The sequence below is a fragment of the Cygnus atratus genome, chromosome 2, assembly GCF_013377495.2.
Source record: "Cygnus atratus isolate AKBS03 ecotype Queensland, Australia chromosome 2, CAtr_DNAZoo_HiC_assembly, whole genome shotgun sequence".
Classification (NCBI taxonomy): Eukaryota; Metazoa; Chordata; class Aves; order Anseriformes; family Anatidae; genus Cygnus; species Cygnus atratus.
The window spans coordinates 110,975,341-111,047,429 of NC_066363.1; the positions used below are offsets into that span (position 1 = coordinate 110,975,341).

The 72,089-nt window shown below is 42.5% G+C and overlaps 1 long non-coding RNA gene across 1 annotated transcript; it reads right to left on the bottom strand.

Moving 5' to 3' along the window:
- Positions 1–24,088: 24,088 nt before the first annotated feature.
- LOC118256800 (uncharacterized) lies at positions 24,089–40,622 on the bottom strand. Its single transcript, XR_004781354.2, has 3 exons — positions 39,976–40,622; positions 28,810–28,955; positions 24,089–24,172 (listed from the first exon to the last, which is right to left on the bottom strand). It is a non-coding gene; the product is annotated as an uncharacterized LOC118256800 (long non-coding RNA).
- Between the last annotated feature and the right edge of the window lie 31,467 nt (positions 40,623–72,089).

Below are 72,089 nucleotides of genomic sequence, written 5' to 3' on the forward strand. Positions count from 1 at the left end.
CAGCTCTGTGGTTAACCTCTTCCCTGCCCGCCTGCCTGCTGGGAAGCCCCAGCTTCCACCGACATGTCTGCATCCCCACAGGATCCCAATTTCTTTAGCTGAATGACACCACTATGGAGTATAAAAAAATGACATCTTCTTTGGTGAGTGCTGATGGCACACACAGAGGAATGGAAAAAGCCCACAGAAATGAAGGCAGGAGTATGGCATGAGACCAGATCCATTGTACAGATGTCCAGGGGTCCTCAACAGTGAGCAGGAAGGTGAGGGCAGCCAGGTGTGCTGCCACTACAGTGACAATCTAGATCAGCTTCTCCATCCCTTCTTTTTTACTGACCCTGAGCCTGGCTCTCCACCTCAGTCACTCACTGCACAATCGCCAGTGATAACCTCAAGCAGCCCATCTCCCATCAGGAACAACTCACAAAATGGCCATCCCTGCCTTCCAAGCCAAATTGGAAAGTCTTTGTTGTGCATGCATCTTGCCACAGCCACATCTCATTGGGATGGAGAACCAATGAACACAGGAAAATACGGTAATTTGAATGCTAAATAAATACCCTGTGGTGTTCATCAGCAGTAGGCGTAGTGCCAGATAGCACATGGAAATACTGATTGCTCCCCTGGGTTATTGTCCTCCAAGCTGTTTCATTTTGCAATGGATGGAGGATATACCAAGCATTTCAGAGATCTGGATGAGTTGTCCACTGCTCAAGGAAATCCCCTAAACCACAGCTCTAGAGGCTTCCCTACTCCTCACCCATCTCACCCCTGACATATGCATTAATTCCTAGCCTTTTTTGAGCATTTTTCACTGACTTGAGTGATGAGAGGGAATTTTTGCCCTGAATGCCCAGTGTGTCCTTGTTATTTTATATAGCGAATGAACAGGGATAATGTGATAGAGCCCTCCTGAGACTGATATTTTGGCAGTGAAGAATTTAAGCAATAACTGAAACCTGCTTTCTTTTGCCATTCCCCTCGTGCTGGTTTGTAGCTCCACTACTGCCACATCCACCAACTTTGCAAAACATCCAGCAGCTGACCTTTAAGGCAGATTTAAGAGCATATATAATTCTGCCTTTGGCATGAAACATTGGTAAGAGTTTCATGGTGTTGTCAACATGGTGTGTTACAGGGAGGCTTTCCCATGTCAGTTTGTGGTAGTAAGATATCCCCAAATGTTCAGATTTCACCTCAAAGTACCTGCAACTTGGAGGGCACCCCTAATCTGGTCCCCACCACACTGTTGTTTATCCTACAGGCTCTCCCTGCCCCATGTGCTCTGGTCAGCAGGCCAGTCTGAGGGGGGGTTAGAAAAGCATCAATATGCAAAGCATCAGTTCACTTAGTTCAGACTGGAGCTGGAGGAGGATCTCTTCAGCTCTAGGTTTTCCTCACGGTGGCTGGATGACATGAAGCAGTCCCATAAGCTCCCTAGGGTCTGTCAATGTGTCAGGTCCAGAGTGTCTAGCCTTTGCAAAATGGGGTAGCTGAAAGCAGTAGAATAAAAAGTCAAACACCTTAGTAAAAATTAGGATTAAAAAAATAATAATAAAAAATCCACATTAAAACAACATACTTTTTTTTTTCCAGGCTATTTGCAGATAAATGACCTCCAATCTTATAATTAAAGAAAATGTGCAATTAGGTTAATCAGATCTGTGGGAAGAAAAGCAGTCGCTGAGTCTCAAAAGACAGGTTCTGAGAAACTGCAGCCAACTTTTACTGGGGCTGACCAGAGACACTACATCACAAACAGCATGAGCCCTGCCAAAGCCTCCTTCCTGTGAAAAATGATGTTTCAATTTAGGCTCCTGTGTATTGTATTCGCTAATCTCCCTCTCACTTGCTTACTCACTTGTTCTCTCTCACTCTTTGACACTGTAAATAAAGGCATGAAGAAGTATTTTCTTGTATTGATATTATTATTGCATCCTAATTCCTCAATGAGATGAAGTCGAGTTAATCATTTCAGTTCCTAATCAGCCTCACTGTTCTTTGTACCTCTCGATCCGAAGATGGGATATTTCGTGATACAATACAAGGGCCAAAAGCAGCCAGGGGCTAGAAAATAGGTCTTTCCTTCAGGAAAGGAAAATAAAACTAAATCAACTCTGCTTTCCGTGTGCAACAGGAAAAGGTCTTAAAAACTCTCAGCAGTTGTAGGGGTGAAGGTCCTGAGAGGCTGCTAGAAATCCTAGGGAGGAAGCTGAGCTCAGAGATCAGTCCCTCCTCTCTACTAAGTGGGAAACTGTGCAAATGGCAGGACCACTCTGCTTAACCCTTTGTTAGAGTGTGCTTGTCAGTAGTTTCCTCTCATTCAGGAAAGGCATTTCCAAAAAAGAGAAATCAGGGAAGGAAGAAACCCACACCATGTCAAAACAAAATAACAACAACAAAAAAAAGCTGTTTTAAAGAAATGTCTACTCAAATAGTTTTAAAGTCCAAGTCTGCTTCCTAAAAGCAGGGAAAAATCCTTTCTAGTGAGGCATAGTGAAGAGCCAGCCCTACAATGACCTTGCAATCACACAAATTGGGCTCACAACTGGGCAAATTTGGACACAAGCAATTATCAGAACAAATAACCCTCATCCTGTCCATTATTTGGCATGTCTTTCCTAAGGGCATTTTCAAGCACGTTGTGAGCCATCTATGCAGTCATGCCAGGGTTTGGCTTTTCTCTGGATGTTGCTCCAAAGAAAGAGAAGGATGCAGAGACACTCCTTGGCTCCAGGGTTTGCTGGCTCTGCTGCACTCCCAGTGCAAAAGATAAGGGCCACATTACAAACAAGCAAATATAAGCAAGCAAATACAGCTCCTGTGTCTTCTTCTACCTGGACAGTTGCTCCTCAGCATCTGGCTGGTAACCACCACCTGCTCAGCAAGTGCCTGCTCCTGTTCACAACCCTTGGTTTTGTGGAGAGCATAGCTCCAACTCTACACTCTACCTGCAGGTAGAGGTACGGATTGCACATGTTGTGCTGGTTCATCTGGTCTACAGAGCCACAAAAACTGTGGTTGCTCATATGCAGGCAGTAAATATCTTCCAAACCAGACATTATTTTCCTGATTCTGGGGCATTTTTCTTTTCCTAAACATTTATGCCACCAAGGTTTTCAGGTTTGTTAATTCTTTTTTTATTTTGCCTTTTTTTTTTTTTTTTGAAAACACTAAGATTTTGAAATGTCTGTGTGATCTTTTTTTCTTCTCTTGTGTCAAATTTATTTTTTGCTGAAACATGTAAATGTTCTTGTTAGCAGCTTCTGCCTGTTTTTTGTTGTTGTTTGTTTATTCACAACTTTCCACCTAGAGAAAACACGTGATTCTCAAAAGTAAGGGTTTCCCTACTATTGCATGTGCTTTCTTGTTGACTCCTAATGTTTTTCCACCATTGGATAAGGGCAAAAATTCAGGGTTAAAAATAAAGATGGGGCCCAAAAATATCTGCGAACCAACAATAGGAAATGGATGTGTTTATTTTTTGGTCACTTTCCAAAAACCCAAAGGAGGTAATACTTTATGTTAAAAATATTTATTAGCTCAGGTAAATGAACGCATTCAGATAAAGACCCCGTTGCCCAAAGTGTGAGGCAACAAGTAAGCTAAACCTTGTCTATTTTGCAGCACATAACAAATGTCTGGGTGCAAAACCAAAACCTGCTGACCCACCAGGAGGTACAAACAGGGGGCTGGAGCCGATGCCCGTCAGCCTCCAGCCCTCGGGGTGGGTTGGGAGAGCAGGGTCCCATCAGACACCCGCCGATTCGCCTGGTGCAGCGGAGGCCAGCAGGCTCCCTGCCAGCAGCGGCGAGGCAGAGAGAGCCGGAGGCCGGCCCGAGTCTCTGAAAAACCCCATCGGTCAGCTTTCTGACAAGATAAATGGCATTTTAAATGCAGAGATGACCTCGATAATCAGAAATAAATCAGCAGGATAATCAAAATTGATGGGTGAGTCAAATCCAGAAAATTTATAAAGTGGAGCCCTGTAGAATAGCTTGGAAATCCCCGTAAGTCGGGCCCTGGCTGAAATTTTGGTCCCTTTGCTGTAGTAATTTAAACTTTTCTATTTACTTTGGCATTCCTTTGTTCAGTGACTTGGCCTGATCGAAATGCTTTGATATGTCCAGCAAGAATAAAAAATATAAGAGCCGAAGGGTAGTATCTTGGTTTAGGACAACTCTGAACACGAAATTTAATCCTGGGCTTTGCAAGAGGGACTCTCTAGAAAATACTGGGAGGGGGGGGGGAAGCAATTAATACTGCATTAAAAAAAATAGCAGCCCTTCCTTTTCACTTTTCTTTATAATGTCCTGTAATTTGGGCCAAACTAAACAGTGCTTACGCCACTACTGATGTTACAAGTTCATGCACCGCCGCTGATGTTACGGACGTCAACATAGCAGTCACTGGAAAGGAAAAGCAAGTGTAATTTGTCCAGAACAGGGACAAAAGGGGAGTGTGGAGCAAAGCTGGCCCTCCCAATACTTTATTTTATTCCCTGCTGTTAATTGCTTTCTTGATACACCCTTGCGTTTGTCCTTTCGACATGTAAGCTACCATCATACGCAGGCTACACAGCTACCAGAGCTGAAATTGCTCTAAGCCCCATTATTCCTTAAACAATCTTAAATCTGCTGGCACTGCTCTGACGCTCTTCTAAAACCTATTTACTGGCCTCAGTGTAGTTACTCCTGCTTCATATCAGTGCAAGGAGAGCAGAGCCAGGCCAACTCTGATCTACTTCTGCCTGACATGTGGCTCACACTGCTTTTATGTCAATCAAGAATTTGGCCTTGAGGTCCCCATGCTCTCAGTTTGACTCAGTTTTTTAAAAAATATATTCTTTCACATCTGTGTCTCTCCTTTCTGCCTTTCCTTCATCTTCTCCAGACTCTACTAGCCTACACTTCATGTCTGTAAACTCAACCAAGAGTTGTGGACCTCTTACAGGCCGTTTATTGCTATCTGTTGTACTTGAGTTTACGCTTATCTGCCTTCTTAAAACATTTTGGAGAGAATCATCACTTTTTCGTAGGGCTGGTAAGGGTTCTTCCACTGAAACTGTTTGGAAGTAAAATAGACATTTGGCTAAGAAGAGAAGATGTTTTTCATAAAGGGGGCCATTTCTGTTTTCCACTGGCAAAACACAAATGCCTGAGAACTGATATAGAGATTCCTGTCCCCACAGCTGTCACTTCAGTACCTAATATTCCTGTTTTCTTCCAGGGGTCTGCTTTGTGCTTGGGTGATATCTTCAATGATGTAACTCAGACAGCTTCTTTCAAGAGCCCTGTCTGCCCCGTTACGACCCCCAGTTCTGAACAAGGATTTTAACTTGCCATGACTTGACAACTCCTCAAGGTCCTATGCTGGAGTTTCCATCTCAGCCTTTCTCATTTGGGACAATATATTTAAGCATGTAATAATAAACTTGGGATGGGACAGCTATTTTCTGACCAGTCTACTTGCAAATTTTTAAAGCCCTTAAATTATATAAAGGTTGCAGAGCGTAACTTGGGCAGCTAAATAACAATACCACCAGTATTTTAAATAGCTGATCGAGAAGATAAACAGACAAGCAAAGAGGTGAAGGACCAGAAAAAAGGATATCAAAAGAATTATATAATTATATTTTCAGTATGTTTATTGAAGATAGAAGGTTATTGAAGATTAAATCTTGGGAGTGGTGTAGGTGCTAGATATGATGCATCAAATGAAAGTAAAAAACAAGTTCATTGTCAAGTGTTGAAGATCAAAGATTAAAGGTTAACAAAGATGCTGGGAAACAGCTCCTGAAGAGTCTAAGAGAGGTATAGAGGCACTTCGGTGAAAAAAATTGTCTTTGTTTCCATGCCGTGAGAAAGCAGTACCTTCAGCTCCCTGGTCTCCTAATGTGTAAGACCCCATGCCAGAAGTCATACTAGTGGGGAAGGACACAGTTAAATCATACAAGCATGCTGCATCCACGCCTAAGCCATCCAACCATCCATCTCTGATCATGGTGAAGGACCCTTTGGGTGACACTTTGGGGAGGATACATCAGACACAGCCTCAACAGGAGATCTAGCTCAGGGGTCATGAGGCCAGAAAGAGGCCATGGTGCACCTGCTGCTGCTGAAGGAGACATGGGCTTTCAGGACTGTTAGGAGAGAGCCAGATGTACGAGACTTCAGTCACCCACTGTGGAGGAGCTGCACATTATCAGCAGTGGGATCTTCTCACACAGAAATCAGACATGGCTTCAGCCACTGGAAATGAAAGGATCAGGAATCATTTCAGTCAGCTCTCTCCAGAAGCAACTGCTGCCTCAATGCAGCTAATGAAATGACTGTCTGCTAAGGATTTATCCATTTGTGGTCTAATCTTTTTAAATTGTTGATTAAGCATAACATTTTACCAGTTTCTTACCAGTTTCTTTCTTTCTTATTACCCATCCCCATACTGTGATCCATATTCTGATGTCATGTGACAGTTTTCTGCAGTAAAAGACTATGAAGGCATTTTTGAGTCTCTGTTTTTTCTCCCAGATACCTATCATTGTTTCAGGGAAAAGATGTAATAATTTGTTGCACAGGACTGCAAGCAACCTCCTTCCCCAGTGTGTTACCCAAAACTGTAAATGCCGCTTATTTGGAAGTGAAGTGTACGGCGATGTACACATACAAAGCAGTTCAAATTCTGGTCATGCTCAGACAGCAGTTACTGCCATAATTTTCTGGCTTTGCGTTAACTCATTGAGCAGAAGCCTTGGCGTGGTCACAGCATTTTTTCTTGTCTGAAAGATGACCTGGTTAATAGAGAACAAACACTGGAGCTCCTCTGTTCTTTCCTCTTCTCTTTCACACGTGCTCATACACACAATAACATGCATACATGTGTGTATACATGTATAAATATAGAACACACACACACACACACACACACACATATATATATATATGAACACTCATATACAGCAGCTGCTTCTGGACCCACAAAATAGACTCTTGTGGCTACATTGTAAGGTTTACCTTGGAATACGTATTGTGCCATAGCAATAGGTGGCATTCCTTCAATGCTCTTGAAGGAACATACTTTTTCTTGGAGCCAAGGTGAAGTATTATCGATCAAAAAAAAAAAAGAAAGACCATCAGCAACAGCATGGCCTACATTTCAAGGAAATTAGTCACACAGAAATGAAAACAGTCAGAAACCTGGCTTTTGCCCAGACAACAACTGGTTTCTGCTTCTTTTAGGAGTCACACACGGACAGTAACACTGTCAGTTCATGTATGATAAAACAACTCCAGCTCTGAGTGTCTTTGGAAACTCTGGGATGTCACTGAGGCTCAGCTGCAAGAAGGTTGGGTTGGAAAGACACTAGGACAGCTCTGGAGCCAGAGGCTGCATGAGTAGCAAACCTTTTGTCCCTGTGTGGGAAATGCCAGTGGACCCAAAGAGCATGGTGACATATCAGCCATACCTGTTCCCACTGTGATGTACAATTTACCAGACTATTAGGGCCAGCCCATGACCACAGTGCCATCACTGAAAACCCACTGAGGTCGGAGCTTGCTCATCATCTCATGTAGTAGTTTACACTGCTGCAACAAGGTGAAGACAGACATGAACTGCCTGACTTACCAAATGGCAACACAAGCTGTGAGGCAGCTAGGGGGTGGCATCTGCTGGTGCTGCTCAGGGTGGGGTTTGCCTCACAATTGAAAGACCAGTTGGAGGATGCAGACAGATGATTTTAAAGACAGCAAACTGAAGGGGATCTGCCTGGCCCAGCTTTCTACAGGTGGCAAGAAGTCTTCCCATTTCTTGCACACTACTGCTCTGGGAGTCTGTTTTCTGGAGGATACAGACCATTATCCTAAGAGGAAGAAAGAAAAGGAAGAATGCAAATCTGTCCAGAGGACTGGAGTGTCCCTGCATGAGAAAGTGAGGGAAGCTTGGAACAGTAAAATCTTGTTTGCTAATGACAGTTCTGAGAATTTTAAAAAATGAAGTGGGAAAAAAGAAAAAGAAAACCTCCATGAAACGTTGATTAGATGCCAGTTCACATAACTCTCCTTGGCTACCATGTATTATTATTATTTCTTTTAAAGACTAATAGATCCTATTCTTGACAAGCGCAAAGCCAGGAGGTGGGATCTTATCCAGTATTTTCATTTTTTAGCCCACAAGAGGCAATGATTGTATCAGAATATTATTTGTCTGCCCAAACCACATCCACTGTGTGAACCTCTGCAGAGGACTTCCATTCTCAGGAAAAACTGTTCCGTCAGCGTGCAAAAGAAACATTCCTCCTCATCCTTGTTGTCAGCTCTGTGAAGGCAGAATTACACCTCCTAGGCCAAATTTCCAGAGCAAACTTTCAAATTTGCATTCACAGTTTTTACCTGAAAATCTCTACAGACAGACCAAACTTGATCCAGGTACATCAAAACCTGAGTGCTCAAACAGCAGAGTCAGGTGTATGAAGCAGTGAGCAGTGAAAAAGGAAAGGTGAACCTCAGGAAAAGACTGATGTAATGGAAATGTGGTCAGGCACATCTTTTTTCCCTTCACCATGTGGGACACATGGCTTTCACCAAATGGCCTTTAGAGCAAACAAGGATCAACTCATTCTTTGCAAAGAGCTTTGAAACTCTTAAGATGGAGGTGGCTTAAGGAACTCGTGGGAGATGTAGATTTGGGTTCAAAGCTTCCAACTCAATCATCCTATGAAGCTCTAGGGACTTCCAACCCTGTAAAAGTAGCCCACAGATCTCTTCATGTTCTCAGCTTGTCTTCTGGATGACTTTAATGCAGAGGCAGTCCCAAAAGGCAGGCACTATCCTTAGCCTCGTGCTTATCTGTCTGTGCACATTTTCTCCAGAACTTAGCGTTACCAGATCCTGACTCATAAGAATGGCTTTGCTTTTTTATGAAGCTACCAAAGGGTCCTGGCATTAGCATGTGTGTGAGTGTCCTGATAAGGGTATGACAGCGTGTGGGAGGCCAGAGGCGGGTAATGCCACTGGTATGTTGAGTGGGGAATTAGTTGTGTGTGTAGAATGACCTCTTCTTCCAAAACCTCTCCAAGAAAAGAGGCCAAGGAGAAAGAGCAGCAGTGACAGCTCAGGGTCCAGTCCACCCTACCGAAAGTTTTCCATCCTCATGAATGGAGCCATTCACTGGGTGATGCTTCCCGTTTTGCTTCAGTATCCTTTTCTTAAAATAAGAACTGCCTCTCAGGGGAATAGCTTCTGCTGTAGTGCAGAGCCAGTGCTGTCAGTGGAGTTAGTTACACCAAGGTTGAGGTTGATCCCCATGTCTAATTGCCAGGTTTTCTGGAGTTAGTCCTTGGGTAACAAGTCTTTAGAGGGGTTTGCACCATTTTGGGCTTGGCCTGTTTTCTTTAAGAGCATCATCTGCAGAAAGGATTAAAAAATAATGCGAAGAACTCATGAAAATGTTGAAGTTGTTTCTGTGCAGCAGGGTTTAAAACAGAACCACATTTTATGGAATTTTTCACACACATCCTCCCCCTCCCTCAAATTTCAATATTCCCTTTTCTTCTTTTCTCCCTGTTTTTGACATATTGCCACTGAGTGAAATTAAATGAGAAATAGCCAGGGGCTTGCTCTGACATTTTCCTCCCCGCCCCATCCATCCATCTACCCAGACTCTTCTCTGTTTCTTCTTTTTTTTTTTCCTTTTAATTTTATTTTTTTAATAGTATGGAACAGCAAATGGGAACCTTAGGCTGCACATTTCCATTTGCTGCAACCCACCCATTCTGCTGTTCCCTACCACCTTTCTTATCATCCCTTCAGCATTTTTTGGACCATCCAAAGCTGAAGAAAAAAGCCCTTTGCCTGCAGATTCACTCCAGATTGACAGGCAGGGAAAAATCTGGCCCCAGCATCTAAGATCAAGAGCTTTATGGCCTAGTCCTGCCTAATTTTAAGGGGTTTTATATAGCAGAATTGGAAAGAACCAAGAGACACTTACAGCACATGTTCTGAAATACCAAGAATAACAAACCAAAGGCTTAATGAGTTCAAATGTGTATGTCTGCTGTGAGTAATGATGCCTAATCCTGCTACAAAATAATTCCTTTATATGTTCTTCTGTTTTTTAAAAAATGCATCATTGCTGCACTGGGGTCATAAAAATTACGAATATGTTTTCCCATGGCATGAAGCCATAGCATACTGTAAAGCATTGTGCTGGGCCATTATACACAGCCTGTAATCAGAAACAAATGTATTAAGTGAGATGATGTGATGTTACATGAGAAAAGTGAAAATAGAGCAGGGAAGTGTGATAGACAGTGACTTGGACCACAGCATCAGCTCTGAACGGCCCCTTTCTCTTCAGAAATCAGAGGCTGTGCCAGAAGAAGTTATGTTTCTAGATCCTGGTCTAGAAAATAGACTCAAACTTCTTGGAAGAAGAAGGAAATAAAACTTGTCTAAGAGCCAGGGTAGACAGAAAAAAATACTGAATTTTCTATACAGAAAGAGAAATACTGCCATGCTGGTGAGGGCAGTTCCTCATCATATGCATTAACACAGACTTGGCTGTGGTTTCAGAAATGCAAAGGATCCCATCCCTCCACTCCTTCACCTCGCAAGCTTGTTGTGGGGTCCAAGTGTCAGCTGAGACATGGTGAGAGCTATTGATGGCTTTGTTTCCTTGGAGTTTATGTTTCTGAGATTTTGCATCAATACTATTATCAGCTTAAAAATTAAACTTGGCTCAGATCAGGAGAAATGGAGCTACTTATTTGTCTATTTGCCAGTGTTTCTTTCCTAAACAAACAAACAAACAAAAGAAGTTGCTTGTGACAGATGCTTTCATTTCCAGGAGTATATCATGAGACTTCAACATCAAAGCTGGATTTTAATTTACTGACTTAACTTGCAGCATACAGGGCAAAAGGTCAAGTAAAATGAGACCCCTTTAGAAAAATGATCATTGCTATTAAGAAGCATGCGGGCCATTTGAATTATTTCCATGCCCCTTAGAAAGGCCTTTAGAAACCTTCAAAGCTCAGCCACTTGTACCCTAATGGGCAGACTGGCCCATTTCTGTAAGGTACAGGTGAGAGCAGCCATCACCCCAGCAGCACAGCACGTAGCCTTTTTGTTTCCAGGGGTTCGACAGCAGGCTCTGAGGTCAGAACAATGCCTAGAAGACCCAAACTCCATCCACTGAAGCTTCCATCCAATGGCCATTCATGAGCTGGGACCCCCAGCATGCAAAGTTTTTCATCTGATGCAGACAAAAGCTGTATCAGCCATAGATTTCCTGCAAGCCACCATAAGTGAAAAGCAGAGAGAGAGACCACCAAAACGTAACCACGAGGACAGTAATTCTTACAACATCTAGAATACAGATTGCTTGGATAATATGACTTTACTTTCATTCCCATTAAAATAGGAAGAATCAATCAGCCTGATTTGACCAGCTAAGCACAAAGCAGAGAATACCAAAGCACCTCGGTAAATAAATTCTATCTAATTACTAACAATTAGCTTAAAAATCCTCTCAGCAGTTATCTTGGAAATTATTTGGATCTTAAATCTGTAGGTGAAGCAGTTGCTACTTCTCTGTCTTCTACAGAAAACAGCTGTCTGCTCCACAACAGAACACTCGTCCCATTTTTTTTTCCTGGAATGTACAAATAATTGGTACAAACAGAAGAATTGCACTTCAGGCATTCATTATAAAGCAGGGTATTTTCTTCCTAGTGTCTGGATCTTGGATGAAGAATTAATATCTTTGCAATCAAAGAGAAGTTGCTCAATATTTGATATTTTTGGACTGTGCAATACAAATGTGTGTTTATGAGCCACATGAACAAGCCAGGTGTCTTTGTTGTAAATCCTTATATAGCAACATTTGCTTCTTCTCTGTCCCTGCTTCTCCCTTATGAAAGAGTATGACTACTTTAAACCATAAATAAACACAGCTAGAGATTTACCATAAAGAAAATCCAAATGAAACTCTTTCCAGATTCCAGTTAACTTCCCCTGCTCATGAACAAATCCCTTTAGTGGATGAACCCCCCATGCATGTGAAAGTTGTTGAGACCCCCAAATGCAGGAGGTAAACCATATGCATTGCATTTGTTTGCTTTAATGAAATGATTGATTTATTGGTCACAAATTCCTCAAAAGCATTTGTTTTTATCCCCTGGGTTCTTATCAGAGAGCTCTCCACATCAGTCAAAATCATGGCTGTCATTCACTGCAGGACAGCACGAGTCAAAGGCTTTCCCAGTGCTCCCTGTTTGCAGGGAGCCTTCCCCTACACCTGGAGCACATCCCCTTCCAGGGCACAGTCACCCCCTCATCCTACAGTGGTTTGCTTCCTAGAATAGCTGGATTTCAGGATGAGAGCCTTCCTAATGGAACTCAAGTGCATTTGCGGCACAATAGGTCATTTCTGGCTCACTTGCTTTCTTTTCAGCTCGTGGGACAAAAAGGGACATGGTTACACCATTTGCTTACATTGGTAGGTAAAGAAAACCTTAAATGTCACATGAGTCACTTGCACTCAATTAATTTCTGCTTGTGTTATTTATTCACGTTTAAGATATGACTTTTATTCTATATGTGACCTTCAGCAATGGAGCTGATAACACGAACATTGCTTTGGAAAAGTGAAAGGTTAAACATTAACCAGAAAAAAATAGTTCTAAGACAAACATTTTGAATGTGCTTTTCTTCTTTTTTTTTTTTTTATTGAATTTGGAAGCAACTTGTCACTTCCCCTCTTACTGCCTCCCCCGTATGACTGTTGTGCTGCTGTCCTTGACATAGTAGCTGGCAGATGCAGCAGGTCCCTGGGCTTCTATCACCATGTGATGGACTTTTCTCAGCCTGCTACAAGTCAGTCAGATCTTGGAGCTTGGTGCAAGGTCTTACTTAATTAGATTTTCATTAACAATTTCTGGTCTTCCTCACCTTCCAAGAGAGCAGCCCCCACCACGATGCTCTGAGACATGGGCTCATCTCTGTGCTCCCCCCTCTGCTACCTGTTGCCTGTGGGGAGCAAAAAAAGACACAAAATAAAGTGGGTTGGGGACAGGACGAAGCACTGACCAAACTTCAGAGGCACTGCATGAGCTTGGAGCACTGATTTGGGCAGATGTCTTTTCTTCTCTGTGATCAACAAGCTTCTCTCAGGCATAACCACTGTTCCCAAGAATTTTAAATTTAGTTTACAGTGTGAGTCAACCAGGGGGAGGGTGTTGTGCAGTTTTAGAGGCAAAAAGTCTATGCATCATTAAAAAGGGACTGAAAAAAGAAAAATAGTCTCTACTTACAAATCTAAGTGCCTATTTTACCTGTGTATCAATTTATCTTTTGTGTGTGTGTGGAGACGCCTTTGTTGAGCTCCAGCTCTGCTCTGAAGCTACTTCAGCTTTTCTTCTGTAAGGCAGTCTCCAATCTCAGTCACAACAACATTAATCAAAAAAAAGTCTGTAAATCGATGATGTTGCTTCTGCTCCCACCCATTTTTGAAGCCCAAAATATGGGACGTTCATATCTTTTATTCAGTAAAACAGCCTAATTGCCTGTTGTTTGGTTAATTTGGGTAGCAAAAATAAACCACCAAACGTAAAGATGAATGAAACAGCTGAGATAAAACCAAAGCCAAACAAACATCGACAACAACAAACTAGGTGGCTGGAAATGGGTAACTCCTGCTTCAGGAGTCGTTCTGGGTGGTCGAGGCTCCGTCTCAGCCCACGGTGGGACAGGGTCCCGGGGCACAGTGGAAGTGTCTGCTGGCCCCATGTCCTGCTGGCTCCTGTCCACCCTTCCTGCACAGCTGATGGCCGTGGCCTCCCAGGGTTGTTCAACCTGCCCTTCCCAGTGGAAAGATTGCTCTCCTGGCAACTCTTCAGTCTGCCCGGAAAACAAACAAACAAAAAAAAAAAGAGGGCAGGAAAAGCTATAATCATTCAGCTGATAACCCCAGCGTCTTCACTGGTTTTAGGTGGGACGGTCTGGAAATCAAAGCTTGCTGTCGCTTACAATCCTTACTACCACGGGGTGATAAAACACTGCTACTTGTCTGTATATCTCACCCTCTGTTCAGTCTCTAAAGATCTGTAGACTAAGTGATGTCTTCTACTAAAGAATGACACCAGGTTAGCCTGCGCTGTAGGAACAGGGATTTCCTTTCATCAGTTCTTATTTTGCCATATTTCAGTTTTATTAAACGTCCTCTTGTCCTTTGCCATGGAACGAGGTGAATAGAAACCTCCTGGTCTTCTTCCTCAGGACCATTTATTATTTCATACAATTTCCTCATGTCTCCCCTTATTTACGACTCCCACGAGGCAATCTGTGCTGGGATAACAGCCTGCCCTACCGGTGTTTCTAATGCAGCCACAGCCAGATTGTACCAGAAGCCTCCCATAATCATCTCTTCACGGAAGATTTGCAGCCCAGGTCCCAGACCCATAAAGCAGGCTTGGCTTGAGGCAACTGGGGCCTGAGCCCACCACTGTGTGCCTTCTCCCAGCCCTCCCCACCCAGCGCATTCCCTCCCACCTCTCTTTCATCTCCCTCACTAGGCTCTCCGCAGAGCCCCCCTTCCCCAGACAGACGATCCCTTCCTGTCGCCTCCCTGGGATGGACTTCTTCATTTTTCCTCAGCCAGCTCCCCTGGACAGACTCTTGGTTTCTCACTGACTTGCTGCTCTGTTGAGGTTTCTTGGCCTGGGTCCCAGGGTTCCTGCCTTAATCCATGCCTTCAAAGAGATTTGGATAAGTCTGGATAAGCTTCCAAGCCTCTGGATGCTTATTCAAAGCGCGAGGCTGGGGGAAGGGGGAGCATCCCTGAAGGAAGCCAGAGGCCAGCTATGTACAGTCAAGCAAACTGTTTTTATTTTTTTTCCTGAATCAGATACCTCCCCAAATCCCTCAGCACCTGTATGTCAAAATCTGCATTTATGTTAGAAAAAAGGCAAACTCCATCCTGAAACAACATCCCTGGACATTAAGACATACAGATGGGCCAGCATCTCATCAGGGTGTCTGCTGCGGAATTGAAAACTGGGATTCCTTCTTTCAGGAGAGCTTGGATATGTTTACATACCGCTGGGTATTTTAGGGGTGACTCACTACAGACACCCTATTTGAAACTGAGAAAAAGCATAGTCTTGAAATGAAGTGCACTGAAGAGGTGTGAACACAGCAACAGATCACAAAAAAATGTGAAGCTGGATTCTCCAGCCTGCTAGAGTGGGGTCGGGTGGGTCTCTGCTGCCAGCCGCTGCCTCGGGAGGCACAGGAAGGGTTAAGCGGATATAACATTTGGGCCCAGAAAGAAATCTTTTCGGTACCCTTCTTTCCCCTTCTCACTCTGATGTTAAGGATGAACCGAAAATGTTTCCGAACATGTTTTGAGTGGTTCTGATCCCGTTTTGAAGCCATTGGCACCTGCCATGAAAATCCACATTTTCACAACATTTATTGGAACTAGATTTCGGCCCCGTTGGAACCAAACCCAGCATTTGTTCAAATACCACAAGTACTCCAGTCCTTCCTGTTACCCCCTCAGCATTCAAGATATGTTCATTCATGGTTTAGTTTCCTGCACAAAACATGCTTGCTTTGGGAAAATTATCTCTATTTTCCATCCAACCAAAGCCCAGTTGTGCCCTGTCCACCAAAAGAACAATATGACTTAAAGCGGCTCTAAGAACCACTATCTGATGTCAGTAAATCTCTGCCCATGCTACAACTGCTTTAAGTCAGGAAGCAGTGGGTGTGCTCAAAACAACACATAAAGATAAAGATTTTCAGTGCCAGGAACGTGAATGTATTTTGGAAGAAAACACGGGGGGCATTCTGTGCGGGAAGAGATGAAAACATACGTCAGCCCATGGAGCCTGCCAGCACTTCAGCACACACATGTCGGCTGGCCAGGGAAAAGAGATCTTCAGATGGAGAGGAGGAGGCACTGGAGAGTCCCATGAGCTGCATCCCACAGAGAGGATGGCTGCTGCTTTTATTTGTCCACTTGTCTTGCAGCAGAGTAGGGTGTGCTCCTCTGTGCTCCAGGAGCTGAAGGAATGGGTCAGAAGACAGCCCCTGGCCCCATCCTTTTTGTAGGAATGGATGTTGAATGGTCTGCAGGGCCAGGAGGGGATTTGGCCACTGGTCATTTTGCACTACATGACTCCTATGGGGACCTGCCCTCATCTTTCCCCAAGCAGAATGGGTATTCTCACAACCAAACCATTACACCTTGGTCACCCTTTAACCCTAAAACAACCTGAAAGTCCTCAAGCAAAAGGGCATCTATCTGTCCCATGTCCTTAGAAAAGCTATTATAATATGTGATGCCAGAATAATTTCACCAAGACCAAGGATATTTCTATCCCATGCCCTGCATATGTAAATTAGAAGGGAAAAGAGGTCATTATTCGTTGTTAAATGTATACTTGGTTATCAACATACTTTAACTCACTGCCAGTTTTCTTGTTACTTACTGCGCAGAACAACATCAAAATTGGGTGTGTGTATCCATGTGGAGCAGTATCCTTCTCCAGGAACTACCATCTTTTGGGTTCCAGGGCACTGTGCTTCTAGGAAAGAAAATCAGCCCTCTGACCAGTTCCCTACTTCAAAGGCAGCACTTTTTTTAAGCCACAAAGACACACAAGACAGCAAGTTACCAGTTTACAGGATGTTTTTACTTGGAATGGTAGGCACATCACATGCATCTTTTAGTAATAATGCTACTTGCACAGCTTCCTCCATCCCACAGTATCCCAAAGCTACTCTTATTGTAAAGTGCTAGCAATCTAAGCTCCACCATCCATTTATTTTGCTTACCATCAGCTTCCTCTAGACAACGTGTGTTCTCTAACTCTGTTCATAGTCTGTTTGGGTGGGAAGCAGAAGCAACATGGAGGCCTGCAGCTCTCTGACCACCTCTTGCCAGAAAGGAAAAGGCAATGGGAGAGAGCCAGAGTGAGAGCTCATTGCCTTAGCTTGGAGAAGCTGTGTCCTGCACAGGGCTGGGGTGGCAAGGTGGGGCAGGCAGCACCTCCTCTTGCTCTGGGGACACTGGCATCCCACTGACATTCCCAGGTCGCCCCTTAGGGAAGCTGCTCTCTGTCACAGCCTTTCAGAAAGTGGATGGGAACTGTGGTACTGATGGGAGGCCGCTGGAAATCCTGGCCAGAGTAAATGTAGTCTTGCTTTAGAATAACTGTTTTTGTGTGACCAGTGTATCTACTCATCTCTAGCAGGGCTTATAAAGGCTTTAGGCAGAGCCCTCTGTGCTTGCCCCCTTCTACTTCATATCCCAACATGCCTGTGAAACCAACTTCATGAAACCATCATGGGTTCAGACAAGACGTGGATTCACACAGGTGAAAATTACCAAGCAAAAAGGTCCCAGTGCTGGCTCTCTGGCCTCCATAACATTACCCTTTCTTTGCTGAATTGAAGTTGCTTTTCCAAAGTCAGAGAAAATAATCCATGCATTTAGGGAGATTTAGGCAACCTAAACTATCCAGCACAATTCAAGTGAGTGCAGCCATGGTGCTGGTCTGCTGTCAGGTATTCGGGCAGAATACATAACAAACGACAGAAAGCACAGCTTGTGAGAGTGTGGACAAGCCACATGTTAATGCAGAGAATCTGGTCTGGCTAAGCCTGGCTTTTCCCTAAGAGGGAGAGCAAAGTGCTGTCCCCTGGAGCCTTCTGACTCTAAAGCTTACAATAATAATGAAATCTCCATGGGCCCAAATGTGCCTCCCACACACATTTCGTGTAGGAGCTTACCACACAGTGAGCCCTGCTAAAATTAATGGGCTGTGTGTGGATTACAAGGGGCTATTTGGAACAGCTGATGGTGACCTCGCAGACGTTTTCCCGTTGTCGTTCCCACCATCCGTTCAGTGTACCTGGCTCTAAATTTACCTCTATGTCTCCTTCAAGGAATGAATGCACACTGAAATGAAACGTGGGGAGGGAGAAAGAGAGAGTGAAACACGTTTATGGGGAGAAGCACGGTCTAGTGGCTGAAGCACGAACCTGAAGACTTGATCTCCAGCCTTGGCTCTCCCACTGACTTGTTATTTAGGCGTAGTTGTCCCACTGGGGCTCCATCCCTCCTCACAATGCAGTGTACGAGCCCAGCATCCAGCACAACTCCATGTCATAATGTAGGCCCACTGGCTGTTGTCTCGCTGCTCGCTGTGGACAAGGCCCTTGGCTTGGGGCAATGTGGCCATGGCTGTGAAGGTGGCTGCGTCGGTGTGGGTGTGTGCGTCACGGGGCTTTTCCTGTTTGCTTTGTCCCCGGGGTTATTTCTGAGCTGGAGGGAGGCTGCAGCGTGATGTCAGTGTGTAAACAGGGAGGCGAATGTCGTCAGGGCTCGGGGGTGGAGATAACGGGACGCCGGGCTCCCTGGAGAGGGGAGCAGGAAAAAAAGTCAGCTCCGATAAAGAAGCGTAATGGAGATGGCAGCAGAGCCACGGGGGAGGCTGCTGTCCCCATGCAAATGGTTTGGGAAAACAGCGCACTGCCTTCCGCTAATTCCCCTGATTAAAACAGCATTAGTCTGTAGGTGTCGGGGACAGGCAGCTGTTTTCAAGGAAGCCCTGGCTCCACGAGGTCCTTCCTCGCGGGGCAGCGGCGGCTCTATCTGGAGGTAAACGTCAGCGAGGCGCGGAGCCGGCCGACGCTTGTCCTCCTCCTGACAGGCCCTGGCCAATGTCCTGCTGCTGAGGGTCGTGGTAATTTACGTCCCTTCTGTGTACATTAACTTATCTGCAGCGGGGCTGGCGGGGCTCTTTCAGCCAGGCTGTCTCCTCCGCGGGCTGGGAGACTTTTCCTGCCTGTGGGACCCAGAGCGGGAACCAGCTCCTGCCAAGTTCCTGTGCCGGACGAACAACAACAAACAGCGCCGAGGAGCCGGCGGCCACTCCACCGGCCCCTGCGGCATCGCCTGCACCCCAGGCCCCAGGCAGGGGGAGAGGGGACCGAGGCGGTCACCCCCCTCTCCCACCACCCTGGCTTCCCTCCTTGGCTTTATTCTGTGGCAGCTTGGATGGTTATTTGTTGTTTGTGGCTCCCCTGGGCTCTCCTCCCATCCCTCCTCCTCTGCCCGCTTGGAAGGAGGCTGTCTTGTCACGCAGGAGATGCTTCCCACTGGGCTGTGAGTTTTGGTAGCCTGGCTGTTGTGACTCTCTGTGCACATAGACTTGGAAGGATGCTAACCTACAGGTACACAATTAACAGCAAATTCACTCTTGGCCTTAGAGTCAAGAGTCTCGGCCAAGAGTCTGTTAAAGGGGAGGAGTGGAGGTACCCAGTGAGTCTTCCCCTGGGCAATGCTTTTTCCTATAGAGAAAGATACTCCCCCTGTGTCCGTGACACTAATTTCCCTGTCACCCCGACATGCACAGCTGAACGTGGTTAATCATCCAGCAGCTCTAAGGAGCTTTCCCTGATTTAGAAATGCTGGAGACTTGCATTCACACTCACGTTTTATGGGGTTTTCCACTAAATCAGAGTCCTTATTAGAAAAGATGAAGTAAACTAGGCATCCTATATGCCTTTCCAAATTTGCTAATATTCCCTACCTGTCTTGGACAAGCTAAGCAAGATTTTTGAAAGGAGATGTGCTCACTAGCACTCCCCATTACCATTATAAAGCCCACAAAAACGGTGGAAGCAGAAAACAGCAGTGGCAAGGACCTCTTGGTCCAGCAGTCTGAACCCATACCGGTGCACCTAGAAAGAGCTGATCTGCTAAGCAAATAGCAATGAGGAAAGAAGGGGGAAAAGATTTGGTATTTGTGACAGTATCAGAAAATGTGTCCCCCTGCACAGTCTTTCAGGGTTTCCTGAAAGAAAGGTGAGCAATCCCAAATAAAGGGAGAGGACTCACAGCAGCAAATGTTTAAATGCCAGCGGCATATTTCCTGCTGAAAAACTGAATTTCTGGGGAACAAAGTCTGGGGAGAGATGCCCAGCATAGCAAGGAATATTGCAGTGTCTCTGGTTGTCAGTAGAAAAATTAGAAAACACACATCTCTCCCTGGTGTTCAGAGGCAATCTGTTCACCCCAAGACATCCCACCAGTGAGCTCCCATCCTTACATCCACACCTGGCCCTGAGCAGTGGCTTCCAGCTAACAGGATGGCAGCAGGTTTCACATGCAGGAGGAAGACAGAGATTTCATTTCAGAGCTAATGTCTATGTCTGTCTGCAGGTGAAGGAGGACTTTATGCATCGAGGAATTTCAGGGCCATATTTTCAAGCTCTTTTGCATGCTCTATCTGTGAATACCAATTTCATTTTAAAGGAGATTCCACCCTCCCCAGGAGATACCAACGGCTAGTGGCTAAGATGCTCTGACTTTTCAGACATCCTGCTACATGGGAGGACCTGTAACCCAACATTAAGTGCCTACAGGATCTGTGCAAGGCGTCTAGAGAGACAAGAACCTCAGCTGTGGGGTCCCCACCGCTAGCGTGAGGAGGGGGAGCTACCTCAGTTAGTTTGGAAAAATGCCCAGGAAAGGACTGTGACTTAAGCTCTATGCCCTAGGGACTTAGAGACTTTATGCCATGATTGGAAAGAAGACCCTACTTTTATCTGAAAGACAAGAACCATTTCTGGAGCCTTCATTCAGAATACCTAAGCATTTTTATGTTGAGTATTTCTTGTATCAAGCATTGGACCTTTGTTTTGTTCCCTCAGGCCACTGGGCAGCCACACCCTTTCTCTCCTCACATCTATACCATGAAAGTAACTCCCTTTTCTTCCTGATTTAAGTCCCTCACTGGTTATACAAATAATAATTAACAAAACATTTGCCAGTAGATGTTTCATTAAATATCAAATGAAAGTCTGTCATGTTTCCATTTTTCCAGCTGTTGCCTTTTCTCTCCTGGCAACATATTTCTTATGCCTCACATGATAGTATGGTCTCAGTCCTGCTGGAGCAAACAATTTAGTCATTTGCACAGATAGGTAAGAATTCCTTTGGATAGTCCCAGAAAAACTGTATTATCCCTCAGCTTTTACACTGGTAATAAATACCATAAGTATATGTGAATAAATTAGGATGGAATCCATTCAACCCTGGTCCTTCTAGGTATAAGTATGAAGGAATCTGAATTAGAAAGATTAGTGAAGATTGTAAGGCTTCATGTGGTATTTGTGAAGTTCACTGCACTGCCAACTGTGCTGTTTGCCCCATTTTGACTGAAAACTCATTAATCTGTTATAAATTCAGGCTCTGCCTTCCATTTTTAAATCAAGTTCAGTGAACAAACAAACATGAAACCTCCCCAGGCTTTTCTGCATTTTGTTCTAAAGGTGATAACACAAGGGAATGGTCTTTTCTGTGGAAAAGCTGACAACTTTTTTCCATGTGAAGGACTTTCATTGTTGGAGTTTTCTGCTGAGGACAACACAAACACTTGAGTCATGAAGCACATCCCTTCCTTCAAGTACTTCCAAGTCATCATTTGCCTGTGTATGTTACTGTGTTTAAATCAGGCTTTATGAGTTTTACAGACGGGCAGGAACAGGGGGGGCGGAGGGCAATGGACACCCAGAGCCAGAACAGAAATAGAAGGAAATGATCAGTTTGTAGACCAACCAGACATAGATACGTGTTTCCCTCTGGAAACCACCAGTATGCATCAAAGAACAGATTTAATCACATACAGCTGAGTTTGAACAAGAGTCATTTGGGTGCTTCTTTCTTGGAACTCCAGAAAAGATAGCAAAATGGCTCTTTGTTTTCTCACTGAACATCACACAGTTCTTCTGCCAGTCTTTCTAATGCCAAAAATCACTGCCGAGTCATAAACACAATGTTATGTATAAGACAGCTTTACAGGCACTCGATACAAATAATTATTAAGAAATAGAATAAGAAAAGAGCTAACAACCTTGCCTAGCTTACATAGCTGTTTGCATGTACTTAAGCATACCTGAAGGTTTTACAATGCGATTTGCAAGCCAACTAATATCTCAGGTCAATGGTGTAGTTAAAATATATGTGAGTGTATATCTAGACCTCTGTATGTCCAAGATACAGAGAGTATAAATGTTGCTGAAAATGAACAGTGCTGACATTGTCTATTCTTCCAGTTAAATCAAAACTCAGTTTTTAAAATTAAAACTCCTGCTTTTTCTTCATATAGCCTTGCCTTCCATAATCATGTGTTCATATGACAATCGCAGCTTTTCTGTAGTCATGCTTGCAATGGAAATCTTGAAAGTATGTGCCTATGGGCTACTACATCAGGATACGAGGAAACAGATCCATTCTTACAATATTTAAAAATCTCTTATCTTTCACAACATCATAATTTTAGGTTAGAAATACAAAATGGTACTTAGCACCATTTTCTGTTAAATCATTAATATCCGTAAAAGTTCATCTCCTTATGCTCTCAGGCATCTGCAATGGAACAAACTCAGCAACCTACATCCTCCCATCTTGCCTATGATGCTGGGAGCCATGAATATCCCTTGATCAAGTCACAGAGAGGATGAGATACTGGAAGACTGATTGTCACCCTTTGATTCCTGGTTTTCATTTTACTATAAAAGACCCTTATCTTCATCAAGGAAGGGCAGGAGTTCTTCCATCAGCACACAGAGCAGAGACTGCTTTGGCTCTGATGGGAGCCTGTCAACTTTCTCCACTTGTCAGTCTTACCCAGATGTATTTGCATAGGTAGACCTGTTGATTTTGCATGCAGTACCAGCTGAAATCTGAAGCTTTCCAAAAATCATAGAAAGAAAATAACATTTCTGTCTGAAGTACTTTTAAGGAAAGTATCACAAACCCTCCCAATAGCATTTGTAGTTGAAACACTGGCAGCTGGGGTTTTGTTGTTTTCTTTTCTCTCTCTCTTTCTTCTAGTGACATTGCCAAGCTGTGTTCTAATCTGGTGGGTATTGGGGAAACGAAACAAAAAATAATTGAAGGGCTTCTGGTAAACTTGAATATCTCTGAGGCAAGGACTTGTGCTGTGAAGCAGTCAGAAATCCAAGCGCTCTCTCTCAGTGCTTGCACTTTGCCATCAAGGGGGCTATGTCATTTCTTTGAAGCAGGCTCTATTTTGATGGGCAAAATACCAGAGGATGACGTAAACCTCTAAAGATGATTACTTGGGTCCTGTGTCCGGCTTATTCTCAAAAAATGCCTTGAAAATCTTTAGAGCTTTTGCTCTTTTGTCTGGCAGCAACGAACACAAGAGAGATGTTACTGGTCACAGAGAAACTGAATCAAAGGACAGGCATTGTATTAGGGAAAAGTTCCCTAAGATGTTTTCTTGTCCTCAGTACAATTTGTCCTCTTTTCTTTTTCTGGGGAGGTCTTCAGATAGAAGTGCCAGCTTGGTGGGCACTATGCAATAAGTAGACAATGCAGAATACAATTAGTCTTGGTCCAACACCAGAAGTTCAGCACCCTCCCCAAGGCATCAGTGGTGCTCAGGGCTGTTGCCCATATGGAGCTGGCTGGCCAAACTTCTGGCAGGGCTTTGTAGCCGCTAAAGCACATTCAGGAATGACAATGATGCTGTGTGCTTTCTCCCAGCATCTCAGGCAGCTGGATGCATGCAAGCACAGAAATCAGTAAGTGCCTACAGAGGTGCACCAGCCCTCTGGATAAGTCCTGTTGCAGGGATGTGAAGAATTTGACAGTCACGTAATGAAGCTGTTGGTGCACTTGCCATATTGAAAGTGTCAAAAAGAATAAAATAGAAATCAAAACATGGCTGAGAATAATCAAGTGTTATAAAGCGTTAATCTTAAATTCTCTCTCTTCACCCAGTAAATCCTGTAGTCTTCATAATACACTCCTACTCCCTCCCAACATCCCCATTCCCAGAACAAAACTCCCAAATTCCCAGCAGTCTTGTGGCAAAGTACCAAGATCAAACTAACAATCTGAGAATTTTTCCACTTTCCCCAAATTATTCACAATTTGACAATTACTGTATATAACAAAACAAAGTCACTCACACATTAAAATGCTTGGCTTATGGTTTATTTATCCTATTTGATTTTGTATGCACTCCAAAATCATATTTGTCATGGGAGTATCTGAGCTTCTTGCAGTGATGTATTAAGAAGTGTCTCCCTCTTTCAGCAGCAGAAAGCGTGCAGGGGAAGGCATTCTAGAATTAGATACAAACACAGATGTGTTAGAGAAAATTTCTCATCAGTACCATCCATGGAGAGCAGTAAGCTCAGCTCTTGGAGAGCTTATTTCATTCCATGTCTTTGATCAAAGCCTGAGAAGTTCCCACTTTCCGCGCAGACAGTTTTTGCTTTCTTAGCAAAGGTCCTGCTGGAGTAGAGGATCTTTTACCACAGATTTAATCCCATAGTTTTAACACCAACGTTTTAGCTTCTCCACCCCGGCCAGGAAAACACAGAGATCATTACTAAGACTATAAACTTGACTGAAACTCTGATGGGAGGCCAGTCAAAAGTGTAGAGGACAGATATGACAAATCTGGAATAGCCTCAGCTGTTGAGAAAATGCAGGACCACTTTCTGCTCACATTGATTTTCCAAGGGCTTTCTACATATGGTATGGCTGTAGCCTGGCCAGGAAATGGCATAGGCATGAATAACTGGAGACAGAGTACTAGTTGCCGGGATGGGGGAAAATATCTTGACCAGCTGCAAATAGAAGTGAGCATTATTATTGTTAAATCTCTTCAATATCAATAAATTCAAGAATAAAACAGAAAACATGGCACATCACTGAGGATAGCTATAAGGACTATCACATGCCATAGAGAGAAAATCAGAAATGCTAAGGCAAAGCATAAATTCCAAGGAATGAAAAACAACAATGAAACATCCTTCTGCAAGTATGTTAGTAATAAGACAACAAAGGAAAGAATTGATCCAAACTGTTTTTGTTATTTTGTTGCTTTTTTTCTCCTATTTCAGTCTTCACTAAAAAAGTCAACTCATTAGAGTTAGATCAAATTAGTTAGATCAAATGTCTAACGCAGTTAACACTGAAAGCAAAGAAGTCATTGGTTGAAAGTCATTAGTATGACCAAAAGTCATTAGTAACAGCTAGTCAGGGGCAAACTAGAAAATGGCAGTGTCACCCCCTACACAGTTATATACTGTCAAATGGGTTTCACCTGATGAAATTCACTCTGACAAATTTGAAGAGTCAATCTTGGTGATCTGAAAATTACTGAATGACTGAAGAAGTGGTAGATTACCAGAAAAGAGCAAATATAGTACTTTATTTTTTAGTACTTACTTTGTAAGGAGAAGTCTATGAACCATAGCTGACCTTCTTGAATATTATTTCCAGAAAAATAATTGAACAATGTACGGTAGCCAAACCATCAGATGATAATCAAACTGCTTAGGGCATAATGGGTGCAAAGGAACATGGCTTTGTCAAACACTAGCCTTGTTAAGCCTGACTTAATTTTCCTCTCCAGCAGGATAGGGGTGTTTGTGAGTTGATGTCACTTATCTGGATGTTAGCAAGGCTTTTGACACTGCCATGTATGATACTTTCCTAAGCAAATTATAAGAAAGCATAAACTAGTCAAAGATACTGTAAGGCAGGTGCTCAGAAAATTGGAAAAATCTACTCAGAAAGTAGCTTGAAATAGGTCATTGCCAGACTAGAACGTTTCTTTGCCTGCAGTAGCACAGAGGTCTGTCTTAGGTCAACATTTCTATTTAAAACTTGGAAAATGTCAGAAGGGATTTCTCACTTCTTGGAAGAGACTGGAAACATTTTAGGAGACTAGATTAAAATTCGAAAGATAGTTGCACATTGAAGAATCATTATTAAAATACAATATTATCAGTAAGGTCTGGAGTAAAGTGCTCTAGCTAGAAATACATTCTCAGCTGTCCAAACGCAAGGGCAGGTGGGGAAACTGAAAAGGGAACATTTCTTCCAGAAATGACTAGGGTTTGTGGGCGACCACACATTGAGGGTGAGACAATTTTATAATACTAATGCAAAAAAAAAAATAATCCTCCAAATTATGGGGATATTGAAAAGGGGATACTTTATGTAAGACTCAAAGTAATCCTGCTCCGCTCAGTACCTAGAAGGCCAAAGAACCTTGTCCATACTGAACAAACATTTCATAAAAGGCTTGGAGCAGCTGGGGAAAGTTAAGAATAACCAGAGGCTTACACAACATGACTTACCAAGAAAGAATGAAAAAAAAAGTGGGGTTATTTTGTTCAGAGGGGAGATATGACAATATTTTTCAAATATACAAAATACAGCTGCAAAGAAGAGTTTTTTAAAAGTTCTCTATGTCCATTGCAGATAGAATAAGAAAACATGAGATCAAATTACAGAGTGGGACATTTCTGTCAAATATACAATTTAAATTTTCTAATGATAAGGGCAGTTAAGCACTGGTACAGATTGATAAAACTACTGTGGACTACTGCTGGTCAGGAATAATTTGGCTGTTTCTGATCCTGTCTTGCAGGCAAACATCAAAGATGACCTAAAGTTCAGTGGTCCCTGCAGTTCTGCAGGCAATGAGGAATCTGAGATCACCCTTAATCCATGGATGTGATTGACCAATTCTGGTGTCTACCTCCCACCACGGGTACTATATCTGATGTCAACTCATTAAAAATCTTTTATTTTGTCTGTAACTCCTGGGTTATCAGTGGTTTTATCTTCAGCAGATAGCCTTCATTGCTCTCATCCAGATAAGCTCTTCTTGGTCACGTTAGCCAACTGGTAGAACCATTACAGCAAGAAGGATGATCAGAACTATCTGCCAGGAGTGCATGTCATCAAACTGGCAGGGAGACATTGAATAGCAGAGGAGAGACAATTGATCTTTGAAGGACTAGACAAATGCAAGGTCCAACAACAGAAGCATAGCTTTCTGCAGCTTAGTCACTGGCATCCCTCCAGGAGGGACACAACCATTTAGTACATTTCCCTGAACCCTGTTAACACTCTCAAGTGAAACAGGAGTATCTTCAGGTCAAGAGTGTAAAATGTTGAAGAAAGGTCCAGGAGGATGAAAATGGATGGCTGTTTTCTATCTATTGACAGGGAGAGATCATCCATCAATGCCACTAAAGTGGCTTCAGTTCAGTGTCCTGGCCCCAATCCAAATAGCACCATCTCTCATGCTAATGAATATCCTTGCTACATATAAATGTAGAAGCCATATTTCATCTTCCCATCAGATACTAGACAGAGCAAAAGGACATCTATTCTGATCTACAGTATGCCTACAGTCAGTATATGCTCTGCAGTTGTTTCTCCCCATTGCATGGCTAGTTTTTGATAGAGCAGATGTGCTAACCCAGCTTAATTCAGACACAACATTTCTCACAGTTCTAGGATGAAATAGAAATACCCTGTTGGAAATAAAGACAAATAAAATTACCCAATAAGTGAATGCCAAGACTGATATCTTTGTAAGCACTCTTAGGTAATTCCTTAAAAAAAGAGAGATCCATTATACCCTAACCTGCATTTTGTCACCAGTGTTGTTCCACTGTCAAGGTAAAGAACTGAGGAATGTCCGCAGACCTGTTATGACATTAATCATATTAAACAAGGCATGTGAACAACAACCGCAATTAAACTGTAGCAATCAAAGATGTAGGAAGCATTTACATTTTGGGAGACCATAAAGTGGTATGTTTTACTTCGAAATCACAAAGGTTGTGTCAGTCTCTAAGACAGGAACTATATACACATCCTTCCTAAAATGTAGCCCTATCTCAGGCAGAGTTTGTCTGCATCTCCGGCAAAGAGTCAGAGAGTTCACAAGGTACTAAAAACTTGACCCTGGTACACAGTGGTATAGCATCCCCAGAGTCTAATGAAGTATAAACAGTCCAAATGTATCTCCTAGCATCCAATTCTCACATGGCTACCAGAAAAATGCCCACCAAATAACCAAGCTAGCTGTTTTTAAGACTCAGGGTTCAGAACTATAATGCCTCCCAAACTGTTTTTTCATCACTGGATGTACTGATGGGCTGACTTGAATTACTGATTGTAAACACATCCACACTGAGGAAACAGCCTTTTCTTCCCCCAAAGAGTTTTGTATTTCTGCGTGAGAAGTCAGAATAGAGAAGTCGAGATTCCAATCCTAATCTAAGGTTGCTCAAACTCCAGGGAGCTCAGGTTTGTACATAGGTCAAATCAGAAAATGATACTGTGCCACCCCAGATAGACATTGGTGACAACCAAATGCTCCCAGATTTCTAAAGTGTTCAGCCTTTGACTCTGAATTAAGAATATCCTGAATATAAACCTTATACAAAAATAATATACAACAATATACAGAAAAATCATAATCTAGCTTTCAGTCATAATGCTGTTCTCCTATGCTACTTTGCAGCACAGTTTCCAGGGTTAACAATACAAGACCCAACTTTTTCATATACTGCTTTGAACAACAGGTGAGACCCTTACAAACAGGACATGGGGAATGAACTGTGTGCATATGCCTACACTTAGGCATGCATCTGCGCAGGTCAGTAGTGAAACAGGAAGATTTCATCAACTTTGCTATTGGTATTTGTGTGATCTGTGAAGATGCTCCCCTTTGCAAAAAAAAAATAAAAAATAATAATAAAAAAAAGGTAAATTCAGGAATAGGGCGTGTTGCAAGTTCATCTGCAGCAGTTTTCTGCCACCAACGTTTTGTTCTTTTCCTTACTTTTTTGAATAATTTTGAATGCACAGAACAGTTACCAGCAATAGGCCAAAGAAGAGAATGTCTTTCTTGACTTTCCAGTACTTAAAAAGCATACAAACCTGTTGATATTGCTGTAGTGATTACAGCTGCCTTTGAGCCATGGGTCAGACAGACCTGCTCAGCGGAGTCACTGCTCTCTGGCTCCCCAGCTTCAAGGACACTGCTAACAATCTTTCTTCTCTGAGGTTAAGCTGGCCTACTGCCACTGTAAACACAAAATCTCACTTACATGGTTGAAAGATTAAATATCTGATTAAAATTTCTGGCCGCTAATTTGTTGAACTTGGCCATACGGGTAAATCTGAACTACATGATATTCAGTTCTACATGTTCAGGAGCAGGGGGAGAAGAGGGGAAGGGGGATGTCGTATTTCATGAAACAGCAAGGAAGTCACATTCCAGCTGAAAACCAAGATGGAGAATGTGATTCAGCCCACATCCAAAATGAGAGGTGGAGTGAGCTTGGACAGGCTGTCCTCCTTGAAACAGCTTCCCCAGGAGGGGGGCTTCACACAGCTAAACCAGGCATGGAGTCACTGCAGTCACCCAAGGCATCACTTTCAGATGCAGCACCTGTTCCCAGCAACGCAGCAGTAAAACCTTGCCAGCAGAAGTGTTTAGGGACAGTCTGCAGCTGAGCCTAAATTCAGCAAGAGATCTCAGTGGGCTGGATCAGGAACTTAAACCACCACCTGAGCCCTGGTTTATCATGCCTAGGAAATCTCACACCTGGTTCTGTAGTCTCCCCACCACATCGCTCCCCCTACTCCATATCTCCAGGATTCATCCCTAGTAAAGAGACCCAGGTGGATCATTCTCTCTGAGAGAATCCTTGAAGGGGTTGGGGTGTGCTCAGCAGGCATTGCATATCCAGAAATGTCAAACAAGTTCTACAGATTACAACAAAATGCAAAGGATGGGTTTGCGTTTTTTTTACATTATAGAGTACATGCAACTCTGAACAATATATTTTTTAGAGACAGCAAGCTTCCTACCTCTTGCCAAAATTCATAATTTGCTTATTGCAAGCTATGTTAAAGCTCTGCAAAAGAAAAATGTTTGGAATTTTTTTATAATGAGAAATGTTAGGCAACTTTAATATAGGAACTTTTGGTCTTTCTACATTAACTCTTCGCTGTTATGGTTTAATTTGGCACAATAGTTTCAGCCTCATGGTGTTTCTTTAGAGTTGTTCTTACAGACATAAGCCACGAGCAACCACATTTCCCCACAGATACTATAATTCACATAGTAAGTATCAGGAAAAAAATCATAATCTACCTATAGCAAGGACTGCAAGGCTCCAACCATGTTTGCAGCCAAAATTTACTGGAGTGGATATGTTTAGAAAACTGCAGATTATTAAAAGCCATGTTTTTGTCCTGATAGTCCTGGTCTGTCACACACCTATGAAGGCCTAGCAGGGGATATGACCCCCAACCATGAATTTTAAACTTTATTTCTAGCATATTTTTAACAGTCGTTCTTTTTAGACTCCCTTTTTACCATAGCCTTTGCAGAGACTAATGCAGTTGCAATTACTCCTAACGTCCATATTACCTCTTCTTTTTCCTGTGCATCCATGATAGAGCTGTTTTCCCCAAATGTGTGCAGATCCCTGGCATGTGTTTTATCTCTTCAGATTCAGTGCAGTGAGGACAGATCCTGAACAATCTTGACTCAGGCTAGGCAATGACCAATTTGTCTTAATTGGGCAGTGAAAGCTCATGGCATTGCTTCTCTTCCGAGCATCAGATTTCATTCAACAAAGTTATTGTGACACATCCATGTACTTCAAGTCAGTATGTTTTTGAATTGGGTCTGGTTGTTCTTCAGAGTAAATATTGACTTTTTCCCCCAAATCAGCTTTTCATAGCACATTTGTGGCAATAAATGTCACTGCTCAAACAGGAAATGAACACACTGATGTGCAAATACAGCCAAAGCAAATTAATTTGAGCAAATACTCCTGGGTGACATTTTGTTCTGCGACCAAATGGCTGCTGGCGGTGACTGGGGGGGAACCCTTTCTGCAAGTTACATGGTGAGAACATTTCCAAGAGCTGAGGAGCCGAAGGAAGCTGGGGAACCCTGCACAGCCATTCCACCACCACCAGCAAGACATGACACTTGGCTCCTCAGGGGTCCAAGTACCCAGAGAAGCTCAGGTGAAAAGGAGGCTATGGGGTACTCCTACAGAGGCAAGCATGTTCTTGATGGTTGCCACACACAGATAAATCTGTCGTGCAAATGAGAGGGGTTTGTCTGTTCATCTCTTGCTAGTGCATACACTTTGGGTAGGCAGAAGCCACCTGGATGTCTGCTTATATAGCTGAGACAAGGACCAAAAGCCAGGGGCAAATCCCAACAGGCAAGCAGAGAAGCTGAGCTCTCTCTGTGCGAAACTGCTCTCCTGGAGATATCACCCAGGATCATGTAGTGAATCAGTGAAATAGCCCCCCCACACTGATCTCCCAACTCTTCCTGCCTTTCTTTACCTAAATATCTCCTTTCTGTAGCCTCAGGGAGCAAATCAAACCTTATCCTGGGCTGCATCAAAAGAAGCATGGCCAGCAGGTTGAGGGAGGTGATTCTCCCCTTCTACTATGCTCTCGTGAGACCCTTCCTGGAGGGGGTACTGCGTTCAGTTCTGGGGCCCCAGCGCAAGAAGGACACGGAAGTATTACAATGAGTCCAGAGGAGGGCCATGAGGATGACCAGAGGGATGAAGCACCTCTCCTATGAAGACAGGCTGAGAGAGCTGGGGTTGTTCAGCCTGGAGAAAAGAAGGCTCTGGGGAGACCTCATTGCGGCCTTCCAGTGCCTAAAGGGGGCCTACAGGAAAGCTGGAGAGGAACTCTTTGTCAGGGAGTGGAGTGATAGACAAGGAGGAATGGTTTTAAACTAAAAAAGTGGAGATTTAGATTAGATATTTGGAGGAAATTCTTCACCCAGAGAGTGGTGAGGCACCAGCACAGGTTGCCTAGAGAAGCTGTGGATGCCCCATCCCTGGAGGTGTTCAAGGCCAGGCTGGATGGGGCTTTGGGCAGCCTGGTCTGGTGGGAGGTGTCCCTGCCCATGGCAGGGGAGTTGGAACGAGGTGAGCTTTAAGGTCCCTTCCAACCCAAACTATTTTATGATTCTATGATTCTGTGATAAAGGCAGTTGTGTTGGCCTTCTCTGTGCCAGAGTTGATGGCAAAATTTCTCTTTGGAAACATCAGTGCCTGCTATTCCAACACAAATACACTTCCACCAGTACTGCATAAAAAATATTAACAATGTGTGGCCCATGAACACCTTGTAGCCTATAGACACTTTTGCAAAGGTAACCTCACAGGCAGTTTCCATTGTGGGCATCCTACAAGGCTAAAAGGCGTGTTTTGCTATGGAGGCCCTAGCTGGGCATCTTACTGCTTAGGTGAGTATTCACAACTTTGGCATCTCCTATTCAAAAATGTCTTTTTTTTTTTTTTTGGCCTACATTCTTTCATAATAATGTCATGTTCAGTTACATTTATCCCAGCTGTTGCCATACCCCAGAATGGCTGGACAAGCCTGGTCTTCTCTCTGTCCCAGAGGTGGAAAACACGTTGGATTTTGCTGCTTGAAGCTGTCTGCACAGGGAGAGGGAAGCCTGAGGTGCAAAGCAGACCCAGAACCACACTTCTGAGCAAAATATGCAACTTGATAGTCCAAAAATGTCATTGGCTGGGAGGCAGCCGTTTACCTTTAAGAGTATTTAAAGTATGTTAACTACAGACCAAAAGAATACATTGTAAACACAACATAATAACTCTCTAATAGAAGAGAGAGGTTTTGTATTTACCTACCAGAGACATTTGATTATCAAGCAAAATTGCCTTGTGAAAAGAAAAGCACTCCATCACCTCACAGCCTCGAGTGCCAGCATACCACATATAACTTTAATGTGGTTGGTATCTCTTTGGAGGTCACTTAAAAGGTAACTATTTCAAAAAATGCATTCATATAAACATAAGTTTTAATGCCTTTTGTGTGAAATGCAGAAGCCAAGTCCCGAATGCCTGCGCGCATGAAAGATCCTGTAGTATTTTTAGCGAGATAAAAGGGGTTAATCCTGGTCAAATTCCACTTTGAACACTTACACTCTGCCTACTTTAATTCTCCTGAAATTTCCACTGTACATTGTGTTCTCCTTGGCTTTTGCCCTGGCGTGCCCACTTTCCTGAGGTACGGCTGCACGGCGGCAGCACACTCCGTCGCCGGGCCCTCTCGGCTCTGCTCGCAGTCCCTCTGCCACGTGTGCCTTGTCCTGATGGGCTGCTTTACAGGAACCTCTGAAAGCCTCCTGAGCAGAACGGGCTTAGCCAGGCCTGGCATGCACCAAGGGAGAAGGTTTTGCCTTTGTTTTGTTCACCATTAAGATGCCCAGGGAAGAAAGACGCTACAGAAGTAGGAAATCCCGTTGCTATAAATATCAACAAGTAATAGTTATAACTAATGCCTTCCTTTTCACTTAACATTTTTTTTGTGTGATAAAAGGATTCTAATTAAAAATATAAACTGGTCTTTCACTTTTTGCTTTATACTTATCTTCCACATGTGCTTGTAATAATCTGCCTTCTTGCCAACACCATCTTGTAAATGAGATCCATATCTCAAGGGTTTATCCTGGTTAAATAAACTGAATTCAATAAAACCCATCTTCAGATATTCCACATGTGAGAGTTATTACTACACTAACATGCTACTGTTGCTTCTGTTACCTAGTGTTACAGATGCATTAACTTCTCCCCTTTGCTTGAGTTATGCTCCACTGTATATCTAAGATAAGAAAATGGAGTGCCTGGAGTCTGTTCAGTGTTATCGTATAACAAACAGTGACTTTTTTATTGAAGGAGTTCCACGAGCGATGCAGGTTTTATTGAAACTAATTCAGAGGGAAAAAAAAAATTAAAGATAAATGTTGAACTAAAAACAAAGCAAGTCATGATGTTGTTTGTCCCCTTTCTCTTTCTTTCCCTTCTCTTTCCCTCCAGCTGGTAAGTGTTGTGGTCATGTTGCACAGGGCTGTATAACATTTCTTTGCAGTCAGAGCTCAAAGGTTACAGTGGAGTCTTCAAACTGCTCCCAGTAAAGTTGGCATCAGCATTTCCTGCCCCCTGAAATTCATTCATTTATCAGCCTCCTCGCTTTGAGCACCTCAGCGGTGCCTGCAAGTTGGATTGTGCTCAGCACAGACCTCAGAGCAAAACAAACAATTATATTTGAGCTCCATGGGGTTTCTTTCTTTCTTTTTTTTTTTTTTTTTTTCCCCTGGATGACTTCTTGTTGTCTAGCTTGAACTTCCTGCCTTGTTGCTGTAAAAATGATCTGATCCACTGTCAGACAGAGCCCTCAGTGTGTTTTCCTGAAAACATTTCTTTCTCAAAAGCACCCTGAGGCCTTCACTTATCCAAGCTAGACACCCATTAAAAAGTCACTGCATTTCATCCCAGATCCTTCCGCAGCTGTGTGGAAAAGAGTGTAGTGGACAGCTGGGTCTTCTTCCAAAACTAGTCTACAGGCACCTCTTAGATTGGGATCCTAAAACAAGAGCACAAGGCAAAGGTCAGCTACAACATCTCTTCCTGGATTCCCATGGTGAAGTCTCCCTTCTTCTCCATTCCTCTTTTTTTAAGTCTCTTTTTCCTGTTGTCTTCCCAGCAAGGAATCTGCCATGTTGCATCACAACCATCAGATGGAAAACTTCAGTTCAGTTTGCAGGGACGTGGACAGACGAAAGGCCTGACCCTGAGATACACAGTTGTTTTGATTGGCAGCCAGAGACTGATGTCCAGAACGACTCCAAATGATGAATTAGAAATACAGCACCAAGGCTCTCTCGAGATGGCCACAAGGCAGCTCTTGGCCTGTCAGAAAAATAATTAGAACTGCATTGCAAATAGCAAGGCTCCTTTTGCAACATTTATAGCAAGTGGAGGCCTCTCAGGGAAGATTTCCAGGAGCAGAGCCAAAATCAGAAATGAAAGCCAACTAAAGGAAGATTTACACCTCCCTCGAGAAGATAGCCAATAAGATTTCAAGGTGGATTTTGAGACTTTGGCTGCTGAGCTACATTTCTCAGATTTTTCTCTTTGATTTTAATGAGGTGAACTAACGCTTTTGTTTACTCAAATTAATAATAATAATAACAGAAACAAATACCAAAGAAACATCTTTTCTGAGCATCAAGGCCTGATTTCAGGGTTTCATCTCCAATAACCCTCTCCTATTGTTTTTTATTTGCAAAAGCACATCACTGCTTTGGGGTCAGGGACACTCTGTACTAGGTACTGTTTAAACACTTTTTCATGGGGGGTTAAAAAAAATGAAGTAGAAACAGTAGAAACTAGATCTATACAACATTAAAGTTGAGTGCACCAGTATAAATCATACCTAAGACCCTGATGGGCATATGGTGTAGAAATACACCTACTGCTATGCTCTGACAATTTAGTTCCCTTAGAGGCTTTTTCTTCCCATGAGCTACTCCTTGCCTTTTCTTCCAGGTGTATTGTCTCCCCTCTGTCTTTTCTGCACCCTCAGCCACCTTCTCTTTACCTGTTAGCTTGGGATGCCCAAGCTACCCCTTATTTCATTCAATGGTCACACAAGGAAGCTGAAGACTCAAAGAATGAGCAAATGAGTCTACTATGCAGGCGATCACCTTTTTCTCATAGGATTCATCCTTATCTTTAAGTAAACAATCAGTCTAATGTCGGGGGGGGGGGGGGAAGTTTTCACACATCCGAAATAAAAACAAAACAAAACAAAACATGGCTATGTCTTTGTGTTTCAGACTTTATCTATTAAACATGAAATTACCTCAGGCCTTTGCTTTTTGCATTTGTAACCCTGGTAAATAAATATGAAACCATCGGAAAATGTTAAACAGCGGTTGTGTAAACAGCAAATGTTTCCTACATATATGCCACAATATGCTTTTGGAAAAGGTTCAGTAGGCGCTTTGTGAGGGATACTCCTTTGAAGCATTGTATCAGACCCTATCTTTCTGGCAAAGCTCAGAAGTTTTTAAGTGGAGATCTCTTGCTGGGAATTTTCATCCAGGCTCAAACGCCTGTTGTTAGAGGAGGAGCTGAGACGTGGGAGGCTTCTCCATACCATGCCACTGGTATCCTCTGAGACGTTAAGCAGGGTTTCTGGGTAACACAGCTTCAGACTAATGAATGAGACTAAGGATCAAAATGAGCTGAAGACAGAGAATTAAAAAGTACCCTCTTTTATTTGAACTTCATACTTGATATATTCATTGGACACTAGGTGTCAAGCTGGGAGGGACAATGACCAGTCTGTCCCTGTTCCCCTTGACACTGTCATCCAGCACCATGCAAAACCCCTGCCGTAACCTTCCCTTGCTGGTTTCCTTTCCAAGCTGAAGAGCCTTGCTCACAAAATTCACTGCATACGCGAAAGTCTCTTCCTTCCCTTTGGTTACCTTCGCCACCCTTCTTGGGACCCGCTCCTCCTCTACTACAGAGGTGAAGGGAGAATGCAGACCTAGGTGCAAGGGAACCACAGGTCTATGCTGTGGTTGTACCATGATAGTGACTGTGTTGTTATATACTTTTTTCTTAATACTTTGATTAATATTTTTATTAATATTTTGATTTGATCTTAACTTTGATTTCTTTTTTTCAATTGTTACTGAGCAAGAGGAAGACTTTTTACACAACTGTTATAACCCTGACATCCTGTTCACAAGTGATAACAACCATTAGCATTTTACATTAAATTTTCAAATTTCTTCTACAATGTTCATCACATTATGTTTGTTCACATGAAATTTCATCTAACATTTTACCATTCAGTCTTGCAAAACCCTCTGCAATTGGCCAGTCAACCATCAATTAATATTCTGAATAATCTAGTAACATAACCAATGTTATTTCACTGTTAAGACTTTTTCCAGATCCTCTGCGAACATTTTGATCATGGATTTTTGAGCAGAATATTTGCAACCCCAGTGATGATATTCCACTGTGAAAGTAGGTCAGGTTTTCTATTCTCTGCTCCCATCTTTTCAGCAATTATTTTTGCATACAAGGACCTTGTAACCCAACTTTTTCCAGTTTCTCTTAGAGTTGTTGGTATTGCTGAAAGAGTTTTTAAGAATACAGTAGACTGAATTTAGAGACTAAATATGTTATCTATATATCAGTTGACTGCTTCAGAGATAAAAGATTTAATAAATAAGATTTCAATAGAATTTAATGCTTGACCTCTCTTTACAAACATCATGTTGACTTTTCAATATAACATATTTATCCATGTTTATTAATTATGTTCCCATTATTGTTTCTACAGCTTTGCCTAAGTGTAGATGTCAGCATTACCGGTCTGTATTTCCCCCAAAATTGCCTTGAACAAAGGTTTGGGGTGTTTTTCTTAACACAATAAAATATCAGTGTTGTTTTGCCAATTTCCTATCTTCAGACACCACATTAGTTTTAAATGTGAGATTAAACATCACAGTTTAATTATTTCATTCTTGGATTCCTCTACAACCATTAGGTAAATAACATGTGGTCCTGATGACTTGGTGTTGTTTGTTGTGTATATGGAGCCCATAACCTCTTCTACCAGTACTTCACTAAGAGACAGGTCTTCTGATGGGTCCCTCACAAATTAAGATCCCACTGTGAGAACTTCCCCAGGCTTTCCCACACCATCTTTTTCAGACAAAGTATTGCATTCCAGATTTTTTTTTAATAATATATTTATGCAGCACTTCTAGCAATAATGGATCCTAGATTTTGTTTAAAACTTTGTGCAATAATGAATTCCATTGTGAATGGAGAGCAAGAAGGTGCTTGAAAATAATTTTCAAAGTCACCTTCCTACCAAAAGAGCTCTTGCTAGAGTGGATCTAGATAGGAAAAAAATTTGGTATTTATAGCAATTTTATCTTGTACATATATCATGGGCCAAATGCTGTCTGTAGTGTGTGCAGACTGTGGGATCAGTCAGCCTAGTACAGAGGGTTTTCGAAGCTGACAAAACCATCATGATTTAAAAGCTAGTTTAAGTTTTACTTACATACTTTTATTTGCTCAAGTTACACCCCTCAATGGATCAGGACTGTGACAACAACTAAGCTGATACTACTGTTCCATCAAAATGTCAAGAAAACCCCTCCCTCAAAGAAAAAAAAAGTAAAAAAAGAAGCAGTTGTCAGCTTTCCCAAATAAGTGTAGAAATGATCTGGTTTGGCGCAGTAAAGAAGGGAGTAAGTGCCAGACAGCTCATGGTCACTTATGCAGAAGTTTCTGAATTGCTCGTATGACAGCATGTAAAGAACATGAATCATGAAAAAGATCTAGGATAGTTTCTGAGAACAAAGCTCTTGAAATGTTCTTGTTTGTTAAAACATGTGAAATCACAGAAAAGATGATGACCGCTAAAGATGCAACAAATATGTACCAAAATGTTATACAAGCTCGTTTATGGAAATGAACTGATTGTGAACAGTTTGGATTTTTTAGGGATATTTTGTACTGAGATATTTACGAGTGTTTGTGTACAGTCTAAGTGTTGTGCACAAAGAAATGGTGCAAATTAGATGATGTGATTCCCCAAGATTTACTCAGAGCTAAAATCACATATCTTGGTAGGACAAAAGTTTTTGTGCAATACAAACACCAAATGCAGCCACTCGTATCACTTTTTTCAAATAATACAAAAGTTAAAGTTTTGGTAAAAAGAACGGATTTTACTTGTGGCCAGTGACATCTCTGCCACTGTAATACTAAAGTGTTTCGATTAGTTGTTGCATGCTATGCAGATGAGAAGAAAATAATCCATTGTCTGCTGGACTGCTTTCAATGAGTCACTGAAACTGCATTCAAATATTCCATACAAGCAAAAAATGTGCTATAATCACACCGATCCTTGGCTCCATATCACTGTTTGCTCAACAATGCTTATGATAACTGTGAGATACCTCTCTGGCTATGAAGTAATGAAAAATTAAAATGATTATCTATTTCCAGAAAACTGGGGAGCGTATGTACTGCACAATACAGCAATGCATTGTTTAGATAAGTTAGCATTTTGTCTGGAAAATTGTGAAACACAATATTTCAACACTTCTCCGTTCCTGCCAAGGGAGCTTCAGAATCACATAAGAAAGTTTATTTTGAACATATGGAAAAGATGAGGAATGTCCTCCCAGAGATAACCATCTCTATAACCTGCAGTTGAAAGGATCTTCAGACCTTTTCCAGCTATTAGACATTACTTTTGTATATGAGGTGAGCATTTCCTACTTGCCCTTTTTTACGTTTGGGGAGAATGGAGAGATATTTAAGTGACTGAATACTTCTTCCACATCTCCAGCAAAATACTTTTAATGTTTTTATGACAAGCTTAACTGGAACAGTCGATTTTGGACGTGCTAAAGTTTATGGCATAAAACTAAAGGGTAAGTTATAACAACTGATGGCAAATTACTTGTTCATAAATATAACTCATGTGGTATCATAGCAAAGGAGTAAAATGGGAAAGAATTTCATTCACGGTTATGCTTTAGCTGTAAAATGCCTGACTACACTTCACCTTCACAAAATTGCTGTAACTTGATTTAGATTTGATTCTTTGGAAACAGTGCTGATTTTTCAGGAAACTGCAGGCATTAATAAAGGGGTGAAACTTGACAAGAAGCTGGGTACAGATTATTTTTATGATGAATATTTTGTATTGAGACATTCATGAGTACGTGTGTACATACTCTAGGAGCTGTGCGTAAAGAAATGGTGCAACGTTCTGTTTCCACTTCCTACTTGTCTTAGTTTCTTAAAACTTTCACAATTTATTATGCCCATTCCCACCTTAAATTCAGCAGTGGGAAGGATTTTTTTTCCCTATTACCAGACTAGGAGAGACTGCAGATGCCTGTTGAATGTGTGCTTTCAGCATCAACTTCAGGCTAAAACTAATTATAGTTGTATACATAAGGAATTTTTGAAATTGATTTAGTTTTTAACTAATGACCAACTAAGCTATATGATAGTGTTTAAAATACATAACCACATTTTAAATAACATATTTAAACTCTATGATAACTGAGTTGAATCATCAGTGTGGTGAACTTTTTTGGTGCTTTTTGCCATTTTGGTGCTTTTTGCTATTTTGCTAAAAAAAAAAAAAAAAAAAAAAGAATTTGTGCAGACCAGAAAAACTTACCTCCAGAGGTGCATAAAGGCAGTTTTTCTACCTGGAGATCCATGACGCTGTGACCTGGCTGCTGGCAATAGCCCAACGAAGTGTTGTAAAACTTGGCTGGCAACATTTGTGAGAGCCGGTGCCAGAAATATACCCAGCACTAAGATGTTCTGCAAAGTCTCATCAGTGGCCATGCCCCAAATAACACAAGGATACTGATGTCTTTCTAGTGAAATGTCCTGGTTTGACAGACCAGCTGTGAGGAGCAAAACACAGAGCCACAAAGCACCAAGTCAAGCTAAGCAATCTCTGTCCCTATTTGCTCCATTGTGCCCACTATGAGTGTTGGCAAGCCCCTGGCAGTGCATCACCCCATGCCATGGTATTTCAGTTTCTTTTTGCTCGCAAAGAGCTACGGACCCCTACGGTGCTGTATAAATAATACTCATTTAAACTTGCCAAGGACAAATCAAGTGTTTTAATTTCACACTCTAACTTAAGATAAGAAAATAAACATGAGCTGCTGGTGAGCTCAGTAAACTTGCTCATGAACTAGAGGGGTGGAGTGGAGGTGGGAGTGACAGCACATGAAAAACTTCCATTCAGTGGGAATTGGATATAAAAGCAAGTAAAACATTACCCTGCTTGTGAAAAAGTCTAGAAAACAATATGGAAAATATCAGGGTGCCACTGTATAAACCAGCAAAACATCCTGACACACAAATTGGTATTTTCTACTCCTAATCCAAAAAGTTTTTAGACTCCATCTATCAAAATACAGTAAAACCGATTCAAAGAAAAGAAGAAAACTTCCCTGCCTTTCATTCCATCTTCAGCTTCCCCTAGTAATTGTTTATATTAAGCCTAGTGCTGAGGAGAAATCTGGTTGAGGATGCTGTTGTGGTGGTAGGTTTTTAAGAGGAACTGCAGATTTATATGCTCTGACAGGGACTGTGATGCAAGAGCTCTGGCTGGGTCGCAACATATTAGAAAGACATTTATTGCATTGGCAACATTTTCTCTCTTTTTTTGGCAATTCGCAAGCACTTTAAAACTCTCCAAGAGAAACAACTTTTTCTTTTCAGTCTTGATTCTTCTCAATATTTCAAGGACAAGGGGAGTCATGTGGGGAGCTCCTCAGCAACCATACCTTTAACATCCACTTCTCTGGCGCATGGGGACAGGGAGTGCATCACCAACAAGCAAGAAGACAGATCTGAGCAGGTAGGGTACTTGCTACTACCTAAATCTGTTTCTTGGGACTAAATATTAGCCTCAAGTCAAAGCAAAGATGGATACCTTGTTTTTCATTCATATAGATCAGAAGTAACTCAATGTCTTCCACTACTTAAAGGGGGGCTATGGGAAAGATGGAGAGGAACTCTATCAATGAGTGTTTTGAAAGGACAAAGGATAATGGTTTTAAGCTAAAAGAGGGTGTATTTAGATTAGACATTAGGAGGAAATTCTTCACTCAGAGGGTGGTGAGGCCCTGGCACAGGCTGCCCAGAGAAGCTGTGGATGCCCCATCCCTGGAGGTGTTCAAGGCCAGGCTGGATGGGGCTTTGGGCAGCCTGGTCTGGTGGGAGGTGTCCCTGCCCATGGCAGGGGGGTTGGAATTGGATGAGCTTTAAGGTTCTTTACAGCCCAAGCCATTCTGTGATTCTATTGACCTATGAACCTGTGACCAGGACACCAGAGGAGCAGGAGAATCAGACCCATTGACTTTCATCACATCATTTCTGAGACATATTGCTGGGCTCTGAGAGATAGACCAAGTGCCTTGATATCTAGTACAGTTACCATTTAATTGAACAACAAGTCTCTTTCACAGTGAGCAGGCCAAAACTGATGAACGGTTTGGATTGGATCTCTTCAGGGCTATTGTGCCCATCAAACTGAGCAAGCATGCTGAACCTCTTTTTTCTTCCTGTGCATTCCAGGAACATGATGGTATGGTCAAAAGACTAAAATTTCCAGAAGCAATGTAACGAAGTGATGATCTGTCAACCAATAAAAGCTGAGCTAAAGGCAATTAGAAGCATGAGGTTGTAAATTTTTCTGGAATTTGCCTTTTCATGATGCTACATCATCTTATTATCCTCACTGTGGTTTACAGCAGGAGTGCTGTTCAGGAAGTAGGAATGATACTTAAAGGCATCTTCTGAACATTTCTTCTATATAGGCTCCAAAAGAAAACTGGAACATCAACTCCTAGGCTTTGTTTTCTTGGAGTAACCATTATGAGAAAAGCAACAGCTTTATTCATTGGGGCTATATTTGACTGTATTATTGTATCAAGTTTCACTAGCTCTGATTCCAGTGGATGATGCATAACACAGTAAGTTTTTACAACTGGAGCAGATTGGCTTGCAATTTGCGAAACAGATGCTCTAAAATATTTTCTCTAACCACACAAAAAAAAGGGCAAAAGTGGAAAGGAGTTCATCGCCTGTCTTGTTTTTCAGATTTTCCAAGTGCTTGTTGGCAGTCTCCAGATAAATTAATGCATCTAAAGAAAGCAGAATTGTCTAATTACAAAAAGAAGTAATCACAGGGCCACCTGCTCTGGCCTCTAGGTATAAGTCATATCTAATAACTGCAGAAAGTGTCTTTGTCCCCCTTTATGAAGTGACAGAGCATAAATTGTTCCCCAAGGTTTTGCAGAATGGCACATACCCATCCTCCCTAACACCAATGATGATTTTGACATTGCATTCATCTGCTATAAGCCCTCACCTAAGAGTGTCAAAGGAGTTGACTGACTTAAGTCAGCTTGAGAACAGCCAGAGGAGTTAGCTACAGACTATATAGCACTGGGACACCCTATTCCCAAATGAAATTTTTCACTCCTCTTTAAAATGCTTGACAACACCTCTGAACAGTTAAAGACAAAAAGGTATGGCTAACGTAACCAAGTGAAACTGTGCATTTAAGTATGACTGGTTGCATTAGTTGGCCTCGGTTTCTCAGGATCAGACTAGTGCTGCCTAAGAAAAAGGACCTCCAATTGAAGGCTCGTGCAGAAGACAGCACCAGAGTACCACAGTCTCTCCTAATGATATGCCCGCCCAGTTATTTGTTCAGCACTAACTCAGAAGAAAGAAAAATCACCTGCTGAGTAATCACTACCTGAGGAACAGTGTCTAACAGTGGTGTGTGGCCTGCAGGCAGGGGGATGAAGGACAGCAGGTGCACAAGGATTTGGATCCATCCTGCAGCAGCATCCACAGGGTACGATAGTCTACACTGTATGTCCATCCTGGGCATGGGGCAGATGAGTGGTGACTCTGGCAGATGGCTGCTGGTAGGAAAGATGAGACCATGACAAGGAAAAGCAAGACCCGGAGAAGGAAAAAAAAGTTTCAAAATCTTGATATTCGTGCTGGAGGCAGAAAGGGATGAAGCAGACAAACCTCGAAAGGGTCTTCTCCACAGCAAGGCACAGTCGAGGCTGCATGTGCTGCACAGGCAGCAGGACCTCCACAGATGGTCCTGGCCGAGCAGCGCACTGGTGGCGACTGCAGCAAACCCTATTGCTTTGGTGGCGGCCCAGCAGTGGGTCAGGAGGGGCAAGTGGCTCCTGGTCCCTGTGTTCCTTGAGCACCCACAGGTGCTCAAGGAACGCAAGTGTCCTTACACTTTATAAAGTTCTGAAGTCAAACAGCCAAAGGCAGCTGGCACATTCTGAAGATGGGGTTTTTAACCATGGAAGAGGGGAGTCCCAGCATGACCCTGGGGAAAAAGGTCTGAGGAGACAAGATTTGCCACAGTGATGGCACAGGTGTTACGGTCATAGAATCATAGAATATCCTGAGCTGGAAAGGACCCACAGGCATCATGAAATCCAGCACCAACACCATCATCTCAGTCTGATTGCCTTCCTTTTCTTTCTTCCCACTTCCTTCTTCTCCGGTAATCTCATTGCTATTAGGATACCTGGTGGCCACAAAAAAAAAAAAAAAAAAAAAAAAAAGCACCAACACCTTTTCACTTTTCTTTCTTTTGTTTTTTATTTATTTATTTATTTGGCAGAAAAAAAAGAGCAGGTCTCAATGTCACAGTTATGCCAAACTACATTTCTCCCACTAAAGAAAACTACAGTAAATGGTAGTTTCATATAATGAATGTGTCTTTGGATTTATCTTTCAGAGTGCAGCTGGATATTTTTTAGGTTTATGTGGAAAATTTCATATTTAATGGGAGAAGTTAAATAATTAAATAAACATGCCCTGAACACTTCCTAGCCTGTACCAGCAGTAAGAATTAAAGACCATACATAAATGAAAATAAGCTCGGTTGTACAGGGAAGATAGGAGATCTTGAAAATCTCTCTCTAAAACCTTGAGCTACACGCTCAACGAAGATCACTTGGTGCACGGTCCATAAATTGTTTTGGAAAGATCTCCCAGGGGTCTCTGTGGTTCTTCAGTCAGAGCTTAGTGCTGTTTTAAAAAATATCTAACTGTGAAGCAACTGTAAAACTGATGTAGTTCCCTGTGCAGTACACAAATGTTGTTTATTAAATTTTCAAAATACAACATGAAGTTATTTTCCCATGGGCCTCTTAGATGGTACCATCGTGTTTATTGTATAGTTTTATTCTATTTTTTTTATAGGGAACTACTGCCTGACACTGAAATTCTCTCCCGTCATCACTGCTGCTGTACTAATATCCAGTGTGTTTCACAGATGAGAGGACAAATTGGCTATGGGACAGGCACTAAGGCAGCATGGAAGAACCATGAGGATGCCCAAGAAATGTTGCAAAGACAGTCCATCAGTTTGGTACCATCTGCACATTTTGTCATAGTTTCGCTCACTCTAGAGCAATACTCACTGGAGACCAAAGACATTACTCAGGAGGGTGAGTGATGGCAAGTATGTGAGCAGCTTCCTCTCCCCCAGGGATGCTGTTCTGACAGCTTTCCCTCCCGTTGCAGCCTCACTGCCAGCTTTTTCATTAGAAAATGCTAACTCAGCCAGCTGCATCAATTCCACCATAGGAGAAACCAAGGTGGGCTGCCAGCCACACCAGCACTCAGCCTGCCTGCCACCATGCTGTCCTGATGCTAGGCCAGCTCCTTGGTTGTATACTGCCTTCAAACTTCAGTTTCTCTCAAGATTTTGCATTAGTGAGCTCAAACTGAAAAAGAAATGCACTGTGTGGAAATAGATTATTTTTTTTTTCTGACAGGACAAAGAAATATTTCTGTCTTGCATTTTTCCTTCTAACCATTGCATTGAGGGGGAGAAGGAGTGGAGGGATATTTAGAAGAGCAAGACCTGAAGCAGACAACAAGCATCAGAATGCCTATCTGCCTGGCAAAAAAAAAAAGGATTTTTAACACTGCCCTATGCAATAAGACCAGTGATCGTTTTCTAAATCACCAGCGGACTATCATGTGGAAACCAATGTATCATAGATATAACAGAAGATGTATGACAAGATGTATATTAAAAAAGAGGCTAAGCAGAGAATGCTGGTTATTCTAAGAGAAATTAATCTATTCAGTTTACTGCAAATGTTTCATCTGTCCTCTTTTATCGAGATGACTTCTCTGTGAGTTTGTTTCCAAATTAGACTCACTAAATTGAAAATCCAACTCCTTCCCCACTTACACTCTGAGGATTCTTTTATTTTTCCTTAATCCTTTTGGCTGTTATGAAGCAGTCTGAAACAGCATCTCCCAACCGCCTCGCCGAGACTAACTGAATTTATTATATAATCTCATCTCTTGTTCCAAAAAAATTCAAGATCAATCTCAAAGAGCAGTCCTCTGAACTTGGCAGACGCTTGTGTGGGAAAGTCTTTAAACAAAAACAAATTTGTTTATGTACTGGGACAAGGAGCTCAGAAAGAAGATAAAACGCGCCATGAGCCAACACTGCCCTCAGCAGCGGAGCCCGGACCGCTCTCACAGTCCTGTAGGGCCGCCCGTGCCGGAGCAATCCCCGTGTTCCCAGCGGGCAGCAGAGACCTGAGGGTGGCTCTGAAGTCGGGTGAAGGAGCAGACTGAGCACTGAACGGGGAGGTGAGGATGCCTGAGCGGTAGAACAGTTTCACACAAAGTCACATTGAATTCGTGGACGTTTATTTGGGACTTTTGTCTCTTTTGAAAAAATGACAAGTACGCAGCACCATTGGCTTCCCGTGAGAGTTAACCACAGACCGTGGAAGCTTTTTTTTTTTTTTTTTCCTTGAAATCTAATCCCAGTTCTGACAGGCTGCGTAGCTAATTTTTTTTAGATGGAAAAATATCCTACACCTACTCAGGGTGCCGGGACTAGACCAGTTCCCCAGACAGTTCTCACATAAGTGGTGTTTAAGGACTTTCAAGGAATGTCTGTATCATCCACTACACTGAATTAACTCATCCTAGGGCTTCAGATTATAGGTATTTTCCCAAATATGTGCATTGCTCCTTTTTTTTTTGTTTGTTTTTTTTTTTGTTTTTGTAGAGAAGAAAGAAGCATGCCCTTGCTCTAAGAGCAGAGTCAGCAAGCTTTGTTTCGGAGACTGCGCTGTCTGCGCTGCATCCTGAGTAGAAGCTGTGTGGGAAGTCAGCAAAGAGGGCAATGCATTTCTATGTTTGTGGTAAGGCTGAGGAAAGACAAGTGTAATCTGTGCTAGAGGGTGAATCTTTCATGCTGGAACCATAATCACTGGGTACCCACTGCTGAGCTGCAGCACAGACCACCAGTACATGAACCAAGCCCAGGCTTTTGCGTGTACCTAATGAGCGAGGGTAAAGAGTAGGGCTGCCGGAGGCAGTTTTCACTTAGTCGGATCCTGGGAGCAGTCTAAGTAGGCAGTGAGGGGTTGGCTAGCCATGTAAAGGTGTTTTTTCCTTGTATGCAGGTGATTGAATAGTAGAGAGATCCTCTGTTCAACAGGTTGCTGGCTCCTAGCTGACCAGCAGTGGTAGAAGCATTATTTATGAATGATGTGATGGTGAGACCTTAGGATAAACAAGAATTCTGAGAATATAAGCCAAAAGGGTCAAAATGTTCAAAATTTTTATCTGAGGAGACCACAGCTAAACCCTTTCCAAAAAACTTTCTTCTACCTGCCACATTTTTCATTAGATTTGGCTCCAAGTGCTGTGCCATCTTTGTTTTGCATGGTGAAAAACATGCATTTGGCTGGCCCTTCAAGACTGTGTTGTTTGATGAGCCCAAGCATATTTTAGTGAGGAAACATGGAACTTTAATGTGCTCAAAATACAAGCGATCCTCCAACCTGGCCGTCCATTAGCACAGAGGTGCCAGAGTTTTGGAAGGAATCAAATCAGTGGTGAAGTCAGTTCCCTAAATACAAATCCATCAGAGAGAAAAGTAGGGGGTGATGAGCAGTGGCACCTGTAGGGAAGAACAGGAAGATGCACCACAGTCTCCTTCCTTTGAAAAAAGCAGTGTCCAAGCAACTGCATTTTGCGTGTTCTCCAGATGGACAACCATAACTATGTTCAGGTACTCTGAGCGTGATGGGGAGGAATGACACAGCCAGGTAGCCTTGACAGAAGCTTGCAAAATACCCAGGAATTTTCAAAGCCTCTCACCCTCACTAACCACAAAGATTCTCTCCAGGTCACCACTGCACACAGGTCAGGATGAATGTTCCAGAACTGTAATCACACAAGAAGCCAACACATGCATGTGCAAGGGTCCATTGGACAGCATCACCTGCAGATGGTCCCTCTGCGAGGAAGGAGATGGCTTAATTAACGAATGACTAAAAGCGACGTGTGAGACTGCCACAGTGACACCTTGTGTAGTTGGTTGACCAACATACCGGACTTGCACTGTCACCTGGAAGCAAGAGACTACATCCACGGTGCACCTTGAAATCACTGCTCAGACAATGCATTTTGTGGGGAGCTCTGCAGGGGTATGAGGCAGATGGAGCCCTTTTGTACCCCATTGTACTGCTTTTCACCATGAAGCAAGTTGTTTTGTGCTCCAGGCAGAATGAAACAGAGTTTTGTTTAAAGCTAAATGCCAGTGCTCACCTTCCCTCAGGTGTTAAACCCTCTGACCTGTGGGTTTTGGTGCTGGTGGTCTCTCGGCACGCTTCGCGGCTGTGGGATTGGCATGGCTGGGACCACGAACATCGGCAAGAATAGAACAGGAAAAAACGTCCCTTTCCCGTGGAGCGAGGGGAAACCCAGAAGAGGGATTACGAGGGTGTGAGTCACCATGTGCCTTCTGCATGACTCTGGGGACGGAGTGGCCTCTTGTTCCGGGGCTGGGGCAAAGTCACAGCTTTGCCTGTTATTACTGTTAGTCACAACCCTAGCTATACAAAGTCCATCAGAAACCACACTTGCAAATGCCTAAACCTGAAATATAAAATAAACACTCAGAAAATAGCTGCTACTTACTTTCTCTAAATATACCCTGAGGCCAGCTCTGCTTCCACTGAAGTCAAGTCCAGTTTTGCAATCAGCGTCAGGGGAAGCAAGGCCCAGCCCTTTATTTGGAAAGATGGTAATAATCAAATTGCAGTTTTAATTTGTCACCAAGACAGGGGTGTGATAAGACATTTTGGTTGCTGCTATAAGTAGCTCTGAGAATTGTCAGGGGTTGCTGTAGGTGCTAAATAGACTTTGTGACATCCTGGCACGGTGAGGAAGGAGCTCTGTGACTCTGGCATATGTCCTCGCTACGGGGAGGTGAAGAAATCCGTCTGGTCCCCCTCCGAACATCGAGGAGGGGCATAGCTGGGCCTGAGAAGCTGCAAGAGGAGTGGGCATAGAAAAACAGGAAGGCTGGAAGCTATGGATCAGCTCCATATCAGTGATCTTATCAATATTTTCAGTGACTCATTTATGGCTTTTTCTCCTCCAGTGTTTTTATGACATATCCACTTTCTTCATTACCATATAAAGATGGGGAATTTAAGCAGAAAAAGGATGGAGAGTTTAAGCAGAAAAGGTGGAAAAGTGCTAAGTCAAGGCAGTTGGATAAACATGAGTGTTTTTAGCTTTAGCAGTATATTGGGTCAAATCCTCCCCCATTCTAATGTCATGGACTTCATGATGGTATGCACGGGATCATGCTGACACAACAGATAACACTTGCGCTACATGGTCATTTCCAGACCATCCCTGTAGAAGCTAATTTCCAGAAAACAGAAAACTATCCGTGTGTGACAAGCATACTTCAAGTGTTCCACATCGTCCACGTGTTTCCCATACAGTTTTAATTTCTGTGGTGTAACAGGTAAAGCAACACCAGCATTTGGAGTAGTTACTGGACCCCACCTGGGGAGCAGGGCCGTTCTTTTGCACAGAGGAGGAGAGAAGAGGGAGAAAAGGACTGCTACATTCCCAGCCTTCAGCTCAATAGGTGCTTGGGACAAACTCTGGGAGGCATCCAGAGCTGGAAGCTCAGAGTCACTCCCAGCAACGCAGTTGGGACACGGCCTGCATATCTTTTAGCACATTGCCTATATTGAAAGTGAAGACTGGTCAGTTTTGTGATTGACTCCAGATAGAGTCAACTTAAGTTTAGCCAGAATTATTAGCTCTAATTCAGCTCTGGCTTTGCCAGATACAACCTGGCTTTTGCACAATCTCTTAGGTATTTCTGCTCTTCTCTCCAAGAGGGTGTATTAGCTAATGTGCAACCCAAGGTATGTTTGCAACACTGCAACCACAAGGATAAATGTTTCTGGAGCCCGGACATACTTCGGTGTTGCCACACAGCCGTCAGTAAAGCTTTGGACTCAGTCCTGGAACGCCGTGCTGGAGCTCCTGAGTGCAGACGGACCCCCCTGCACAGTGCCAGCAAAGTGTCAGAGACTCCACGGCACAGTTAATCCATGACCTGGATGAGCTGCTTGTGGATAATTGGGAGTTGATTGTACACCCACCTAGCACCTCTCTTTTACGGGACGATAAATGCTTCTCCATGAAAGCACTTGTAAAAGCGAATTCTACCGTTACAAACAGTCACTTTTTATATACATTTCCTTGTTGTTTTCTTCTTAAATTGTAACATGAATCATGCTTTTTACTGCATTCAACAGTACAAACTCCAAACACTGTAGGAGCAGGAGCATTTAGCAGAAGAGCTGAGTTTGCAGTGCAGGTCTGGTCACACCCAGACAAGAAAGAGGAGGGTTACAAATTACTGTTCAAAACCTAATTGAGGGAAAGCAAGTCCAATTAATTGAAGGCTTAATTTTCTGCCCTCTGGCCCTGTCCTCCTGACCTCCCCTTTAGCCGTGAGATCCTCACTCCTGTTGGGACCTGGACAGTTGTGTGATCATTACAGTTCTGCAATTGCCCATCAGATACAAGGTACTGTGTATAAAAATGTAAAATTAACAGGCTCAGAGGTAAAGACTCCCTTGCTTTGTCCGTCCAGCTACTTTGAATTAAACTTAGTGCTGGAAATGCCCCAGAATATCAGCTCTGGAAATAAAGTGCAGAAACAGTTTGAAACCTTTAGTGCTTGCCTGCAGTGCTGTTGGAGTCTGTTCCTAGAGCCTCTGGGTTTCTCTGGTCCAGCATTTCCACGGTCCATGACACTGATTCCTTAGCTTGCGTCTATAGCAGCTGGGATTTCTGACTACTGTCCATCCAAGGAGCAAAAATGACCACCCAGCCTGCTTCCAAGTTCAGAAAAGAGGAGGGGATTCAGCCCCATATGGCCGGGTAAACAAATCTCTCACAAGACAAGGCACTAGGTGCAGTGACACGGCCTTAGCCCCTCTTGCCCTCCTATTGCAAGGGCCCTCTCTTGCAGCTGTGGGACTCATTTCTGTGGCTAGCACAAGGAAAGGACCAGGAATTTCTGATTGTGATGATGACATTGCATGGGTGTCTTCTTTGGTGAGCATTTCATGATATCCTTTGCAGTCAGTAACAACATGACTGGGGATTACTGGCCCATAGGTCAAGCACACACACACACACCCTTATGGCTGGAAAAAAAAAAAAAAAAAAAAAAAAAAAGGACAGCATAGATCCTGGCTAATAGGCTGAACTGCAGTTACAAGAAAGTGTTGTAAAAACAAAGTTAAACTCCAGGGAAATTGGAACTGATACATGGTTGTATCTCTTGATTTAGCTGAGAAAGGGGGCTAGAAAGTGAATAGGAAGGAGCAAGAGGTGGTCTTATGCAGTCAGCAGCACTCCACTGGTTATTGTCAGTGTCCTCTATTTTCTGTGTGATTTTTTTTTTTCCTGCAGAGATTTGCTCATATACTCATTGCGGTGAGGACAGGGTAAGGGAAGAAGACACAAGCCAACTTTCCTTGAATACAAATTATTTTAGAGGGCTCAGAAACAGCTCAGCAGTGGTGAAAGCCCAGGACATGCCACCACCTGCTTGCAGCAAGATGGTGGTTTTAATTCCTTCTGTTTACTCTCACCACTGCTCCCATCCCCATAGAAAAAATAAAATAAATGCCTTTGTTATTTACAGTCTGCACCGAGGGCAGTCATCAAGGTTGACTGTGGGTTTATGGTTGCCAGCCAGCCTCCCTGCTCCAGCAGGTGCCAGGCACCCTGCACGACTCCCATCAAGCCCCGCTCGGCAGGGCAGTGAGTAAGCTGATGAACTCTGCTTATTTCATCTGGGAGGCAACCGCCTCCCCCTCTCCACAAGGAACATCCCACGTATAATAAAGGTTTATAGTCAACCAGAGCAAGACTTCAAACTCATTCCTGCCAGATTCATTCATGTCGAGGGTGGGGATGCTAGGCTGCTCTGCAATGTTTAACTCAACAAATACTAAAATCTCCAGAGCAATGGCCCTTTATCGCCCCTGGTTTCTGTAGATATGGAATCAAAGAGCTAGCAAGCGTGTCCTGTCGGCATATGGTTACCCAAACTGAAACTGGATGCCAGGTATTTAGTAAAATGCAAGCTGGGAAATAAATGTTACACATGTTAAAAAAAAAAAAAAAAATTACCCTACCAAACAAACTAGGAGAATAAAGGGCAGGCCTATCACAAAAAAAAATCCAAGTACTGCTCTGTGATATATAAGGAGAATTATCCCCTAAAAGACATAGGAAGGGTCTGCCAGGAGTAGTATGCTGAGCTTGGGGAATTACACAAAGTAAAATGTGGAACAGCTCTGGAGAGCACAGGAACAAGAATGATCAGAGATCCTGAAAATATGATCAGCAAAGTAAAGCTGCATGAATCGAGGGGAAAAAAGACTGGGGAGGAGAGGAGAAATGACAATCTTCAAAAGCATATATAAAAAAAGAAGCTGCAAAGAGGAAGGTAATACTCTATTAGCCATGTCCTAAATAGACAAGTAATGGGCTTAAACTGTCACCAGGAAGATTCAAAACAGGCATGGGGTAGGATAGTGACAACAGGAATAGACTTCTGGGAGAGTCTGTAAGGTCTCAGTCAATAGAGATCTCTCAAGTTAGACAGCATCTGTCAGCAATGGACTACTCATTTTGCCTTCAAACCTTCAAACTCTGCAAAACAGAAGCAAAGTTCTGTCAGCCAAGCTTTCAGATGACAACCCTGGTTTTCAATCAAAATAAAATAGCACACAGTAGATCTACTGCAAAATCCTGGAGGGGGCAGATCTTGCAGAGAGTGGCAAAGTAATAATTAGCAGCACATTCTTCCCACCTTAACACGGAAAGCAACCAACCAAAAATTTCATTTTTAATTAGATGTATACCTTACAGTGCTTCATCCATGACAATAGTCTCAACATGTCCCACCCCACAAGGTACAGAATCATCCAGGGACATGTTAAGGGAAGCAATGCTTTAAAACATCAAACTCTAACCATATATATATTGCAGATCTGAACCCTTAAGCCATTCCAGGAGCCACTGTTACCTATTGCTGGCTATGGGTAAGAATGAGTGTTATATTTTGTCAAACCAAACAGCAGAAAAGACTATCTTATTGTATCGGGGCAAGATCAAGGTCTCTCCATTATGGAGTACTGTTGCCCGTGTCTTCCAGAGAGGACTTGCACCCTTTAATGTCAGTGTGAATAGTCGAGCAAACCTCTGCACTAGCCTAGATCACACAGCTGGCATCTGCAGTATCATTAATATCTTCACGTCTGACTTTGGAGATTGCAAACAGCAGCAGAACAGGTTAGAGAGAAGTGAAACACCTGTGTTAACGCTAGAAGGTCTGGATGGAAAAGGACCATAAAGAACTGAAACAAAGCTTTTCATAAACATTTTCAGAATTCCCTACTTTTGACTATTCACAGAAACTTTAGAGACCAAGAGAGTGCGTGGCTCCCACCAGTATGTACACTGCAAGATTTTGTAAGCTGGGAAGTCCCACTAGGTGAACAGAGGAATTAATTTTCAGGGGAATTGCTAACAACTTTGTTTTTGTAGCCCTGAAACACTGGCTTCAGTGTTTTCCCCTTCCTTAAACTGACCTTTCTTTTTTTATTCCCCCAAATATCTGTGTGCATTTGATTAAAAAATATAAATAAATCGTGAATCATGAATATCATCATGGTTCAGGCTAGCCCACTGCAAGGCCCCAGAATAACTTCCATCTCAATGCTGATTAATGATAACATGTTACAAGTCACTGGAAAACCCTGATGCAATTTTATGGATAGTTCTGAAGTTCTGAAATATGGACTTCTGGCATGGAATAAAAGCAGGGCCTTGAAGATGTGCTGAGACAGTCACCTACCCCTAAACTGCTGAGAGTTAAAGGAACTGGACTTGGGTCTGAGAGAGACCCACATTCCAAAACCTGACCTACACCAGCTTTCTTGATGTCTTGAACCTGTTTCTCTCAGCTTCTAGGAGAGGGACCTAAGGAAGACTTGATCTGGACTCTTGGCAAAAAATATCTTGAAAAGGACACTTGCCTGCAAAATACTTTGGGCTACCTGAATCAAGACTTTTTTCAAGAGAGAAGGGTGCCATTAAAAAACGAACTTGGTTCTAGCAGGAATCTCTTCACTACACAAAGACAAGTGGGCTTGCAAGATGAGAGATTCTCATTTATGTGCTTTCATTTGCTTTTCACTTTACAATGCATTTTAAAATCGCAGTTTACAGCTAAGGAAAGAAAAAAAAAAGTGAGTTTCTTTGGAAACCAGCAAGAAGGAGAAAGCAGTGCCTGCCCCACCTCACTTTGCTTCGTACCTGGCTGTGGGAAGAGCCTGGCTCATTCCAAAGGGAAGAGTCAGCAAGTGCAGCTTTACCCACCCAAGCATGGACTGACCCTGGGAGAGCAGTGCTGCCCAACACAGACTTCTAAAATGAGAAACTTTTCTGCATTTTTCCAAGACAGCCCAAAAGTGTGTTAATTTTCATTTGCAGAGCATCGAGAAACCGCTTCTGCCAAACTAATCAGCGGCTATCACCAGATGTTGAGGGATACCTCCAGATTCATTTCGACTTGGCACCCTCAAGACTATTTTGTCAGATCCCATAAATTTTAAAGAATTTAAAAAAAAAAAGGAAAAAAAGAAAATAAAATAATGCCCTACTGCCCTACTGAACTTTTCTGTTTTGCTGTTCTCGTAACATATATGAAACAGATCTGACAGGAGAGTTTCCTTCAGCTCATATCTCAGCAGTAAGTAGGGGTATGAGCTTTTTTCTTTCTTTCTTTCTTTCTTTTTTTTTTTTTTCAATGATCTTTACTAAAAATAACTCCTTTAAGACTGTGGAAGGAGATTTCCAGCCTCATAAGTTCAGATGTGCCTGTGTTCATTCAGAAGGTTGATCTGGATTTAATATGCACAGCTCTGTCAATACTGTGTTAAGCCCTCTGGCACCAGAGGGTCCAGGCTGTATCCCTGTATTGTATCCCAACTCCAAGCATCAAGAGGGACTTAATCCATCACATCAGCTCTTGAACCGAAGCTGTTGTAATTATAAGCTCTCAAAATGGGCCCATTAACCTATCAAAAAGCATTTGAGGAGAAGTGTAATGTTGTCAGTTATTGTTCATGGGGAAAGAGCGAAGATAATTCTTATCTTGCAAATAGATTCACACAAAACCAATTGCATTTTTGTGCTCTAATTGATTTAGCCCGTTTTCTGTCCTATGAAAATTCCAGGGCAGGGTGTTCACATTCTCACATGCATGCACACTCCAAGGGTCATGCAATTTCCCAAGAGAGGATTAGAGGGAAGGCCTGCGCCTGGCCCATTGCAGGAGCGCAGAACCAAGTCAACCACCAAGAACAGAGTATGTTCCACCACAGGATCCCAGGGAGGGCAAGACACACCCAAGGAGACAGAAAAGGTGGCAAAGCCCATGCTGCCTGTCAGACACAGCAGCAGATATGGTAACATTAGTATTCACATCTAACTTAGGTGTCTCCATGTACTGACAAGTAGTTACAGGCACCCTGAGCTAACCTGCACCCACGACACATTTTGTTTCCACAAAGCGAAGCTGGAGACTCCAATAATCTCCAGTCTTCACCAAAAAAAAAAAAAAAAAAAGATGACTCCCTGGCTTTCAAAGTAGCTCTCCTTTAGGGAATAATTCCTACAAGTAAAACTAATAATTTACTAACCTTCACTGAAACAGAGGATCCAAATCAGATAAGCCTGGTTACAGAAAGTCCAGAAACTTTCCTGTCCTGTTTATAAAATGGGAAGTACACCCTGTGAGCCCCTGTTTTGGTGGAGATCAGGAAGAAGAGGTAACTGTGATGGTGACACTCCTTATGATCCCTGAGTACTCAAGGCAGGGAGTGTCGTCCTTCAGAGCATGTAACTTAAACCCCCAAACATGATGAGATGGGGAGCCTTGGGAGAAAAGCCCTCCCTAATCAGGGACAACAATCCTGATTTAGCCACCCAAACGAAGTGCCTGTAATGGAGCACTGTGCATACCTGCCATCTGCATCTCCCCCGTTTCAGACCTGGTTTTGATGCTCAGCAAACAGAGTAAGCAGGGGCTCTTTGAAGTTTTGGCAGTGCTGGCTCTGGGTTGAACAGAGCACCAATGGGCCCAGGCCATCTTTCACCAGGAGACACAGAAGAAGACTTGTCCTGCGTGATGCCAAGGGATGGCACAGCTATTTCTGCGTTTCCCAAACAGCAGAGAGACCTCTGGGAGCTCTGCCCCACTGCCAACACCAGCAGAAGACCACCTTGGAAATGTAGATGACACATTCAACTCCCCCTGGCTTTCTCTCCATTGGCACATCATACTGAGCAACCTTTTCCAGGTGACAACCCAGTCTCAGCCATAACCAGCTACAAGAAGAGAACACAGGAGACATCCTACTCTCAGTTCTCCTCTCAAAAACAAGGCCCAGTCCCTTGTCATGACTCCCCCAACCCAAAACTCCTGGTGAGTCATTTTCTTTTCCTTGCTGAAAATACTCGTCTAAGTTGCACTTGAGTCACTGGATTCATTCTGTTCTGATGACTTACACATTTCAGAGAGGATGCTGCTCCAAAAATAATAGGACGGATTCCTCCTCTAATATTTGCAGTCCTGCACGCCATTTCCCCAGTTTAAACAGAGGAGCAGTAAAAATGTGTTCATCCTGTACTTTCCCCACAAAGCAGATTATAGTGACCACTCCTGGAGGCCTCCTGGGCTGAGGGCATATCGGATTTACCAGGGCAAGACTTTTCTCTATCCCTCTGAGATTACATTTTCCTCATCCATGTTGCAACCATGGAAGACTACATTTTACTCTTGTTTTTAAAACTCTAGGGATAAAGAAAAAGAAAATGAAAAGAAAAAAAATAAAGAAAAAATAAAACCTTACTTTAGATATTTCCATTTGCTGAGGAAAAGGGCTGAATATACCCACATTTGGAAAATGAAAGCTGAGCATCTCGTTAAATTCATAGTTCCCTCAGACGAGTGGGGCCCATGGCTGCAGACTGCACGGAGCCTAAAGGCCAGCTGTGTACAAAAGGGCACAGCCAGTTCCTGTATGTGCTCCATAACAGCATGACACATCTCAGGGCTTTTGGACAAAGGGATGTATTTTTCATGTGAAATTGTTCCTTAGCTGTATATTTCTTTGTCTTCTGCCCATGGGAATAACGACACCAGGCCAAGAATGAAAGACTCCTTTAAGTGTCTCCATGCAAATTGGTTTGCCATTCATATTTCTTCCTGACTCGGGAGGTTGACAGGTTGAGGCAATACTAAAAGCTTCTTGGTAATGAAGAAGGGTACCTGAAATCCAAATGTTTTTAAAAACACGCTCGCTGTATTGAGAACAACTCTTTCTAAAACAGGAGGTTTTGCAGGTAAACTGTACTTTGGTAGTGCCTCCCTGTTCTATAAACTGAATTGATAAGATTCAAGCTAACATTTCATCTTGACATTGCTAATACATGTTTGCGAGCATTCAGTTTACACTTTCAATACAGTCTGTCAGATTAGATCTGTATACCTGCTACTGAATAACAAGGGTACTATTGATTTTTTGTTATTTTCAAGTATTTGTTTTCTTCAGTTGAGCACATTCTATTTATTTTGGCACAGGTAGCAGAGAAACCAAGGCAAGAGACTTAACCTCTTTTTGAAAAGATTTAAGACTTGACAAGCACCAGAGCTTCGTGAAACTGCTTGTTCCCATGGTGGTCTGTGACACAGTATTGTCCTCTTTGTGACTTTAGTCACTATTCGTTCCCTTAATTTTCTGCCTAAGTCTGCAGTGCAGAGGACATGCAGGGGGTGAGTGTAATGACAGTTTTCTCTTGGAGGGACTTGAAAAGTATCTGAAACATGGATTTCCTTTGCCCCCATGGCTCAGTTTGGAGGCTCTCTCAGGTACCTAGCAGTCACCCTCCATCCAGAGTGATACCCGCTTTGCACTGCAAATGCACACACTTTAAAGTGTGGAAGCAATTTGCAAAATTATTTACCTATGCCTGTTGCCACATGAATTTAAAAAATATAATAAAAATCCCAAACCCAAGATCAACAACCCAAACCTGGCTGTTGTTTTCTGGAAAAAGCCACACTATGACAAAGAAATATTTTCTGGCAATAAGTAGCAATGCAATGCAGTGCAGTTGCTTTCCAGCTGATGGGGCTTGCAGTGCCCAGGTGCAGTAGGCACCACACAAAGGCCATGGCAGCCTGGTGTCCCACGTATGACCAGATGCAATACTGCCCCTGGACATGGCTATAGATCCTACTGGCGATTCTGTGCATATTATATATTCAGAGAGTAATGTAAACCCAGAACGCAGCGTGTGTATGTATAGAGATAAATATATTTGCAAAGTCTTAACTACACAGCCTGTTTTCTGCCTTCTTGGTGCGCTTGTTCAGGTATGTGCTCCAATACTGGCACCTAGTGGGGAGTGTGCAGGAGGTGGGTGAGTAAAGAGGTCAGGATTCACAGACACACACGCATTCAGCCCATGAAATACCTGGAATGCTTTTTTTTCCTGGTTACTGGAAAGTCCTTCCGGCTCAGCGCAATTGTCGCTGGTTTCATCTCCGTGTCTCTCGCAGACTGCCCCCTCCATCTTGTCCTCCACTCCCTCTCGCCAGAAGGCCTCAGGGCAAGCCTCCGCTCCTCACCACGCACCCGCCCTTCCCTGCTCCATCTGGCATCCCTACCTGTGGTCCCCTTCTTCTTGGCCTTCCTCCCAGATCCCCCGCAGCAACCCACCAGCTTTTCCTCCTTCGGTTCTGCCTGCCTTGACCTGGGCCTGGCAGGTCTCTCAGCAAAGCAAATGACCACTGGCGTTGCTTCCTGCCTCGTGGCGCGCGCTCCCGCTTTGGCCTGGGAAGAAAGGACTGCCTCTTACCCAGCGAAGGACTTCTTCCTCCACCCATTCGCATTGCCTGCAGGAACTTTGTGTCCCACAATTGTCCCTTTTTAGCTGAAACAGCAAAAGGCTCAACCTACAACTTCTCCCAAGGCCCACCCTGTGTCATTAGTGTATTTAAAAGGAAGTACTGAGAAGACATGATGTTCTTGCCAAAAGGCATTTATCTTCTTCTTACCATCTATATGAAAAGGACAACTCTCCCAAGGAGCCTCCAAGATCGGTCGCAAATACTGCAAAGCCAAATTAGACCTCCTGGGCATCCCAGTTATACCAGTATATTCTTGCTGATTACAGTGGGCTGCATTACTGCTCAGGTTTGTTTCTGTTGCCAGAGCCCTGGCGTATACCACAGCTGTTGAAGATGTTGCAAGGATGCATTTTCAGTGCCAACCTGAGCAAGATCAACTGCTTCCAGACAGGAACTTGAAGATGGGCAGTTCAGGTGAACTGTCAGTCTTACTGAGAAGGGAAAGCTCCCCACTACTGCTGGCTGCAGGACAGACAGACCTTGTGCTTCCTGAATGTGGCAATGGCGTACTGCAATTTTGCTGCTAAAGTCAATGAGCCTGCTGGATCCCTAGCATTATTTCTTGTTTCCTAAGCTTCTCTCGGTCAAACACTGACCATGTCCAGCCAGCGTAGCAAGAGTGTGCAGTCTTTCCTTTGGTTGAGACATTCATTTCCCATCGTGGATGAAGGCCTTGCTTCCATCCTGAAGGGAAGTTACTGTGGGTGACATTGTTAAACAGCCCTCCATCCTGTACGGTTTGTGACTGTGATTTACAGCCCGTCTCTAGTTACGCACTGATTCAGCTGACTTTTCTCTTGAACAGTTGATCTGAATGCTAAACCTATTCAAGGCTAGCAGCATTTCTGTGATTCATTCAACACAAGGAAACACTGAAAATTTATTAGGATGTTTTTACAGTCCCGGAAATTGCTATGTGGCTCTGTTGCTAACAAAAGAACAGAAATGGCTCACAATCTTATTGCACATTTTCATATGCATTAGGCGTTATAGGCCTTTGTCATTTATTCAGTTTTTAAGTTAAATACTCTTCTGAGCTGAGATTCTGTAAGACTTCCAGTTCTTGTAATTTTATCACAAGCTTCACTAACATTTGGTGCTTTTCTTAAAGCTCTGGTTCTTGCAATCTCTTGATTTGACCACATGAGAATCTCAGCTTTATAACAAAGAAATAAAAAAATAATAATAATCCTATCCCTTGAGACTGTGGAGAACAGTAAAAGAATAACTGTAAAGCTGCTTGCATGCTAGATGGCAAAGAAAACCTAGATCTTTTGTTTAATTTTCAGCAAATTTTTATATCATGATTTCTGAATCTCTAAGTGCTGGTGAGGACGTTGTCTGGAAGAGAAGGGAAGGGGACATGAAACTATGCATACTCTGTCCCTCTGTTTGAAATAGCCTTGATTTAGCTTGGCATACAGGCTGAAATCAGGTGCTGATTGTCAAGTTTGACTAATTTTTTTTCCTTTCAGACTTGCTGCTTGCCAGCCTACAGAGGCAGGCAGCAGCTGAACCCTCACCACAACACATAACATAGGGTTCCTCTGCCCAGATTGTCATCAGAGTAGCCATAGACAAATGACAAGAAGTCTTGGGATTAAGGTAGAATTTTCCATTATTGGGAAACATTTTAATTATTCCGAAAAAAAATATTATTGGGAAAAGAAGGGTCTGAATCATTTATGCGCGTGGCTACATCCACACCATGCACTGGGCAGGCAGGCTGTACTTTCTGTGTTCGTGTATGGTGATGTATCATCACATCTCACCATGAATTTGCTCTCCATCCAAGCACTGCATACAGCTAGAGAGGAGGACAAGAAGCAGCCTTAGTGGCCTCAGCAGGGAATTATATCATTTATAATGCTGAGTCAAGCAAGTGCTCAGGAGAAAGGTGCAAAGCACATGTCAGTTCTGGGAAGGGCATCCTTTCTGATGACTGGTCTCTTTCCAGAATACTCACAGCAGTGCTATGAGTGCCAGCAGTGCATTTGTTAAAGCCAAAAAATTCTTCTGAGTTTTGCATAGTAGGACACAACCTCGGCCCACAGAACTTGCTGTAACTTAATGCAAAATATAACAAATTGGTGTTACACAAAGGGAGGTAGCCACAGAAATAACAGTAACAGGATAACAGGTCGACTAGTTATGTGTTGAGCTTCAGGGCTGTGAATCCTTCAGGCTGGGATTTTCAAATAGTAGTAGGGTAGTCGGACTTACAGAGGGGTGGATGAGAAATAAAAGACATTGCACTGTTTTTCCCTTAGCATTTGTAGAGTATCTATAACCTTCTGAACCATCTGCTCAATTCAGTGAGTGCTTAGTCTAACAGGGAATCACATTATGTCCTAAAAAAAACCAAAAAGTCTGCCTGTTTTTAAGACATGGTAGTTTCAAAATAGCATAAAATCTTTTTAACTGCTGATAGAGGACACAGTCAAACAAAAAGACTGATGGACAGGAACTCAAAGACTGGCCTTTAGGGATACCAAGCATATTTGTTCACACAGTGTTCAGTTATGAAGATTTTATTATGTACCAATTTGAGTTTATACATACCAAATGTTCTTAAGTCAGCTGCACAAGCAGGACTGCCCTGTTCCAGTAGATCTTTTTTCTGCCCTTATGGTGGATTTATTTTATTTTATTTTATTTTATTTTATTTTATTTTATTTTATTTTATTTTTCAAATAAAGAATCATCAATAACCATGACAGGGCTCCCTCAGTGAATGGACATCCCAGCATGCCACAATGCAGATCAGCCTTTCCACAGGCTTGAGGGAAGTCATAAACTACTTAGGAGGAATAGGATTCACAAAGCTGTCCTGGACAGCTTTACTGTTGTTTGTGAACAGGTCCTGGAGGGCGGCTAGCAGCACAAGAGCCCAGCAATGAAAGGCAGCAGTAGAGCACCTTGCCCGATTGTGAACAGATGGGAGAGAGAGGAAGGGAACCAGAAGACAAGGGGAAGAGTGAGGAAATCTAAACTCCCCGTGCTCTCTAAACACTTACTTTGGGAAAACATCCTCTCTATGTATAGTGCTTACAATGCAACAAAATTTGTGTCCAAAGCTTTTGGAAATATTCACCAAATAAGTTCAAGGAAAATTCAAAAAAAGGACAAACCTACAACTCTGAAGAGCCTCTAGTTGGGACCTGCACTAGTTAAGGGTGGCTCACCTCTACTGCCAATACTGCTACACTGTATTGGCGATTGCACATGAGACCAAAGGGCAGCAAGTGTGTACAACCCACCAAGTGAGCTAGAATGGGCAGCCAAAACCTCCAAGGATGACCAGCTTGCCCCTCTGATTTTGGACGTGCAAAGGGTTAGGCTAAACTCCCATCACGCACAAGTATAAATACTTCAGAACTGTTTTGGATCTGGGAGGAGGATTGTGCTCACACCACTGAGCTCTCAGCCAAGGAGAGTCCAGAAGAGGTGAGTCTCAAGAGAAGAGAGGAGCCATGCATCTGTAGAGCCTCCATTTACAGTGGAAATGGGCAGCCCTGATCCACAAATCCCAACTCACCACACACAGTAGCCTTTTTAGACGGAGAACGATGATCATGGCAGCTCCTCCCTCATTTTGCCCCTTGGGGCTCACCACCATTCACTTTGGGCAAGCATCCATGTCTACCTCTCTCCTCAGCTGACCTCTCCCTTCACATGAATGACATCAGTTCACTGATGAGATAATCAAACCAAGTGCCTTTTGTTGGGCTTTTTGTTGGCTTAGCCGTGCAGCCAGATTTTATTTTTAAAGAAGACCATGAATTAGTTAGGCATGTAACTAGCACCTAAATAAGCAGCCTCCTTTTGAAGCACTAGTAAGGAGTGTGGGGAAGAGGGTCTTATGTTATATATAAATCACGTTTTATAATGGGTACCTAAGAGTAGATTTGGGAAACTACCTTCAAGCTTCTTTTTTTTTTTTTTTCCTTTTTTTTTCTTTTTTCCTTTTTTTTTCTTAAATCTTGGCCATAAATTCTATCACTTATAAGTCAAAAACCCATCTGCTCTAAATTTGCACTTGATTTCATGCACAAATAGGGTTCACACATGTAAGTCCTGTCATTTGTGTGCTCCCAGAGGCAGTGCATAAATTACCTATGCACAAAACAAGAGGTTGGTCAGCTTTGCCTCGCACTGTGCAGAGTAAGTGCACATCAAAGGGCATGTTGTGTGCCTGTAATCAGAATAAGACCTGGCATGGGTCACCCTCCTCCATGCAGAAATGCAGCTTTTCTTGGATGAGAAAAAAAAAAAAAAAAACTTAACAAAATTTCTGCCAGAATTAATCAGCCAGTGGAAGGTTCTCAGGATTCGGGGTTCAGGTTAGCATTTGACAACCAACACAGCAGATTTCACAAAGCTGTTTGAAACCTGCTTTTGATCTTGGAACAGATAGTAATGGGTCTTCATTAGAAATTAAGCTCATTTTAGAACATGTCTGTGAGGAGTGGTATTAAGTAAGATGTTAAATTACCTCAATATGATCTGTATAGATGGAGGAAGACACATTCAAGGTAAGTTGAATGGAGAATATCAAACTCTGTCAAAATCATAGGTTTAACTCAGATCAGTCAACATGAAGTTGTTCCTGCCCTGGTTAACTATAAAATTGTGTCTTGCAACACGGTGTTTCACGTGATTCCTTCAGTCCCTCTTCTAGGTGAATTTTCTGTGGAAGACAAGTGCTTTCAAAGTCTGGGCAACTCGCTCTGACTGCTTTATATTCCAGTTGTAATATGTACAAAAAGCAGGATCTTAGCAAGAAGCAGGGGAGGAAAGACATTGACACTGAGTGGATCTTTCCCAGATAAATAAATTAAAAACATAGTAACACACAATGACTACCACAGCTTGTAAATTAAGGGAGTAACTGGTGCATAGTGAGGCACTGATGTATAGCCTGGAGGAGGAACAACTTCATGTGAACTACAAACAATTCATTTTTAAAAAATACTTTGAAGAAAAAAATTGTCTCCAGACCAGTTTATGAATAAAGCATACCAAAAGGCAACTCTGATACTCCATTAGCAGCACGAAAAATTGAAATGTTCCTCAAGTCTAGCATAAAAATTAATTCCTGTTTCTTAAAAATACAGCCGCTTTAACATCTCAGGCTAACTGCCCTAGTGCTGCTTGGACAAGCACTGATTGGGACAGCATAATGCTGTGCACCAAAATAAACAGTGCCTTGCAGAGGTATCTGAAACTGCTGTAAACTGCAGTTCAGGTCAGTGCCTGCTCTGAACCCTGTCATGGAGGCAGAGGGCATCAGTCACACATCTTCTGCTGCTGGGTCTGGGCAATCCTGGCCATCAGGTAACACCTCCATAAGGTACATCTCTGAGCTGTGTTGGAGATGTCTCAGCTTTGTCAGAGCCTACCTAGTTGTTTGTGAACAGTGATATCCTGTGAATTGCACAACTGTCAGACTAGCAATTATTTAACTTGAAGCCTCTTATTTCCTTTTGGATGGGCACCCATTTGTGGGAGCTGCTTTAACACCCAAGTGGGTACAAGCATGAAAGCCCACTGAGGCAAACAGATTTTATGGAAGCAAGCTCTAACAGCATGTTCATCAGATGGCCAAGACATGCTCACATGTATATACAAATGCAGGATGCAGCTAGGTAGTAGAGCTCCAACCTATATTTCAGCCTTACACTCAGAAATAAAATTCAGAGGACAGTAGGCAGAAATTAACCAGACATCTTTTGATGTTCAATTAAGAAAGACCTTTGACAAAGAATGATTCAGTAAAGACATGCCTCAGGACTTTTTCCTCTACTTCTTTGGTTAAAAGACCAATATTGATTCATTTTTTAATCACTTCATTGACTTTATAATACACTATTAACTTACACTGTCTCTATGCTAGGAACTCCATGTAAAAAAGCTGATTGATTCCTCAGTCATTAAGAAAACATGCAGTACCAGCATTAGCTTGTAACTTTTCAAATCTTGGCACAGCTTGCATTCAACCTCTCAACTTCCACTCAACTTCCCTGTCTTGTTTTTAAGTTTGTTTCTTTTAAGCACAACTAAAGGAATCTCTCTCCCTCCTCCCCTCCTCAAAACCAGACTTTTGCATCAATCAGTCTCACCAGCACCTCCACCACTAGGCTTCATACATTTGTGCACTCCGAGCATCAACAAGTTCTTTAAAACAAAAACTTAAGAAAGTCTAAATTCGAAGGTTAAATACTGTGCAAAGCGAGAGAAGAGAAGACTGACAGGAGAGCACTCAATCACTGTATAGTTTCTCATCCCAATGAAAGCATCCTTTGAGAGTCTGCCTAGGTGTTGTCTAGCTTATGTGATACAGTGCAGTGCCCAACAGCACTTCTGCTTGGAAGCTGACGTCTTAGGAATCACCAGCAGGCTCATTACTCATAAATCAGAAGAAGGGTTTCAACCAGGCCTGGGAATCTGGAGACGCTGCATGGAGAGGGAGTTCTGTCTGCTCTGTGGATTTCAGACCAAAGGGGGGGTTGGCTTGGATTCCTATCCCTGTGCATTCAATCAAGTGAATTGCACAACCATGTTGCTTTGCTCTATTTAATGTAATGTTTCCTGAAATGTCATTAGTGAATAGTAAAAGTTACGGTTGTTGGGGAGGAAGGTTCCCCAGGCTAATAGTGGAAAGCAAGTTATCTGAGGGACAGAAAGGTGTTCTTTCCATTGGATCAAGAAAAAAAAACTCCCTATGTATACAAAACATACTGTTTTGTCCCTACAACACAAGGTGTGAGGTAGCTCCTTGCACCTAGATGGAACTCCACTGATTTTAGGAGTCTATTCTGTGTAAAATATTGTCTTGCTGCAGCCCAACTTTGCAAATCTTGAATTTAGAAATTTGCAGCTAGATGCTATTCTTTAACAATATTTAAGTAAGTCTCACCTAAACTGAAACACAGCCAAAATAAGGAAACTTAGAGAGATGAGTCTTGTCCTTAGAGGCTCTGAAGATGCCTCATCCTGTTGTCTCCTTTGGCATGAGACAGATTGAGCAACTGACATTGCTCAGGGTCCCAGTTTCCCGATGGGATTTCCAAATCAGGAATTTTTATAGACTGAGACGGTATCATTAGTAAATCCCTCACAGGGTCAGGACTTCTGACTCTAAAAGTTGTCTTTCCAAAGAGGAAGATCAAGGTCAAGGTAAATGTATATTGATCCAATTTGGAAACACATATGTAGGGACAATTATATGGTCTGGAAGTCAGTCAGTCCTCAAGTCAGTTTAATGTGTGACCTCTGTTTTTTGGCCATTCAAAAGGATCAAAAAACCTGTTCAGGCAAATGGGAGTTTTCCAATAACATCAGTGTACTTTAGAGCAGGGCATTCACCTAAGACCCCAAAGGTAGAAAACTTTCTTGCCCTTACCTCATCTGCTAAGGAAGACAGGGTCAAATTCAGTGCCAGTGTAAACAGACAGAGATATATGTAGTTGGGGAGCATCACTAATTTAAAACGTCATATAAGTGACTCCCACCTGGGAGGATTATTATTTGAAATGGAATAGTGATGTCTCCAACCTCTCTTACTATGGAAATGCTGAACACAGCAAAAAGCAATAAGTTGGGTAATAGCATATTCCAGTGAAAAAAAAAAAAAAAAAGAAAAAAAAAAGCACTATTATTCATTCAAATCCATTAACTGCATTAAGAAAGGAGGAGGTGATTCATTCCAACTCTTCTCTGCTTCAGTACAAAGCAGATGTTTTTTAATCATCAGGGATGGTTGTGTCATTGAAATACAGACTGCTAGCTGGATTACCATAAAAACCTGCCAATTAATTAACTGAGCTCCATATAGCCAAAAATAATAGTGTTTAAAAGCAGCTTGTCCTATCTCTGTTGAGAACGGACATCTGTCTACTCTGCTAACTATGAAGGCCTAGGACCTCAAGGACAAAGAATTTAATATATTGACTGATATCTGTGCATTTTGTATTACTGGCTGTATTTTATATTCTTTGTACATCTAGCTTCTCCGGCTTTCAGTCTGTAGCTCTGTTAAACACTCACCAAGATTTTGATTCAGTAAGCTGCGTTATTAGGGCCACTTCCAGCTACAGTTACTGTCAGCAGACTGCAGCTGGGGCAAACCCACTTCTGCTTAAGCATAGATCCCAGGCAGGATAACACTCACACACACACACACACAAAAAACACTACAGTAAAGCTATGGAAGTTGCTTCATCTCCCAGAAATCCAAAATCCTCTCCTATCAAATTGTGCATCAACAGCCCAGTTCACACTATCTTTAACACAGAAACTATGGAAGAGGGTTTTTCTGGCTAGCTCAGTTCTTTCTGATTGTCACCCAGCCTTGTAGCTGTTCAGTAGATACTGTGAATGTCTGTACTTCTTCCCACCATTTGCCACCCTCATAACATCACCACCACAGCTTACAAAATCTGTAAACACAAAGGAGACAACCTGTGTCTTGTACATATTATTGACAATGCAAAGCAGTGTTCTCAGAGGATGACAAAGTTGGAGCTGGGTATTCGACTGCTCAAATAGAGCAGTCAATGAAATTGACTAGAGTATATTTTGAAATTTTGTGGCAGGTAATCTACCATACTTCAAAGCTGCCTACTGTTCTGCTGGGAAAGCAGGGCCATTGCTAATTCCTTTTGCTGCAAATTGTATAGAAGTGGGACTACAACTTCATTTGGCTTTATTCATTTAAAACTGAAAGGCTTTGATTTTGACTCAGTTTCTGGAAACTAATAATAATACTACAGAAAAAAAAATCAAATGTCATTTTAGTTGATAGCATTTCTATAGGGCTGGAAAAAAAAAAAAAAAAAAAAAAAAGATTAGTTTTGTTCCTTAGGTACCTCCTCTGTGTATCAGTCTCCCTTAGCAGGTTCTTATTTAGTGACTTCTTTGCACTTGAAACTTCCTCTGAATCCATACCTGGTGGTCAGGGAATATAAACATCATTCCCTTCAGCAAATTTTGTTTGTGTGTACAAGAAATATTCAAAACATGAACTTTTGGTTTTTGACCCCATTGTTATTGTTGAGTGTTCTCAGAGACATTACCTGTATCAAAAAAAAAAAAAAAAAAAAGGGTCTGTACTGACTGGATTTTTAAGTTTGTCTTTTTAATGGCAAAAAGCTAGAACAATTTTGATGTGAGGTGAAGGGAATAATTCATGTCTAGATTCATGGGTTTGTCTGAACAAGAATTATTTTCAGTGTGTTAATGAGAGAGAATTCCAGAGTAAAACACAGTAAATCTTGTTTAGTCAGTGCCTTCCTGACCAGGATATGTTTTATAGCAAAATAGAGTGCCTTCAGCTTGCTTTAAAAGTGTAATCCTGGTCAAGCCTGGGCTGGAGATTTCTTGAATCATAGTGGGTTGTTTGGAGCTAAGTGATGTTTTGCTTCTATTTTGGCCATTTGATTAATCGAGTGTGTTTATACCCCTTCCCTCTTGTTTGTTGGATGAAAACTCTGACCTGCCGAACAACATGGGAAAACAGCTCCATCAGGGACTGAGTAATACTACAGAAACGAAAATGTGAGAGAGAGAGAGAGTGTGTGAGTGGGAGAAAATGCTCTTTTCTATTTCCTGTCAAGTTGATGGTGAGGCTGGAGGAGACCCAATTCCTCCAGGGAGTTTATTTAAACTGTGATACAAAAGTTTTTCTGAAAAGACAGATGGACCCTCTGACAGGACTCAGCTGCTTTATTGACTGCTGCTACAAATTTCGCTCTTGGTTTGAGCCCCCAGTCCAAAGGGTAACTTGAGTGAAGAACCCAAGCTTGGGGTGATGTTAGAAATTGGGAAAGGGTTTAGGGTGAAGGGAACTGCAATAGGAAGCGTCTTCTCCAGAAGGAATAAGCACTTTATTTTTTGTGGTTAAGACTGCAGCATCAGAAAGGTTTTTGCAGTATGGACATGGCAGAATGAGTCTGCCAGTCTGGAGCATGGTTGGCAGGTATGTGGCCTTTCTGTCAAAATGTCTTTGCTCCTCACATTCACACACCATTTCAGGAAAGTGTGGCCTTGCCCACACCACCTTGCCCACAACAACAGTCTTAGCCCATATCCCTGAAGGAGGCCTGATAACTGTCATGGCCAAAACCACATTAGGGACTACGTAGTTGAAGACTACGTCCATATGCCAATGAAATATCTTACACTGCTCAGTTTCAGCTGCAACCCAGGCCTTCAACCAACCAGTGCAACCATCCCAGGACAAAAACAGAGGTGAATCTAGGATAACTTAATTCAAGTTCTTATGCAGATAGGTATTTGAATATGATGTGCATTTCCACTCAACCTCCTCAACATCACAAAACCTCCCTGCTGCCGTAGGAGTGGACATCACTGTGGTGGTGAGCATCTGAAGGACTGGGATATGGAAAGGTTTGAGGTGTTTGTTCCCAGCTACAGGTTTCCCAATGAATTATCACGGTTAAAAAAAATAATAAAAAAAAATGCAATACAGCCTCACAGATGAGTAGGATTAAGTGTAGAGGCAGTAGACATGCAAAAATGTCCCAAAATGGTATTTTCTGCTGAGGATCAATTTCTATTGCGAAACAGAATTTTTCTGAAAATAATTCAGAATTAAGAAACCAGCCACAGGAAGAATTATATTATAGCCATTTCTTTCCTTCGGCTTTTAGATGCTTGTGATTCTTTTTTATTCTGAAAGAAAGGCAGCAGTAAACTGGATGTTTCATGGTATGGTTTTTGATGGGGTTGGACTAGGCATTGCAGCTTGTTGTTAGAGTTAGGTTCATATTTTTTTTTAAAGTTGCCACTAAAATTCTCCAGGTTTGTTCTGCAATTTCCTTCCACTATATTTAGGGGTGTCCTGCCCTCAGAGTCTGAGCACCCCAATTATTTTGCTCGTGGTCCTCCTGAGCATTTCAGAGTTAGCTATGAGATGAGGAAAACCCATACACCAGGGACCCTGTAACTGGTAACAGAGACTTGCATTGTGCACAAAGCACATGAGGAAGAGAGCCTTTCTGAGGAAAGATTTAGGAATGGGTCAGGAGAGAAAAACCTTGAAAGGACCAAAAAGAAGAGGGTGACGGATAAGTCTGAGATATTGCTCAGAATCAGAGACATAGGAAGTGAGCAGTCAGGCTGAGGATAAGGCAGACACCCCAGCTGAAGAACAGTTTTAATATGTCCAATTTCAGTCCCTTTGAAAGAACCAAGGGAAAAAAAAAAGGTTTTATAAAGAAAATATTTGAGCTGTGGTAACTGAGAGGGGTTTGCATAGTCTGAATATTATACTGTTTGTTTTGAATGAACACTGTCAAAGTCTGGAAAACTGCTCAAGCAAGGGCTAGAGGGAATCTAGGAGAGAGGTCTGAAAGATTATTTGGGCTCACCAGGCCAGACTATTTTCAAGCAGGGAGGTTTATATGCTGTCCACTTCCATTACCAGTGAGCAAGGCAGTACAATCTGCATTGCTAGCAGATTTCTGCTCTAGCATGATGGACCATCATCCATGGCTATCATGACAAAGAGCTGAGGAAAGAGGTTTTTGCAGGTATTTATAAGCATTTTGGCAACTGTTTCATAGAGTACTTAAATTACTGAGTTACGGCAACCAGCAAAGTCATCTAATGAAGATCTAATGAAAACAGAGTTCAATAATTTGAAGCTACTACTTCCCATGTGATGCCAGGGGATTGAAGGATGTTTCATGGCAATCTTTTTGAAATAATCCATTTCCTGAGAGAATACTGGGCAGCTGCTCATCACAGGTGTATGGGAAACTCACTATAATAAGCTGGGAGTGGGTAACGTGGCCTCCCTGGTCCGGGCATAGCTGAAGTCCCTTAAGGAAAGGAGAAAACCCCATGTTTAGCATTACTGGAAATTGAAGTTACTGCTTCATTGTTAGCACAGTGACATTTCAGGATTCATCCATGGTGAGTAAAGGGGTTTCAAACCACTCATTAATTCTTCTCTTGTTCTCCCCATCTCTCTGGTATTTTCGTAATCTTTCAGCGATCCCTTATGTACAGGCTCATTACGATCATTCTTTCACGAAGTCCTTTTAATAAAAGAGGAAAAGGATTTGGAGTGGGATAGGAGAAACTAGAAGGCAGTTGTCATCCTGAATACAGACTGCAAAACATTAGCCTCCATTTTCACCAAGAGACAAGAGGAAATACCAGGGAAAAGCAGTTAAAGGTCACAGAATGGCACATTTTTTGTGTAGTTTACCAGAAGTATGTGAAAACAGCTGCAGAGAATGGATAAATTATGTTTGAAGTTTGGATTGAGCTCAGAATTTTCAACGAAAATCTACCTAACATATTTATAGCAAGTTCTGTACCAAACTGTATGCCACTGCGATTTATTAGCTGGCGATGGGTTTGACAAAATCAGTGTGCAAGGCATCCTTTTAAAAAAGAAGTTATAATGAGACAAAAGACAAGATCGTCCCTTGAGTTCGTTGTCTTTTTTTCCTTGGGACCCTTTATCTCCTGTCCTATTAGGAAATGTCTAAGTCTATACGCCCATATGCTGAGGGAATGAAATACCAGCATGCCAATGGAAAGTTTCTGTTCATAGGGACAATATTACAGTGCTGATGGCCTCCACAGAAGATAAGGCCATATATTTTGTCATACGATTACTCAGCTGCCACCAGAGCAAGCAACAATAAAGAGCTATTATTTATGATGTATGGCAAAGAAACTTTTAACCTGTTTCCAGACATAGGCCTAATCACGTGAAACTTTATTTTCATGTGCATTCATTCCTGTACCAGTAATATTTGAGGGGAAAAAAAAAAAAGAGAGAGAGAGATGAGCTTGGCAAAGTGGCAGAGTAACCTCTGTTACTAATGAGCGTATTAATTGTAAAAGCAATACATTTGGAGTACAAATACTTGCAACCCTTTACACATGTAAATCTGTGTACTCCCCTTTGTAACTATGAATTTCCATTAATATTGAAAGATTTAATAAAAGTATTCATATGCAGAAAGAAATCACCTTGCCCTCTAATGCAAATATGTAAGGAATGTAAGGCTGTGAACAGGCTCATGAGCAAGTTTCACTCCCTCAGTTTGAACTACTTCATGAAGTCTTAGCCTATTAGGAGAATGAACTCAGAAAACACTCATATTTGAATCTAAAGTCAAATTTCATTTCAAATGTTTTCACAGCTATGTGTTGCATTTCATTTTGTATAACACTACCCTCTATTTTTCCTCTTTTTCTGAGTATTATGAAAAATAAATATTAGATTTGAACATGCTGCTAGCAAACAAAGGGCATGGACTGTCAGCTAAAATTCATGGTTTGAAAGCCATTCTCTCTTTTGTGGTTAC